Source organism: Ranitomeya imitator, chromosome 4 (assembly GCF_032444005.1).
Source record: "Ranitomeya imitator isolate aRanImi1 chromosome 4, aRanImi1.pri, whole genome shotgun sequence".
In the NCBI taxonomy this organism is placed as follows: domain Eukaryota; kingdom Metazoa; phylum Chordata; class Amphibia; order Anura; family Dendrobatidae; genus Ranitomeya; species Ranitomeya imitator.
In genome coordinates, this window is record NC_091285.1 from 52,385,467 (window position 1) to 52,446,414 (window position 60,948).

The window sequence follows — 60,948 nt, forward strand, 5'->3', positions numbered from 1 at the left end:
TACGTCTGCTCTACTGTGTTAGCTCTGCTGTTTTGCGTTACTTCTGATCTCACTACAGAGCTATATGTAACTATGAGAGCAGAGAGCAGCCATTACACATCTCAGTGGTAAACCCCCATTCATATAAAATAAGCTCTGGAGGCAGATTCTCAGGGAGATCTCAGACAGATTCATCGCATAAATCTTAACAGCTCATTTACATACAGTGACAAGCAAAAGGGAAACCATGTTTTGAAACTTTTACTTTCAGGTTTCATATCTCACCATCCATTACTGCTTTGGTCGTGAGACTACCATAATTTTATATATTTAAGTAAATAGGGCAGCACACTGCAGCGCCAAAACATGCAAACTTGAAAACACAAAATTTGAACTGCATTACTGCACTGAAAATATGAAAAATGAGAGCTTTTAGCGCATAAAAATGGCCAATTTTATGTGTACCTCGTAGCCACGATAAGGCATCTCTCTTATACGAGGCCCTACGCTTGACCTACCTCTCTGAGAATAAACGTCTCCATCTGAATGGGTACATGTGAAACCTCTCCTTGGACTCAAATTCTCTCTCACTGTGGAGGGGTATTGGACCTATTATAATTAAAACACCTGAAGCTAGGAGGCGGGGAGTGCACGATCAGAAGGCTAGAGAATACATTTCAAAAAACCTGATCTGCACATCCAAACATAGACACAGTGTGAACAGGTGCTGAACCCAGAGTCGCCAACTCGTATATATTTAAGTAAATAGGGCAGCACACTGCAGCGCCAAAACATGCAAACTTGAAAACACAAAATTTGAACTGCATTACTGCACTGAAAATATGAAAAATGAGAGCTTTTAGCGCATAAAAATGGCCAATTTTATGTGTACCTCGTAGCCACGATAAGGCATCTCTCTTATACGAGGCCCTACGCTTGACCTACCTCTCTGAGAATAAACGTCTCCATCTGAATGGGTACATGTGAAACCTCTCCTTGGACTCAAATTCTCTCTCACTGTGGAGGGGTATTGGACCTATTATAATTAAAACACCTGAAGCTAGGAGGCGGGGAGTGCACGATCAGAAGGCTAGAGAATACATTTCAAAAAACCTGATCTGCACATCCAAACATAGACACAGTGTGAACAGGTGCTGAACCCAGAGTCGCCAACTCGTATATATTTAAGTAAATAGGGCAGCACACTGCAGCGCCAAAATATGCAAACTTGAAAACACAAAATTTGAACTGCATTACTGCACTGAAAATATGAAAAATGAGAGCTTTTAGCGCATAAAAATGGCCAATTTTATGTGTACCTCGTAGCCACGATAAGGCATCTCTCTTATACGAGGCCCTACGCTTGACCTACCTCTCTGAGAATAAACGTCTCCATCTGAATGGGTACATGTGAAACCTCTCCTTGGACTCAAATTCTCTCTCACTGTGGAGGGGTATTGGACCTATTATAATTAAAACACCTGAAGCTAGGAGGCGGGGAGTGCACGATCAGAAGGCTAGAGAATACATTTCAAAAAACCTGATCTGCACATCCAAACATAGACACAGTGTGAACAGGTGCTGAACCCAGAGTCGCCAACTCGTATATATTTAAGTAAATAGGGCAGCACACTGCAGCGCCAAAACATGCAAACTTGAAAACACAAAATTTGAACTGCATTACTGCACTGAAAATATGAAAAATGAGAGCTTTTAGCGCATAAAAATGGCCAATTTTATGTGTACCTCGTAGCCACGATAAGGCATCTCTCTTATACGAGGCCCTACGCTTGACCTACCTCTCTGAGAATAAACGTCTCCATCTGAATGGGTACATGTGAAACCTCTCCTTGGACTCAAATTCTCTCTCACTGTGGAGGGGTATTGGACCTATTATAATTAAAACACCTGAAGCTAGGAGGCGGGGAGTGCACGATCAGAAGGCTAGAGAATACATTTCAAAAAACCTGATCTGCACATCCAAACATAGACACAGTGTGAACAGGTGCTGAACCCAGAGTCGCCAACTCGTATATATTTAAGTAAATAGGGCAGCACACTGCAGCGCCAAAACATGCAAACTTGAAAACACAAAATTTGAACTGCATTACTGCACTGAAAATATGAAAAATGAGAGCTTTTAGCGCATAAAAATGGCCAATTTTATGTGTACCTCGTAGCCACGATAAGGCATCTCTCTTATACGAGGCCCTACGCTTGACCTACCTCTCTGAGAATAAACGTCTCCATCTGAATGGGTACATGTGAAACCTCTCCTTGGACTCAAATTCTCTCTCACTGTGGAGGGGTATTGGACCTATTATAATTAAAACACCTGAAGCTAGGAGGCGGGGAGTGCACGATCAGAAGGCTAGAGAATACATTTCAAAAAACCTGATCTGCACATCCAAACATAGACACAGTGTGAACAGGTGCTGAACCCAGAGTCGCCAACTCGTATATATTTAAGTAAATAGGGCAGCACACTGCAGCGCCAAAACATGCAAACTTGAAAACACAAAATTTGAACTGCATTACTGCACTGAAAATATGAAAAATGAGAGCTTTTAGCGCATAAAAATGGCCAATTTTATGTGTACCTCGTAGCCACGATAAGGCATCTCTCTTATACGAGGCCCTACGCTTGACCTACCTCTCTGAGAATAAACGTCTCCATCTGAATGGGTACATGTGAAACCTCTCCTTGGACTCAAATTCTCTCTCACTGTGGAGGGGTATTGGACCTATTATAATTAAAACACCTGAAGCTAGGAGGCGGGGAGTGCACGATCAGAAGGCTAGAGAATACATTTCAAAAAACCTGATCTGCACATCCAAACATAGACACAGTGTGAACAGGTGCTGAACCCAGAGTCGCCAACTCGTATATATTTAAGTAAATAGGGCAGCACACTGCAGCGCCAAAACATGCAAACTTGAAAACACAAAATTTGAACTGCATTACTGCACTGAAAATATGAAAAATGAGAGCTTTTAGCGCATAAAAATGGCCAATTTTATGTGTACCTCGTAGCCACGATAAGGCATCTCTCTTATACGAGGCCCTACGCTTGACCTACCTCTCTGAGAATAAACGTCTCCATCTGAATGGGTACATGTGAAACCTCTCCTTGGACTCAAATTCTCTCTCACTGTGGAGGGGTATTGGACCTATTATAATTAAAACACCTGAAGCTAGGAGGCGGGGAGTGCACGATCAGAAGGCTAGAGAATACATTTCAAAAAACCTGATCTGCACATCCAAACATAGACACAGTGTGAACAGGTGCTGAACCCAGAGTCGCCAACTCGTATATATTTAAGTAAATAGGGCAGCACACTGCAGCGCCAAAACATGCAAACTTGAAAACACAAAATTTGAACTGCATTACTGCACTGAAAATATGAAAAATGAGAGCTTTTAGCGCATAAAAATGGCCAATTTTATGTGTACCTCGTAGCCACGATAAGGCATCTCTCTTATACGAGGCCCTACGCTTGACCTACCTCTCTGAGAATAAACGTCTCCATCTGAATGGGTACATGTGAAACCTCTCCTTGGACTCAAATTCTCTCTCACTGTGGAGGGGTATTGGACCTATTATAATTAAAACACCTGAAGCTAGGAGGCGGGGAGTGCACGATCAGAAGGCTAGAGAATACATTTCAAAAAACCTGATCTACACATCCAAACATAGACACAGTGTGAACAGGTGCTGAACCCAGAGTCGCCAACTCGTATATATTTAAGTAAATAGGGCAGCACACTGCAGCGCCAAAATATGCAAACTTGAAAACACAAAATTTGAACTGCATTACTGCACTGAAAATATGAAAAATGAGAGCTTTTAGCGCATAAAAATGGCCAATTTTATGTGTACCTCGTAGCCACGATAAGGCATCTCTCTTATACGAGGCCCTACGCTTGACCTACCTCTCTGAGAATAAACGTCTCCATCTGAATGGGTACATGTGAAACCTCTCCTTGGACTCAAATTCTCTCTCACTGTGGAGGGGTATTGGACCTATTATAATTAAAACACCTGAAGCTAGGAGGCGGGGAGTGCACGATCAGAAGGCTAGAGAATACATTTCAAAAAACCTGATCTGCACATCCAAACATAGACACAGTGTGAACAGGTGCTGAACCCAGAGTCGCCAACTCGTATATATTTAAGTAAATAGGGCAGCACACTGCAGCGCCAAAACATGCAAACTTGAAAACACAAAATTTGAACTGCATTACTGCACTGAAAATATGAAAAATGAGAGCTTTTAGCGCATAAAAATGGCCAATTTTATGTGTACCTCGTAGCCACGATAAGGCATCTCTCTTATACGAGGCCCTACGCTTGACCTACCTCTCTGAGAATAAACGTCTCCATCTGAATGGGTACATGTGAAACCTCTCCTTGGACTCAAATTCTCTCTCACTGTGGAGGGGTATTGGACCTATTATAATTAAAACACCTGAAGCTAGGAGGCGGGGAGTGCACGATCAGAAGGCTAGAGAATACATTTCAAAAAACCTGATCTGCACATCCAAACATAGACACAGTGTGAACAGGTGCTGAACCCAGAGTCGCCAACTCGTATATATTTAAGTAAATAGGGCAGCACACTGCAGCGCCAAAACATGCAAACTTGAAAACACAAAATTTGAACTGCATTACTGCACTGAAAATATGAAAAATGAGAGCTTTTAGCGCATAAAAATGGCCAATTTTATGTGTACCTCGTAGCCACGATAAGGCATCTCTCTTATACGAGGCCCTACGCTTGACCTACCTCTCTGAGAATAAACGTCTCCATCTGAATGGGTACATGTGAAACCTCTCCTTGGACTCAAATTCTCTCTCACTGTGGAGGGGTATTGGACCTATTATAATTAAAACACCTGAAGCTAGGAGGCGGGGAGTGCACGATCAGAAGGCTAGAGAATACATTTCAAAAAACCTGATCTGCACATCCAAACATAGACACAGTGTGAACAGGTGCTGAACCCAGAGTCGCCAACTCGTATATATTTAAGTAAATAGGGCAGCACACTGCAGCGCCAAAACATGCAAACTTGAAAACACAAAATTTGAACTGCATTACTGCACTGAAAATATGCGACTCTGGGTTCAGCACCTGTTCACACTGTGTCTATGTTTGGATGTGCAGATCAGGTTTTTTGAAATGTATTCTCTAGCCTTCTGATCGTGCACTCCCCGCCTCCTAGCTTCAGGTGTTTTAATTATAATAGGTCCAATACCCCTCCACAGTGAGAGAGAATTTGAGTCCAAGGAGAGGTTTCACATGTACCCATTCAGATGGAGACGTTTATTCTCAGAGAGGTAGGTCAAGCGTAGGGCCTCGTATAAGAGAGATGCCTTATCGTGGCTACGAGGTACACATAAAATTGGCCATTTTTATGCGCTAAAAGCTCTCATTTTTCATATTTTCAGTGCAGTAATGCAGTTCAAATTTTGTGTTTTCAAGTTTGCATGTTTTGGCGCTGCAGTGTGCTGCCCTATTTACTTAAATATATACGAGTTGGCGACTCTGGGTTCAGCACCTGTTCACACTGTGTCTATGTTTGGATGTGCAGATCAGGTTTTTTGAAATGTATTCTCTAGCCTTCTGATCGTGCACTCCCCGCCTCCTAGCTTCAGGTGTTTTAATTATAATAGGTCCAATACCCCTCCACAGTGAGAGAGAATTTGAGTCCAAGGAGAGGTTTCACATGTACCCATTCAGATGGAGACGTTTATTCTCAGAGAGGTAGGTCAAGCGTAGGGCCTCGTATAAGAGAGATGCCTTATCGTGGCTACGAGGTACACATAAAATTGGCCATTTTTATGCGCTAAAAGCTCTCATTTTTCATATTTTCAGTGCAGTAATGCAGTTCAAATTTTGTGTTTTCAAGTTTGCATGTTCTGGCGCTGCAGTGTGCTGCCCTATTTACTTAAATATATACGAGTTGGCGACTCTGGGTTCAGCACCTGTTCACACTGTGTCTATGTTTGGATGTGCAGATCAGGTTTTTTGAAATGTATTCTCTAGCCTTCTGATCGTGCACTCCCCGCCTCCTAGCTTCAGGTGTTTTAATTATAATAGGTCCAATACCCCTCCACAGTGAGAGAGAATTTGAGTCCAAGGAGAGGTTTCACATGTACCCATTCAGATGGAGACGTTTATTCTCAGAGAGGTAGGTCAAGCGTAGGGCCTCGTATAAGAGAGATGCCTTATCGTGGCTACGAGGTACACATAAAATTGGCCATTTTTATGCGCTAAAAGCTCTCATTTTTCATATTTTCAGTGCAGTAATGCAGTTCAAATTTTGTGTTTTCAAGTTTGCATGTTTTGGCGCTGCAGTGTGCTGCCCTATTTACTTAAATATATACGAGTTGGCGACTCTGGGTTCAGCACCTGTTCACACTGTGTCTATGTTTGGATGTGCAGATCAGGTTTTTTGAAATGTATTCTCTAGCCTTCTGATCGTGCACTCCCCGCCTCCTAGCTTCAGGTGTTTTAATTATAATAGGTCCAATACCCCTCCACAGTGAGAGAGAATTTGAGTCCAAGGAGAGGTTTCACATGTACCCATTCAGATGGAGACGTTTATTCTCAGAGAGGTAGGTCAAGCGTAGGGCCTCGTATAAGAGAGATGCCTTATCGTGGCTACGAGGTACACATAAAATTGGCCATTTTTATGCGCTAAAAGCTCTCATTTTTCATATTTTCAGTGCAGTAATGCAGTTCAAATTTTGTGTTTTCAAGTTTGCATGTTTTGGCGCTGCAGTGTGCTGCCCTATTTACTTAAATATATACGAGTTGGCGACTCTGGGTTCAGCACCTGTTCACACTGTGTCTATGTTTGGATGTGCAGATCAGGTTTTTTGAAATGTATTCTCTAGCCTTCTGATCGTGCACTCCCCGCCTCCTAGCTTCAGGTGTTTTAATTATAATAGGTCCAATACCCCTCCACAGTGAGAGAGAATTTGAGTCCAAGGAGAGGTTTCACATGTACCCATTCAGATGGAGACGTTTATTCTCAGAGAGGTAGGTCAAGCGTAGGGCCTCGTATAAGAGAGATGCCTTATCGTGGCTACGAGGTACACATAAAATTGGCCATTTTTATGCGCTAAAAGCTCTCATTTTTCATATTTTCAGTGCAGTAATGCAGTTCAAATTTTGTGTTTTCAAGTTTGCATGTTTTGGCGCTGCAGTGTGCTGCCCTATTTACTTAAATATATACGAGTTGGCGACTCTGGGTTCAGCACCTGTTCACACTGTGTCTATGTTTGGATGTGCAGATCAGGTTTTTTGAAATTTTTTTTAGAAATACCATAATTTTATAGACAATCATCTTGGCTATATCATACATAAATTTCACTGGCACCAATTTAGCATATGATTAGTTATGCAGATTCCTGTGATGTCACTGCAATGCTACTGTTTTGCTCTTGGTGGTAAAAAATATTTTTCTTCCTGTGCACTACAAAAATACAACCTGTTTTCACGTTCCCTAATAGCTCAGTATGTTATTAGGTTGATTGCCAAGTGAAAGGTTACTGGTTCGAAATGAGAAGCAGCTATGAAAAAGATTTCCGAAGAACAGAAAAAAAGCATCATACAGCTCATCAACAGTGGTCTCTCGGCCAGGAAAATTACCAGTCTGCATCATGTAGGTGCCATGACAATTGGAAGAATACAAAATGAAGTCAATCCATCCATTTAGAAGCCAAGAGTGGACATCCAGGCAAAATACAGGTCGGCTCATCACAAGGTCTGTTAGTTCTGGTGTTACAAACACAGCAACACAGCAGTGGAGGTGACTCGTATGCTCTGTAATACTGAGATCACAGATGTCCATGAAAGCACCGTGTGATGCACATTACACAAGTATGAAAGAGTGTCTCGAAAAAAGGTGAAGCCTCGACTTTAAGATCGTCATAAGAAGCGTTGGCTCAAGCTTGCAAAGAAGTACAACAAAGTTGGCAGTAGAAGATTGGAGAAGGGTGATATGGAGCAATGAGATGAAAATCAATAGACTAGGCTCTGATGAGTGCAAATGGGTGTGGAAGGAACAAGGGAATAAGGGGCTTTGAGATTGAGAAATTGAAGGAACTGTCGATTTTGGTGATGATATGGTGCTGTTTCACAGCCAAAGGCATTGAATACTTGACCACAATCGATGGTGGTGTCAATGCTGAGCTATATGCTAGCATCCTACAAGTCGAATTACTTCATACACTCGAGTATTATGGGAATCTAATGGACGACATAGTGTTCCAGCAGGACAAGATTGGAGAAGAAATTGTTTAATGACAATGATGTAGAGGTGCTGGATTGTCCCCCATAGTCCCAAACCCTCAAACCAATAAAACACTTGTGGGTAGAGTTAAAGAAAATAGTCTATACATACCCAAGTGAGTCGACCAGTAAGCACCAACTTTGAGAACGTGTAGAAGAGACCTGGGATCAGATTCCAATCAAGACATGATTGAATCTCATCAAGAGCATGCCCAGAAGGATTCAGGCAATGTTGAGAGCCAAAGGTGGATTTACAAATACTAACAAAATGATAAATATTAAAAATTAGATTTTTAGGAGCAAAACTAACAATGCAGTGACATGACAAAAATCTACATAACTAATCATATACTAAATAGTTGCAAGTCAAATTTATGTATGAGATGACCAAGATAATTGTCTATAAAACAATGGTAGTCCAACATGTGAACCAGTAGAGGATGGTGAGGTATGGAGCCTGAAAGTCAAAAGTTCAAAACATTGTCACCCTCTTGCTCATGACTGTATAAGAAAAAATTGAATTTATCTGAAATAAGACATCAGATCACAGATATCAAGGTATCATTTTATCAAATTTCTATATCCTGTATGCCCAGTAAGGCTTAAGACCTGGGTGTTTGAGTTGAAGAGTTATTCTTTCTATATGGTTTTATTATACTTTCAGCTATAAGGAGATGCTTAAAACCACAATAAGTTATTAAACAAATAGTACGAAATTCCTCGTATTAACAAGTCAGGATTTATCCCATAGTACCATCTAGTGTCGAAGAAAAATATCTGTCTCCATTTTTAAATCTGTTTATTAACACGAAAAATGCTGAAAAATGCTAAATTCACTGTACATACCAGAGCACAGGTAAGGCTCCTTTCACACAACAGTTTTCAACCATCAGTCGCAATCCGTTGAATTTTGAAAAAACGGATCCAGCAACTGATGCCGCCGGATCCGTTTTTTTTCTCATAGACTTATATTAGCAATGGATTGCGGCGGATGGCCTCACGTTTCATCCATCGTTCGGAGACAACGGACATAGTAAAAATTTTTGTGTACGACCGAAAAAAACGTTGTTTGCTAGAATGGATGCCTATGGCGACTGATACCGTTTTTTTAAACTGAGCATGCTCCGATTTTTTTAGGATCCAGTTAGCCAGATCAATTAGTCGGATCCGGTGAAAAAACTAATCTGTCGCATCAGTTTTTCACAATCTGCAATGGATCCGTTTTTTCTCAAAATTGGACGGATTGTGACTGATGGCATAAAACTGATGTGTGAAAAGGGCCTTAGGAGGTAAAAACACTGCATTGAGTCTTCAAGAAAAACGCATCAAATAAGGGGAAAGTGCAGGAAAGATTGTTCTTGGGTGTAGAAAACATGCAAATAAAAAGCAGCAGAAAAAATGCAGCATTTACATCACATGTGAACACATCCTCAGCACTACATTTTTGTTATATTTTTTATCGATTTAGGCTATGTGCACACGTTCAGGATTTTTTGCATTTTTTTCGCATTTTTCGGCCATTTTCCGTGGATAAAACGCAAAAAAAAAGGCTTACATTAAGCATCCCATCATTTTAATGCATTCCACAATTTTTGTGCACATGCTGCATTCTTTTTCCACGAAAAAAACGCAGCATGTTCATTAATTTTGCGGATTTTTCGTGTTTTTGCCACTATATTATTGCATTGGGAAGCTCCGTAAAAAAAACGTGAAAAATCTGGAAAAAAAATGCGAGCGCATTTCCTGCAGAAAAAGTCCGTTTTTTTTCAGGAAAATTCTGCTGACATTCCTGAACGTGTGCACATAGCCTTAATGGAGAAAAAAATTAATCACTCCATGTTTTACCACATTTACAGATCACCATAAATCTGTCCACTGTGTTGTTTTTATTTATTATCAATTTTATAATTAATTAATTAATTAATTTTTCCTTTAGAATATAGGTACATAGAAATGCACTGGAATGTAGAGATCTACCTTTATAAATCTGCCTATAATTTTGGAGAGTATGATACACATTCAAGAAGAGAATATACTCCTCAGTGTTTATTTAACTGAATGCAAGTACGGTATGTTGAAAGCAGGGAAATGCATCCTAATGAGAAGGAGCTATGAAGAAATTCTTCTGGACCTTTATATGGTCCAGTTTTCCATCTCTATGGACGTTTTGTATCTAGCACATTAAATTTTTGTGCATTTTTTGGCCTTATTTATGGCCTGCTTTTTCATCACGTCGACACTTCTGTGGTTTTGAGGTTACGTATAATATTTTGCATATTTAAGTTTTGTGCATTTTTTTACTTTATTTACGGCCTGTTCTTTTATCATGCTGATACTCTTGTGGGGTCGAGGTCACGTTATGGTGGGCACCTTGTTACCCCAATCAGGGGCCTTGGTGTAACTCCCCCCCAAATTTGTCTCAATATTGACTGGTTGTATCCCTGTGTGAATACTTTGCTTTGAGCATGCGCCATCGCGCTTCTCTTTTTTGTGGGCTGATTCAGTTCTATACTCTTTATACCGGCACTGTTCTGGTTCCTAGGGGGGGCGCGTGGTGCGCACACGCCTACTCTTACCTCCTGCACTATTCCAGTGTTCAAGAAGGCGTGCTCTGCGCATGCACGGGTTGTTTTGGTATTCAGTTAGGTGTTATGTGCGCACGCGCCAACTTCCACTCTGTAATATCTTAGGATGTATTCTGCGCATGCGCGTGCTTTCGTTTTTTTTCTTTGGGCCTGCGCAGTCCAGGAATCTTTTACTTCCCAGCACTTACTTTTCAGCCTCTGCGCGTGCGCCCACCGGCATCCGTCATTTCCACGTACATTGTGGTATGTATCCAGGCGTACATTGCCCACCTGCTGCTTATTTGTACTTATTGACCGACCGCTACTTAAGACTCCCTGATTTGTCCCCTATCACTACCCCTGACGAAGCTGCGTCCAGCAGCGATACGCGCGGGGCTCTCCCCACACCTTCTGGGTCCCGGGACTATCTTCCCTATTTACTGATCTTTTGACGGCTGACGCCACTCACTGGACGATCTAACTGGGTGATATACCTTGGCTCTTTGGCCTATTTTTGTGCTTTAGGCCTTTATTCCATCAGCACACATGTGGGTGCATGTATTCCCATATGTCTCCAATATTGCTTAACAGGCTCGTTTCTCTGCCGTTCTGGTAGCACTGCCTCCTTATTAGCAGACGCTCCTTTTTTATACTTGTTTCTTTGGGAGTACTACACCTCTCATTGTTTCTAATAGGCTTATTGGGGCCCCCTAGCTAGCATTAGCCTCTTTATTTACACAGGGGCACTTTATTATATGGCTTTCTGGGGACGCCCAGATTTGACTTGTTTATTTATATATTGTTATACCATGTCTATACACGAATTGAGCAGTACCTCACTCATTTTTGGTGCTTTATTAATAACTTATGAGTGGTGTATTTTCACCTTTTGTTATACATTATTGTTATTTGGGCCGTCTTTATATGATTATTCACTATGGAGCCAGTGGTGTGTTAGTTGTATTTTAACATGTTTTTACTTCGATTGTGTTTTCTGTCTTGCTTTCAATAAATTTTTGTACCTTTGTAACTTTATTGTATTTTTTGGGTGAGCGCCCTGTTTGCATAGTCTCTTTTTTCTTGCTCTTCTTATAAGGAGCTATGAAGAAGGCAGCACAGAAGATGTCTCACAGAGTGACTGGTAGCCAAGACAGAGCCCTGATCTTCCAGAACAGTTCCCCCAAATTAGTATTATCACTCTGGGTCCTGGACAGTTGGGAACGATACTCCACCATTATAGTCAGCTTTGTCTGTTTCCTGAGGAGACAGATCTAGCTGATGTAGGGACATACCACTGATCTCTCAGAACAACTCCCCAAATTCGAGACAATGCAATTTAAAATAAGTCTGGACTCTCAGAATTACTTCTTCCGGACTGCTTAAAGATTTCCAAGCTGACTTATTTCCTAAAAATGAGGGAAGTGCAACACCTGATAGCGCCTATTGTTAGGCATGGGTCAGATATCCCTTTGGCCAATCAGAATAAGTGGTCTGGTGCACTAGCTAGGCAAACAGAAGCAGAGGGGCCCCATTAATTATAGGATCCATTTGATGGACTTTTTCAGAACAGAAAATAGGCCCTGAATGCATAATTTTCTTCTTCTGGTCGAAAAAAAAAACGAAATTCAGATGGACCTCATAATAATCCATGGGGTCCTATGCTTTTGTTTGCATAACTGATGGAAGTGATCACTTTCATCAATTTGTCTGTTTATAAAACCAAACAGACAAACGAAAAGTCTGAGTGGACTTGTGAAAAGAGCCTGAGGACAGAAGGGACACCCAACAGTAGTCCAGACAACCTGAGTATTGGAGCTTGGCAGGAGGCTCAAGAACACCATGTTCTGTCACAAATGTAAATTTCACAGCAAGTCCTAGAAGTTGTGGCCATATCTTGATATTTTTTAAAGCACTTTATTTTCTTTCCATTTGCATCCAAATGGAGAAGGGGTGTTTGAGTTTAAGAATTATAATTTTTTTCTATAATGTTTTATACTTTTACAAGGAGACTTTTAAAAGCACTGTAAGTTATTAAACAAGTAGTAAGAAATCCCTCGTAATGTCAGGATTTACCCCATAGTACCATCTAGTGTTGAATAAAAATATATGTGCCTCCATTTTGAAGTTTGTTTATTAACACGCCTGAGAAATGCTAAATTCGCTCTGCAAACCAGACATGCACTGTGAATATAAATGAGTCTACCTGAAGAAACACAGGGATCAGCAGAATAAACAAACTGAATGAGCCCTGGGCTACTGTCTGTGCTGGACTCAAATGTTGATTATTAATTGAAGAAAAATGTTTTTTATTAACACACATCACTACCTCTGCGTCATATCGGCACTGCGCTAATCTATCTACAAATGCAACATGTGCCTGGCTCATTAAAGGGTTTGTCCAAAGCTAACACTAATTAACACCAGCGCTAACATTAATCCTAAATGTCTAGCTATTTACTCTAATAACCCAAATGCTTTTCTAATATACTTTAATTAAAAAGTACCTATCATTCCCTCTTCACTCTTCTATCTTCTTTCATTTTTTACCAACTTTCTGTTTGATGACATTTCATTTGGGAGCCCCTCAGAGCACGATGGGTTACTCAAGCGAGATGTTATGAAGGGGCCAGAGATTCTGGTCACTAATGCAACCTCTTTCCCCACCCTGAACTGAAGCATCATCAGTTATGTCTGCTTTGAGGGCTGGGCTACTCCCTGCTATACTGAGGATGCGTCAGTTGTAAATTCTGTTGCATGGTGACAGTGCGATCCCTCACCGTCTTTGACGAGAAGTGATGAACCGTAAAGAGAGTGCACTGTCAGTGCTCACTATAAGGAGATAACCTGGCAAGCAGGAAAAGCAGACACCAGCTCAGCCCCCCAAAACAAAATAGCTGATGAGACTTTGTTATTGTGTGAGGACAGAAGCAGTGGCTGTGATCCCAGCCTCTACCCAGATGACATTTCACTTTGCATATCCCAGCATGGCCTGAGGATTCTCAAACAAAATGTCATCAAACAGTAGGTTGATGGGGGAAAAAATAGTTATAGAGTATAAAGAGTGAACAATATGGACTTTTTACTACAGTATGTTTGAAAAGAGATTATATTATTGCATGAAATAGACATTTAGGATTAAATCAATCTGTGTTCACCTTCCTGACCAGGCCAATTTTGTTAAATTCTGACAAGTGTCATTTTATGAGGTAATAACTATGGAACGCTTCAACGGATCTTAGTGATTCTGAGAATGATTTCTCGAGGCATATTGTGCTTCATGAGAGTGGTAAAATTTGTTTGATACGACTTGAGTTTCTTCGTGAAAATATCAGAAATCTGGCCAAAAAGTGGGAAAATGTAGCAATTTTGAGATCCTAGAAGTGGTCAATCCTGTGGCATGTAGATTAAAGCTTCCTTTATCCCTTCGCATCCCTAACATATTCCATAAATCCCTATTAAAGGAGTATTTCCCTTCTGCATTGTCTCCCTCATCCACGCCTCCTCCACTATCAGTAGACGGTGACCTGTAGTATGAGGTTCAGAGGGTTGTGGATTCGTAGAGGGTCCGTAATTCTCTCTAGTACCTCATCCACTGGAGGGATATGGACCAGAGGTGAGATCCTGGGTCCCTGCTCAAGTTGTGAAGGCCAATCGGTTAGTCAGGGCCTTACATCTAAAATTTCCTGGAAAGTCTGGGTTCAGGTCGCCACCCCTAGAAGAGAGGGTACTATCACGGTTCCACCCCTCAGTGTGTCTGGGATGCAGAACTAACAGCTCAGCCTTCCAATCCGGTACAGCGGTGTGCCGAATCTGTCAGGACTTTGATTGACAGCTAGGTCATCGAATCTGGTACAGGGGCATGCTGAGCTGTCAGTAAAGCTGTTGATTGACAGCTCGACTATCCAATCTGTGACTGGGAGGCATCGGCTGTCTCCAAGTGTTCACTATCCCTGGTGATTGCCATGCTACTTAACTGGGCTGATTCTCCCAGACCTCTGCCAGACGTACATTCAACTGAGGTTAGTGCTCCTTGTGCCTTGAGTTCTGTATGCTTCTTCTGTTGCTGACTGACCTTGGACTTCGTTCTGACAATTCGCCTGTTTAATCCCTTCAGCTCTGATCCATTATCCTCCTGTATTCTGACTTTGGAACGTTACTTGACCATGCTTTTGTCTCTGCCTTCTGTTTATGAAGTACTCTCCTGGCTTCTGACCTTGGACTCCTTGACCATTCCGACTCACAGCTTGGCCGTGAGAAGTGACTATCCTCACACACACTAAATCTAAAGCATGCACTGTATGTTGTACACATACGTAGACACTGATGAGCAAAAGTGTTACTTTTTTTGAAATTTTGACTTTCAGGATCCATATCTCACCATCCACTTCTGCTTTGATCGTGAGACTGTCATCATTTTATAGACAATCATCTTGGATATCTCATACATACAGTTTACATGCAACTATTTAGCATATAATTAGTTATGATTAGTTATGCTGACTATTGTCATGTCACTGCAGTGTTACTGTTTTGCTCCTGGTGGTGGAAAAATCTTTATCTTCCTGAATACTCCAAAATACATCCTGTTCTCACATTCCCTAATAGCTCAGTGTGTTGCTAGGCTGGCTTTCAAGCAAAAGGTCACTGGTTTGAATCGAGGAGCAGCCATGAAGAAGATTTCCCAAGACAAGAGAGACAAGCATCATCCAGCTCATCGATAGCGTGATTTCAGTGGACTCTTCTCTCCATGTTTGAACTTTTAACCCTGTGACCAAACCATTTTTCAAACTATGTTTTTTTTTTCTGAAACATTGCAGCCTTTTGGATTTAAAGGGAATCTGTCAGTAGGAAGAACCCTCCTAAGCTGTCTATGCAGGTCATAGAAAGATGAATAAAACAATATCTTGATACTTGGGATCCAATGTATTATTCCCGACATCGATGACACTACAGACACGTCTCTTTGATTCGCACAGCACTATGATACAGGGCAGTGGAGTACTTAGAAAATGTCCCTCCTTCAATAAACAGACTGTTATATCAGGTAGATCCTAGCACATTAACTATTGAAGCCGGGCTATTACAAATACCAGCCTTGTATATTCATAAAATCCAATTGCATATGGCGTCATTGATATAATATGTTCTTTTGTTCACTGTTATAGATTATCAATGGGAGGAAGGGGGATGGGATATGACAAAATATATATTACTTAATTTCTATGCCTCTCAATGATGTAACATTTTGTCATCCCAACAGGATCTTTATACTCTCTACTGTGCAATATAATGTGCACTTCAGTTTAATTTAAACAGACAGGTGCTCATTGATCAGAAAATATAAAATCTCTACACACACATATATATATATATATATATATATATAATGTGTATTTAAAGATGTGTATTTGATTTGTTTATATGTATATCTTTGTCATATGATAGTTTAGCATGTGCATCTCTTGGGCAGTCGGCGTTCAGGCACAAAAATGTGAATAGTTAATATTCAGGCACATGGTTCTGCCTCTCTGTGTGACTAACTACAATTGTTTTTATTTTTCACAAATAGTGTGCAGAGCACAGTTTTTATCATACCCTAAGTTGTCCTTTCCCTATGCTAAGGTCAGGAAAGAACACCCCAATTCATGTTTCGCCTGGTTACCTTCATGGCCCCTTGAAGAAGCTGAGTTATCCAGCGAAACATGTTGTGATGCTATTTCCTGACAATTTATATGGGGAGAGGACAACTGAGGGAAATATAAGGGATCTGCTCTGCATAGTATATGTATATAGTATATAGTATATAGTCTTTCATACAGTGTACCACAACCGTGCTCCTTAAAGAGGCTGTACAGACTTTTCACAAAAGTCTGCAGTTACTTTATGTGACTACAAACTTGTGAATCAGATGACTGATTCCATGATTATGGAGTGATATTTTAAAATGTATAAAATGTGTTAAAGAAAGATATATTAAAGACTGCACTATATGTCATTTGTACACATGGATATCCAGCAAAGTACTGAATCTAAGATAAAGGAGCGCCGACTTTTTCTGCTGAATGTGAATGAAACCATATGTTGGAAGTCTCGATATAATCCGCTATTCATTCAAGGAGAAGCCCTTTGCCCCGTTATCTCCTAGGTTACCATTTGAATTCTATTCTGACATCCTAATGATCATGTACAGCATGTTGGGAGATTAGAGTAGTTTTGCTAATAGTGTTACCTACAAATATGATACACACCCAATGTGTTTCAGAAAATATATAATTTATTATTCACAAATTAGTCACAACAATATTAAAATACACAAGGGAATAGCCACCAAGTGACAAAAGAGTATAAATAGTAGATTCGTATATCAAAAAGCCTAATTGGAACAGTAAAATTAAATAAATACTCAGTAAATGATGCATTAAGACCAGATAATAATATATTTTTTACTGTACTGTCCAGGCATAAATAATTAATCAGTTCATATAATAAGACGGCAGTACACTATTAATCAATTGCAAAAAATCACTTTGAACATAGTTGCATATATATGTTTTTTGTTGCGCAAAAATACAAATTAATCTATAAATATAATCAGATAATTCATATATGTATAGGCTATAGTACACCAACTGCTCACACCACAAGTTTCTTAATTAAGAAATAATAAATATATTGAAAAGATAATAATAAAGGTGAACACTGTGCAAAAGAGTAAATACTCTAAAAGAGGTTAGTGGGAGAAGTAGATCAATAATAGTAAAAAGTTCCAAGTATACAAAGTAGCTTAGCCACTAGGACACACACATGCCAGTGCACAGAACATCGTTGCGTCTGTGAAACGGTACCCGCCTTAGCTTTGACGAGGGAGTCTCCCTCAGAAGGTTGCAGACCTGAGGATCTGCCCTGGAAGAGGCAATAAATGAATAAGTGAATAAATGTGAAATAACAGTTTGAAGATCCAGATGCCACAGAGGTACTGCATTGGTGTGGTACCAAAACTCTCCGGTAAGGAGGGGACACTGTACAGAACCCTAACATTTGCACCCAACACCAGAACTCCCCAGGCCAGGGAGGGATTAGATAGAAGGTGTGGGTGGAGAGTGAGGAGTTGTCAGGGGAGACAGGATGGAGGAGTCACCAAGAAAAAGTGAAGGACAGCATCCAATCCGGGTGAAATGTCAATAAATTCTTTATTGTGCCAGATGCAACGTTTCAACCAACTAAGGTCTTTTTCAAGCATACAAAACAGTGATAATGGCGGTCTTATATAGGAAGTGGATTCACAACCACCAATCACTATCTAATGGCAGCCTACATAATTTGCATAATAAAAAACAATGTTTAAATAGACAAATATATAATTTACAATATCTCACATAACCCACATGTTGATAACGACCGATAATACATAAGGAATATACAAAAATTGTATAGACAAACATAATAACCCCATACAATACCACCAACCCCCAAGACGCATAAACGGTCACCATAGTGATCATTTACCAATCCACATAGCTATCACATATATACATATGCTAACAGCCAATGAAATACAACATTTCACATTAGAATCCCACATGTGTGTATCCCATCAGTGTGCAACCAGCACACTACAACCAATCACCAGCTTATCAAAAGAATGACACTATATAAGCAAACCAGTCCTCATTGATGTCTTATGGAGGGTTTACACTAAACACTAACACCCAACCAATAGAAGAGCTGCCAACTTAAAGCGCAAAAAATACACATGTTAAGCAACCAATGAACGTTACCTAAATACAGCGCTACCATCCAATTACAGAGCACGGTCATCGGCACATGTCCTCCGGCACGCGAACGCACCACCTCACAAAAGATAAACAACACCACATGGCTAACCACGTGATGCCGCCGTCTCAGCGAGGGGGAACGCGCACACCTACTAACACGTCACCGCACCTTCACGCTGCAAGTGTATGGCCACATCCATGGCAGCATACATAAGTGGTATTGCTGGATCAGTGATCACATAATATATTAAATAAGCTATCGCGCTTTATCAAAAATATAAGGAGGCAACTCACATTGCATAAACCCACAATGAATCTAAAAAGGAGGAGGGGGGAAAGGAAGGAGAGGGAGGGAAAACACATTATAACCGTTATCTTTATAGCAACAAATAACATATTTGATGAGCCAAATAAGAACGAGCAGGGGCAGGGGGCAAGGTCATCATGGAAGCTATTCAGGACACAAAGTTCCCTTATCCCTTAGTCGTCCATACACATTAAAACCTAAAAACAAAAACAATAAAATTACCCCGGAGAAAACAAACAATTAAAAAACACTCCAATACATAACAGACGCCACATAGAGAATCTTCAGGAAACACATATTTGTAGGTTATAATCAGCATTTAGACCCCTTGGCTGTAGTGAACTCAACCTAGAGATCCAGTTAAGTTCCTTCTGTTTCAACAACTTGATTCGATCTCCACCTCTTCTGGGTATTGGTACACTGTCAATAACCCTAAACCTTAACTGACTGACCGAATGTTTACTATCACAAAAATGTTTAGGGATTGGTAATTCAACCAATTTTGTCCTGATGGTACTTTTATGTTTACTGATGCGTCCTTTAACCTCCATAGTAGTCTCGCCCACATATGTCAGCCCTCACGGGCATACTATCATATACACTACAAAAATAGAGGTACACGTGTATCTGTCTATAATATAAATCTTCCTCCCAGTATGTGGATGATGAAAGAAATCGCCTTTCAACATATTTCCCCAACAGGCACATTCAAGACAGGGGAAATTCCCCAGTCTTGGAGGGCATAATGTCTTCTGTATAGAGACCTTTTCAGGGCCTATATCAGATTTGACAAGCCTGTCCTTTAAATTACGTTCCCTCTTATATGAAAAAATAGGGGGCCGAGTGAATTCACCTATGTCTGGAAAGCCCTGCTGTAGCAAATGCCAGTGCTTACTAAGGATGGCATTAACTTGACTACTAGCTGTGCTGTATGTAGAGACAAATGGAATACATTTATCACTAGTGTTGAGCGATACCGTCCGATACTTGAAAGTATCGGTATCGGATAGTATCGGCCGATACCCGAAAAATATCGGATATCGCCGATACCGATATCCGATACCAATACAAGTCAATGGGACATCAAGTATCGGAAGGTATTCTCATGGTTCCCAGGGTCTGAAGGAGAGGAAACTCTCCTTCAGGCCCTGGGATCCATAGGGATGTGTAAAATAAAGAATTAAAATAAAAAATATTGATATGCTCACCTCTCCGGCGGCCCCTGGACATCATGCTGCTAACCGGGAGGCTTCTTTGTTTAAAATGCGCGCCTTTAGGACCTGGGAATGACGTCCCGGGTTCTGATTGGTCGCGTGCCGCCCATGTGACCGGCACGCGACCAATCAGAAGCCGTGACGTCATTCGCAGGTCCTCAATTCCTAGAATTAGGAGTTTTTGTGAATGAGAATGACGTCGCGGCTTCTGATTGGTCGCGTGCCGCCCATGTGACCGGCACGCGACCAATCAGAAGCCGCATGGAGCAGTACTACAAACGAAAATGTAATGTGTATACAAAACCACACAATTTCTTTAATTATTGTATATTATTGTAACACTTCTTGTCCCTCTATATAAATTTAAGCAATATTTTTTGCTACATAACCACTTTCTGAATGAACGCCTGATGGGATTAAGTTAAATTCACAAGATTTACCAACATCGATCTAACTGTTGTAACTGACATATTTTTCAAGTACAAAATATAGTAATGTCCCATGATATTTAATATTAGCTTGTGGATATTTCATACTATTTTGGACAAAAGCAAAAAAAATTACCAAATGCCTTAGATTGCAAGTTATAGATTTCTAAGTTGAAGCATAGATCATGATAGGGTTAAACAATACATTTTAGTAAAAAAAAAATGTAAAGCAATTAAGCTAGCTTTCTTCTTAAAAAACAAAAAACAAAAAACTTCTGAGTTACTTTTCTCATTCTAAAAATAAAGCTAAATATCTACCGTAAGTGAAAAGTTGTAATAAATTTTGAAATCATTTGGTAAGATATCTTGGTCAAACTAGAGGCTCATTAAGCTCAAAGTCTATGAATAGTAATGAGTGAAGATGAATTGTCCTGTGCCAAGCATTAATTACATTTTAATGTAATAATCCTGCCTTCCAGGTACCATCATGGAAGAGGAGTCCAAAGGAAACTGCTGAGTTTTCACATTCAAACTAATCTTAAACTCTCCATCTAAGAAAAGAAAACATTTTTATGCTTAATAGAGAACTTGTCAGGAAATGTATGGTGCCCGAACTACATATTCAGAGGTACTTTCTTACTTATTTCTCCCTGTACAACTCAGCCTAATTACCAAGTCCTTCCTCTTGGTAAATCAAGGTCTGGGTTAGAGGAATGTAAAGAGTTACCCAGCGGACTCTTCTTTCAGTGCATGGACTCTTCTCTCCATGTTAGAACATTTCCCCTGTGCCCAACCCATTTTTTAAACTATGTTTTTTTCTGAAACATTGCAACCTTTTGGGGTTAAAAGGAATTTGTCAGTGGGATCAGCCCTTTTAAGCCATTCATATGGATAATGCTGGTCATAGTAAGCTGAATAAAATGATATATTAATATTGAGATTCAATGCCTTATTCCTGAGAAATCCACATTTTTCTTAATACGTAAATGAACTGTTAAAATCTGTGGACCAGACATAGATCCACCTGAAAATTTGTCTCCCAGAGGTTATTTTAAATGAATGAAAGGGAGCAATACCAGTATGTCATGTAATCACTGTCTGATCTCCTGATCTACATGTCTCACACTGGTGACGACATGGCTTCAGTGGAATGCGTGATTACTTTCAACTGTATAGACATCCAGGATGCCGATACACTTGAACGTGCGATGACGGGGGTTGTGGCCCGGTGCCAGCACTGGTACCAGGTTCCCCCCATCTCAAGGCCCCCAAAACGGCTCCGTGGCCTGCCACCATTAGTGGTATGCCACTGCCAGTACAGCCTCTCAGACTGCATCAATGATATGTCCACCTCTGGACGCTTCATTGCATTGTCTGGGATCATCATTTAATTCTTGTGTCTATTTATATTGGTATTATTCTTACAGTCTGAAAGTCTAAATAATTAACAGTGGCATACTAAGCATACTGCACAATGCTGTTTCCATTTCTATGCTCTCTCAAAAAATAATTTACACCACTGAAGATCGTAAACTGCCAACCAGGGTAACCCTACTCTTGGGAGTTGAAGTTCTATTAGACTGAATGGATGTAATGATGTGCACTCCATGAAGCTTTTAAATGGAATCTGTTAACAGGTGTCTGCCACCTAATCTGACAGTAGCATAATGTAGGGGCTTAAACACTGAATTCAGAAATGTGTCACTTACTATGCTGCTTGCTGTAACTTTGATAAAATCCCAGTTTTATGTGCTGCAGATTTAGCAGTTCTCTGAATGTTGATCTTCACATAATCCCATCCACACCACTTTTGCTATGTGATCCTGTGATTGAAATTTTATGTAGACCGCTGCCGACACACTGATGATTGCAGACACTAATAGTTGTACTGTTTTTCAGCCCTTTAGCTAACTTTGTTCTGTGATATCGAAATATTTTACATTTTGACTAATCATTCCAGATCATCTGCTGGAATTTGCCTGCAATACAGTTCTTATGATTATGCAATTCTTCCATGAACATCAGTTCTTTCTAGACCAGGGGTGGGCCATTAATTTTCCTGAGGGGCCACATGAGGGACCATGATTGTTGTGGAGTGCTGAACCAATAGGCGGAAATTAATCATTCTTAATATTATATATAGCATGAGCCTCCACATAGCCTCCTATATACTGTATGAGCCCCCACATTGCCTTAATATACAGCATGAACCCTCACATAGCCTCTTATATATAGTATGAGCCCCCACATAGTCTCCTATATACATCATGAGCCCCCACGTGGCTTCCAATATTTGGCATGAACCTCCACATAGCACCCTAGTTACATAATGTGTCCCTACATAGCCTCCTATATACAGTATGGGCTCTATCAATCAGTAGATTTGGTTTCCAGTACCATCTCTATGCTGACGACACCCAATTATACACTTCTGCTCCCGATATCACACCGACCTTTTTAGAAAACACCAGTGATTGTCTTACCGCTGTCTCTAACATCATGTCCTCCCTCTATCTGAAACTAAACCTGTCAAAAACTGAACTCCTCGTGTTCTCTCCCTCTACTAACCTACCTTTGCCTGATATTGCCATCTCCGTGTGCGGTTCCACCATTACTCCAAAGCAACATGCCCGCTGCCTTGGGGTCATCCTTGATTCTGACCTTTCATTCACCCCCTACATCCGATCACTGGCTCGCTCTTCTTACCTGCATCTCAAAAACATTTCTAGAATTCGCCCTTTTCTTAATTTCGACTCTGCAAAAACTCTGACTGTTTCACTTATTCATTCTCGTCTGGACTATTGTAACTCTCTACTAATCGGTCTCCCTCTTGCAAAACTCTCCCCGCTCCAATCTGTCCTGAATGCTGCAGCCAGGATCATATTCCTCACCAACCGTTACACCGATGCCTCTACCCTGTGCCAGTCATTACACTGGCTACCCATCCACTCCAGAATCCAGTACAAAACTACTACCCTCATCCACAAAGCACTCCATGGCTCAGCACCACCCTACATCTCCTCCCTGGTATCAGTCTACCACCCTACCCGTGCCCTCCGCTCCGCTAATGACCTCAGGTTAGCATCCTCAATAATCAGAACCTCCCACTCCCGTCTCCAAGACTTTACACGTGCTGCGCCGATTCTGTGGAATGCACTACCTAGGTTAATACGATTAATCCCCAATCCCCACAGTTTTAAGCGTGCCCTAAAAACTCATTTGTTCAGACTGGCCTACCGCCTCAATGCATTAACCTAACGATCCCTGTGTGGCCTATTTATAATAAAAAAAAAAAAAAAAAAGGTTCCTCGCATCATGTTCTCATACACTTTATGCAGTATTAGCCCTCTGTGTCTGTACTGCTACATACTTAGGCAGGTAACTGGTTCATGCAGCTTTACATGAACACCTGAGCCTTACACTATAGCTGGTCCGAATAACTAAAGCAATTGTTACCATCCACCTCTCGTGTCTCCCCTTTTCCCCATAGTTTGTAAGCTTGCGAGCAGGGCCCTCACTCCTCCTGGTATCTGTTTTGAACTGTATTTCTGTTATGCTGTAATGTTTATTGTCTGTACAAGTCCCCTCTATAATTTGTAAAGCGCTGCGGAATATGTTGGCGCTATATAAATAAAATTATTATTATTATTATTATTATCATAGCCCTCTAAATACAGTGTAAGGTCCCACGTAGCCTCCTAAATGTAGCATTAATCCCCACATAAACTACAAAATACAAGTGAGCCCCAACATAGCCTCCTAAATGCAGTATGAATCCTCACATAGCTTCCTAAATACAGCATGAGCCCATATAGCCCCATAAACAAAGTGTGAGCCTCCACATGGCCTCCTATATATGAAATGAGCCCCCACATAACCTCTCTATATACAGCATGAGCCCCCACCTGGCCTCCTAAATACAGTGTGAACGCCCCTAGCCTCCTATATATAGTATGAGCCACAACATAGCCGGTGGCCCCGTCATCCACTAATTTATTCACTGCTATCTGCATCTTGAGGATTCTGATATTATTGACAGTGGGAAGCAGCGGAAGGGCGGAACAGCCAGAGGGCCAGATGTGACAAGTGGGCAGCACTTTGCCTGCCTGTGGTCTAGGCTATTATGCACATTAAATGGGTGTTGCTCTGTCCCACTGGTTGCTGCCAGTCCTGAGCTGATGGCAATGCTGGACATCTTCCAATTTTTAAGGGAAGTAATATGATCTATCTATCATCTGTTGCACTAATGGTACCGTTACACTAAACGACTTACCAACGATCACGACCAGCAATACGACCTGGCCGTGATCGTTGGTAAATCGTTGTGTGGTCGCTGGGGAGCTGTCACACAGACAGCTCTCTCCAGCGACCAACGAACAGGGGAACGACTTCGGCATCATTGAAACTGTCTTCAACGATGCCGAAGTCCCCGGGTAACCAGGGTAAACATCAGGTTACTAAGCGCAGGGCCGCGCTTAGTAACCCGATATTTACCCTGGTTACCATTGTAAAAGTAAAAAAAAAACCAGTACATACTCACATTCCGATGTCTGTCACGTCCCCCGCCGTCAGCTTCCCGCACTGACTGTGTCAGCGCCGGCCGTAAAGCAGAGCACAGCGGTGACGTCACTGCTGTGCTCTGCTTTACGGCCGGCGGTGACAGTCAGTGCAGGGAAGCTGACGGCGAGGGATGTGAGAGACACCGGAATGTGAGTATGTACTGTTTTTTTTTTTTTTTACTTTCACAATGGTAACCAGGGTAAATATCGGGTTACTAAGTGCGGCCCTGCGCTTAGTAACCCAATATTTACCCTGGTTACAAGTGAACACATAGCTGGATCGGCGTCACACACGCCGATCCAACGATGACAGCGGGTGATCAGTGACCAAAAAAAGGTTCTGATCATTCCCAGCAATCAACGATCTCCCAGCAGGGGCCTGATCGTTGGTCGTTGTCACACATAACGAGATCGTTAGCGGGATCGTTGCTACCTCACAAAAAGTGTGACGTTGCAACAATATCGTTAACGAAATCGTTATGTGTGAAGGTACCTTAAGTTTCCTTGACTGACCACTGCATCTACAGTACTCAACATTGCCCATTCCTTGGTGCTTCCTTGGAAAAACTTGAACAGCACATCTTGAATCATATAATGGACTATAGTAACATTTATTGCATAAGGTACATCACAGCCTTTGATAAAGTCCTGTCAAGCTTCGCCTGCTTTGGTAGACCAGGCCAAAAATACAGTGTTGTTTGAAGGTGTTTTACCCCATCTGGTAATGACACTTTAATGAAAAGAGTCCAAAATGTTCTGGATGTTATACTTTGCCCCCCCACAGAGCCATGATTTCAAAATCATCCAGTTTACCTGGGAACGAATGAAGAAATAGAAGGACTTGCAAAAACCTTTAGCCACAGAAGATCAGTGGTTAATTCCCCAAGATGTTTGGAATAATCTCCCTATTGAGTTCCTTCAAAAACTGTCGATTGTACCTAGAAGAATCGACGCTTTGATGCTATTTGGAAGGCAAAAAGCGTTCACATCACATGTTAATTTTAGATGTATGTAAAGGTTAAGGTTTATTTGTATCAGTAAAAAATGAGCCTACACTTACATATATGTTTTCTGTGTTTTATTGAGTTTTTCTGATGACTTGAAACCTAGGTTACTTGCTATATGAAGTGCATTCTACACATTTACCACTAGAGAGACGGATTTTCCAAAAATATAATTTAATAAGCGGTCACATTTCTCTGGTTTTAGGATAATTTTGCAATCGGACAATTTCTTGGGTAATATATATACAGTATGTTCCTATACAAGATTGATAAATGTCATAAAGGTGTAATAGAAAAAACATAGTTAACCTTTAACTTTTTCAATTACTAGCAATATCCTAGCTATGCACAGCATGACAAAACGGATTGTTCAGTCATGTCAAATGGGCTGTTAAATATTCTGTGAGTTTGTATCATTAAGAGCTGAAACTGAATTAAACTAATGCCGATAATGTGCATGTGTAATGGCATATAGACCATTGGTTCTCCATTAATGGTACTCATATGAAGGATATGCTTTGTGCCCTCAGGCTTCACAGACTGCTCCTACTGCAGACCTTGTCCTTATTTTGCCCCCTTACTTGGGTGTAGGAATATAGAGGGGCTGCTCATTCTTTCCTTTTAAAGGAAACTTTCAGCAGGATTTACCCTTGCAATCTACAAGCGGAGCGATAATAGCCTAGTAGAAAGGATTCCTATCGGCAGTAATCTCATCGAGTAAGTGCGGGGTCCGACACATCGAAGCGAGATCAATGTGCAATGCTCGGAGTGTGACAGCTGCATAGAAATACATGATATTATCAGGCTTAAGTCGGAAAAGCCGCCCCTTAGTCCGAGCACTGCTTTCCAGTCTTTGTCCCATTCATACGGCAGTCTGACTGAGATCCATAGTTAAGCCAGCCCCCTACTCCATCGCAGCCAATGCATAGATTATTGGTGAGGTTGCTTTTTCCTGCCACATGTAAGTGCAAGCAGGATACTTGGATGCAACTTCGCAGACAATGAGGAGACAGTGGTACTTAGCCAACACTATTTCTTTAACTAACAAATAAAAAGGAAAATCTAGTTATAAGTATATATATATATATATATATATATATATATATATATAAGTAAGCAATATATGGTGGGTTACAGTATCAGGGTTAGTACAGTACATTAAGACAGAGCAATGCGACTGAACACAGTATCTTTGCAACATTCTATTACATACACCATTCTTGTTATCCAGCAGTTAAGAGACTCTTAATAACTTTAATAATAATAATAATAATTATATTTCTATACCACCAACAAATTCCACAGCATTTTACATTTTAGAGGGGACATGAGGGCCCTGCTCTCAAGCTTACAATCTGTGAGGAAATAGGGGAGACACGAAAGGTGGACGGTAATATTTGCTTTCATTATTTTGTCTCAACTTCATGGGGACAACTCTATTCCAGATAACCAGCCTTGCCAAACCTGACAGCTGAGGGTTGCAGCCCGCAGATGTCAGTTTTGCCTGGCTGGTTATCAGCTTGGCTGGATAAAAAAATACAGAGGAAACCGTCTGATGACTGTTCCCATCAGCTGGCGCCTGCTCTCACTGATGGAAGTAGTAGTTCCATCAACCAATGCCTGCGACTGGAGGTAAACATTTTACCACTGGTCAAAGCTGTGGGTTCACGCTGTAGGTGGTAATCATCTTACCGCTGATCAGAACCGCTGCTGTTTCTCACACTGTCATGCCGCTAGGGTCAGTGTAACAATCACAAGTATTTATAAAGACTACAATGGGGGACAGGCATAGTACTGAGAGTGATGCCCACGCCGTTTTTTTTTTTCAATTATTTAAATAAAAAATAAATGGCATGGGGTCCACCCCATTTTTTTCAACCAGCCAAGCTAAATGAGACTGGCTGGTATTCTCAGGCTGGTAAGAGGCCATAGATATTGCCCTCTTCATCCTAAAATTAGCAGCCTGCTGCCATCTCCAAAAAGGTGCATCTACTGTATTGGCCCTGTGGCTGTAGCAAGTGGGTTTATTATTTGTTGGGTTGATGTCACCTTTGTATTGTCAGGTGACATCAAGCCTACGGCTTACAAATTTACTAATTTCTTACTAATTAATTACTAGTTAGTAATTTCCATTACTAATCCTATAGTTATATTGTAAACAAACACACAGGCAGAATAAGACCTTTATTTGAAATAAAAAAACATAATTTTAATTTTCTAGTTAAAAATAACAAACACAGTTATACTCACCTAATGCCTGTTCCATTAAAGCCATCCTCTCCTGTTAAAAAAAAAACAAAAATAAAAAGCAACCATATCCCTCACCAGTCTGACATTCTGTTCAAAATCAGCAAAAGATAAAATAATTATTTCCTTCAGTGTATGTGAGAAGGTCAATGGCAAAATACTGAAGTGGAGATATATGTCACTCAGGATGTTAGCCTCAGTAATATGAACCTGCAAAAATGCTCCAGCATATGAATTGCTGAGATGGGTTAATCAGCCATATTGAGGGCTGGGTTTTTGTGAGGGGTCCAGAGTGTAATTGTTGTGTTTGGACTCATTTGGTGTTCAGTGTCTCTGGAGATGAGATCTCCAGAGATGTGTTTGTGTTAAAGACAGCTGAATCTTGTTTTTTTTTCTGAGCAGGCGGATCCCTGCAGCCACACAGACAGCACCGTATGTTATTTTGTTTCTTGTTATGCCAGAAGGGCTGTGTTTGTTTAGCTAATTTTGCACTGATTTAAGCAGTACGCTTTTTTTAAAATAAACCAGTCAAAAACTTTAATGTAAAACTTTCTTCTGACTACCTCTATGAGCAGCTTAGTGAGCCAATTTACCACATTGCACACACATATGCTTTACCTTTGCAGCAGTTATGACTTACACATTTATGTATTCTGTGCACGTGTGTGGGCCTATACAGGTCTTCAAACCTTCAAAGGGGTCTTTCCCATATTAACTCACCCACCAAAAATTAGACTCATTGCCTGTATCCTGGTGTCTACTTGCACTTATTGTAATTTTTTGCTGTGCTTGAATAAAATTAGATTTTTAAACCAACTATATGTCTATTGATGCATCACCAGCAGTTTTTTCAACTTTTGGTGTTATTTGTTTCTCCTGTGCTCTATGGAGACACAGCATATATGAAGTTAAGCTTCAGAAATTTGGTAGTCTGTTTTCAGACTAAGTATCACAAACAGCGTCGGACTGGAGCACCTTGGGCCCACCAGAGAAAATCATTCTTGGGGCCCAATATGTAGCTACATAGAAATAAATACAAGACCACCAATTGTGTGGTAAAACACGCTAATATCAGGGTATAATATAAGGTAGTACACATCTTAATTATGTATCAGGGGGTGGGGTAGCCCCCCTCATAGAATATAATGTAGCCCCCTCATAGAATATAATGTAGCCCCCTCATAGAATATAATGTAGCCTCCCTCATAGAATACAATGTAGCCTCCTCATAAGATAAAATGCAGTCCCCACCATAGAATATAATGTAGCATCCTCACATAGCATAATACAGCTCCCCATGGAGTATACTGTATGCCCCTCATAGGGCATAATGCTGCCCCCCTCATATAGTATGATGTAGCCCCCAGAATGTAATGTTCCCTGAGAGAATAATGAAGTCCCCCCACAGAATATAACGTAGCCCCCTCATAAACTATATTGCAGCCCCTCTCCACCTCCATCATTGTTCTCCCCCTCCACCCCATCATTGCCTTCTCCCCCGCCACCTCTTATCATTTCCCTTTCCATCACCTCCATCATTGCCTTCTCCCTCACAACCCCTATCATTGCCCTTTCCACCATCACCGTTGTCTTTTTTTCACCACTGCCATCATTGTCCTTTACACCAACTCCATCATTGCTTTCTCCCCCAACATCCCCATTATTGCCCATTTCAATACCCCTTCATTACCCATTCTACCACCACCATTGTCTTTTCCACCACTTCCATCATTGTCCTTTACACCACCTCCATCATTGCTTTGTCCCCCACCACCCGCATCATTGCCCTTTTCAACACCTCCATCATTGCCTCCCCCAACAACCCCCATCGGCACTTCCCCACCACCCAATCATTGCCAGTCTCCAAGACACACATCTCCAATACACACACCACTCTGTCACTCACACACACACATACACACACAAAGCACCGCACCACATACACACACACACACCACCGCACCACTCTCTCACACACACAAAGCACCGCACCACATACACACACGCACGCAGACACACAGCACCACTCACCTCCCGCAGCACAACCTGGCAGCCTCTTCCTCGCTGGCAGCTTTTTGTCTCAAACAGCCGCGCGCTGAATGATGTCATCCAGCTTTGCTGTCTCAGACAGGAAGCACCGTTCAGGAAGCAGGACGCTGGGATGTGCTGCGAGAGGTGAGTGGTGCTGTGTGTCTGTCTGCGTGTGAGTCACCTGCCAGGGCCATGGGGTACTCGGTACCAGGTCTGGTATTTCAAGGGGATGTCACAGTGGCTGCGACCCGGTCCATGGCCCTGGTTGCCCAATTAAAGGGAAAGGTAGCTAAAGGAGATTGGTGAATAAAGTTTGTGTTCATGACGCCACCTGTGGTATTCGGTCAGTGGGGACCAACGCTGCTTAACGGGGTCCTAAGGGGTGATATTATGGCAGCTAGATGGTACAACTTACCACAGGTGAATTTGGGCCCCCAGGGCTCCCGGTTTATAGATGAGGATGGTGAGTGGTGCAATAAAGAACGGAGGACACAGGTTTGCAGTCTCTTTACCTGGTTTACTGATGGCTTTAGACAACCGCAGTCCAGGGCATCAGATCACAGGTACAGGCAGGGTCCGGCCGGCTTGGAAGCAAATTCAGAGTCACCTTTACCAGGTGGAGTTAGAAGCCTTTCTATTAGCACGGTGATGCTGTAGTCCCTTATTGCCTATGGCTTCTGGCAAGGTCCTCACAGTTTTCTCTGTCGTCCATATAGGTTAGGACACAAACCCATATGACAGGTGACTCGAACCTTTTTACAGGGTCTCTATCATGACCCAGGTTCTATGTGCCACTGTGCTTCCTGAGTACTAGGGCGGACAGGTTACTTGTAATAATCCACCTGTCCTGCCGGTTTCTGCTATGCTTCTTAGAGTCCGACACAGCCTCGGTCTTCCAGCTACTGGAATCTGCGCTCAGCCAGGGAGGAAGCCCAAACATTGCTATGCTCCCCTGGTGTCACTCTCCTGTGTTTCCTTCTCCTGCACGCTCACTAAACAATATTCTTCCTTTCTTATTCTCTTTCTCCAGGAGCTGCAGCAACTCTGGCTTCATGGACCCTTCAGACCTTCTGACACTCAAGGTCTGACTGCTCTCTTCTCTGTCCTCTGACAGACTGACTGACTTTCTTTCCCTCACGACAAGAATATAGGGAAGTTCCCCTTAACCCAGGTTCAGAGCTCCCCCTTCTGGCCTGGACTGTGAACATGTTGTGTGTATGGTGATTACCCGGTGAAAGAGATCTTCCTTCACTTCCAAGCATGACATGACTCTCCCCGTGAGGAAAGCAATGCCACTGTGATGACAAGGACCCTGGGGCATCACACAAGCGTGTTGTATGTGGTGCAGTGCTTTGTGTGTGAGAGTGAGAGAGTGGTGCGGTGGTGGTGGGGCTATACATGAGGGCAGTGTTTACATGAGGGCTGGCCGATTTTAAAGTAAAATGGTATTCACTCCCCTCCATGCAAATGGAGGCATGGAGAAGTGTGAATATTCATTTCTCTTTAGCAGCGGGGACAAGCGTGGCTTCATGTCAACAGCTGCTACTCCACTGGCACAGGGCAGGCCCTCTTAACTTATTGGCCCCATAGCCACTGGTTGGGGGCCCCTAGAGCAGTGAGGACCTTATGCAGCTGCTGGCCAGTATGCCAGCAGGTGTCGGTGCCTGGGCCCACCGGAGAATTCTCCGGTTCTTTGGTGGGCCAGTACGACCCTGAGCACAAACCTTTTTTTACAAGTAACCATAGGTGTTCAGGATAGGGTATGGTGCAATCCACCAGTGCTGCATTGCACCAAAATTCATCTTTTATTCATATGTAAATTCATTTTGCAAGTGAACTAGCGACAGTATTAATGTGTTTGCAGATCTAGGGATACCCCTTGGTTCAGAGACAGAGGCTCCTTGGAATGACTTCTACTCTATTTTCCACTTTGAAATGAGATGTTGGGGTCACATAATTTTGGAGAAGCGAAGAGGAGCCTGTGGACAGAAGGTATAATGAAATAGTTATCAGTGAAGTTTCACACTAGCCTCTCCTGCACTAACACTGGTTTCTTGGTAAGCCCCTTTCCAACAGATTCAATTTAACCTCTTCCCAACATATGATGTGCAGTTTCTTTATATGCCTAGTCCCTGACTTGAATTCAGACTCGCAAGCTGAGCTTGCATCTTTCCATCTTTCCCGGCTAAATAATTCAGCCATTATCTGCCTCTTACAGCCATGGGTGGAGTGGCATTCCACCCGTGGCTGTTAGGTAACGTGCACACGTTGAGCATGTCGTCAGTTTTTTACTTCAGTATTTGAAAGCCAAATCTGAGTGGGACAGTCACCACTTCTGCATTTTTTACCCACTCCAGGTTTTGGCTTATAAATACTATGGTAAAAAACTCACGTGTGCCGTGGCCTTAACCTGTTAAATGCCTGACAGCGACATTTAAAGTGTGCCAGTAGGGGGCATGTTATGCCTCACTCCCACTGGCATGCCTGGTGTTGACCTCCATGTTTGTCAAGAGAGTTCTCCTTGAAAGCCAGCGTTTAGTTGGTGTTCATAGTAGGCCGTGATTTTCACTATACATAGTACTGATGCCTTGCTATGTATAGCACAAGGATCAGATGATCGCAGTTTCAAATATTGTAAAAAAGTAAAAAATAAATATAAAAGTTAAAATCACCTCCCTTTTGTCCCATTAAAAATAAAGCAATTAAAAAAACATGTATTTGGTATCACGGCTTTCATAAAACTCTGCTCTAACAAGATATAAAATAAGTGAATCTGGTAAGTAAATTGCATAATAAGATAAAACAATTAAACAGCCAGAATTATGGTCTTTTGGCCATCGCAACATAGCAGTAAAATGCAATAAGAAGCGATCAAAACATTGCATCTACATCAAAATGGAATAATTAAAAATGTCAGCTCAAGGCATGAGAAATAAGCCTTCACGGGGCTCCAGATCCCAAAAAGTGAAAACGTTACGGGTCTTGGAAAATAGCGACACATTCAAATTTTTTTTTCTTTTTTAATTTGCACGTTTTTTTCACAGCTTAAATAATAAAAAACTATACATGTTTGGTATCTGACCTGAAAAATCGTATTGCCAGGTTAGTTTTATATACTGAATATGGTGAATAAATAAAAAAAATTTAAAAATGTGGAATTGCACTTTTTTCCCACTATTCTGTGCATTACATGATAAAATGAATGATGTCATTCAATAGTATAATTTGTAATGCAGAATACTAGCCTACATATGGCTATGTTGACGGAAAAAAAAAAGTTTTGGCTCATTGATGAAGGTGAGAAAAAAAACTAAATTTGGATGCGGCGTGAAGAGGTTGAACAGAATATAGAAAGGCAATAAAGTTGTTGTTGATTTATTGATATTGGCACGGTGTAATTATGATGTAGGACAGGCTCCTGGACCCTCGGTGCTTGCTGCATTTCTTAACCTCTTTCCAACATCGGGCGTAATAGTACGCTGATGTCGTATTCCCTCCCTTTAATGTGGGCTCCGGCGCTGAGCCCACATTTTGTCCGGCACGTCAGCTGTTTGCATCTAACAGCCGTGGGTGGAATCGCAATCCACCTGCGGCTGTTAACTAGTTAAATGCCGCTGTCAAACTCTGACAGTAGCATTTAACATGCACTTCCGGCAAGCGCGCCGGAAATCCCGCCCATCGGCGCCCGTGTCACATGACAGTGGGTTGCCGATAGGTTGGCATGAAAACCAGAGGTCTCCAGCAGACCTCTATAGTGGTCACTGCCGGAATACTATGAGCGCCACCCGGTGGTCAATGCTCATAACAAGTGAGAAATTCTGCTACATACAGGCGATATTATCATCACCTCTGTGTAGCAGAGCCTATTGGGTTATGGCAGCTTCTAGTCTCCCATGGAGACTATTGAAGCATGGCAAAAGTAAAAAAAGTTTTAAAAATATTTAACAAAATTAAAATAATATAAACGTTCACATCACCCCATCTTTTGCCCCATTCAAAAAAAAAACAATTAAAAAAAATCAAACCTACACATATATGGAATTGTCACGTTCATAATCGATGATCTATCAATATAAAAAAAGAATTAACCCGATTGCTAAATGGCGTAACGAGAAATAATGCAAAAACGCAAGAATTACATTTTCTGGTTGATGCAACATTGCATAAAATGCAATAATGGAAAAGATCGTATCTGCACCAAAATGGTATAATTAAAAACATCAGCTTGGCATGCAAAAAATGAGCTGTCACGCAACCTGAGATCACAAAAAATTGGGATGCAATGGGTATCGGAAAATGGCGCAATTTATCTTTTTTAACAAACTTTCGATTTTTTTTTCAGCACTTATATAAAAAAGAAGATAGACATGTTTAGTGTCTCTGAACTCGTAATGACCTGGAGAATCGTAATGGCAGGTCAGGTTTAGCATTTAGTGAACATGGTAAAAAGAAACAACTGTGGGATTGCCCTTTTTTTGGAATTTCACGGCACTTGGAATTTTTTTCCCCTTTTCCAGTACTCGATATGTTAAAACCTATGGTGCCTTTCAAAAATACAGCTTGTCCCACAAAAAACAAGCCCTCACATAGCCATATTGACTAAAAAAAATAAAAAAGTTATGGCTCTGGGATGAAGGGAAGCAAAACAACAAAAATGCAAAAACGAAAATCCCTCTGGGGGTTAAGGAGTTAAAGGGAATCTGTTTGCAGGTTTTTGCTATGTAGTCTGCGAGAAGCATGATTTAGATTAAAAGAATCTGAATCCAACAATGTATCACTTAGTTTATTGAGTGCAGCAATTCAGACACAATCAGAGCTTTCAGATTTAGCAATACAGCAGAGCTAAGGAATCTAACCCCGCCCACATGAGGTTCTGTATATACACTGTCCATAGACAGTGAGCTGCTAATCAAAGGAGGGGGTGGAGTCGGAATAGCATGCATGCACTACTGTGTTCCTATATTGCTAAACTCTTGGTGGCAAAACAATCATTCCACCAAGCAAAATCTCAGAGCTTCATAAGAGGGGCATTGCTGAAATCTGTGTTTTAATACTTATCTCATGCTGTCTTCAGATTACATAGCAAAACCTTGCTGACAGATTCCCTTTAAATCCCAGTCTACATTTTTTCAAACACATTGGAAATAGAGTTGCTTCATAATTTCACACAAATATTACACCGCTCTTTTCATAGGAAATGCAGTCCCACCTTTATAATATCTTCCGACACATATGAAATACATAAACTTTTTATACATCTATGAAGGATGCAAATAATTCATTTTAAGTGCTGTGTTCACGTCAGCATCAAGGCTTTGTTTTTTGCATTTTTAATGGATGTCATTAGAAGTGTAACGGATCTTAATGGATTGCATTGACTTTAGCTGAACCATCACTTTTAATCTGATGTCTCAGTAAGGGGCTGCAGGCTTTAAGTACAGGTTTGCTTTGTGTGGGTGCCAAATCATAAAAAGAAAATATGAAATAGAAGAGAACGCTACCTCCTTCTTCTGCTGCCTCACTTCTGAGAAGCAGACATTGTGGGGAGGGTAGAGGAATGCAGGGCCAGTATATCCTTCTTGCAAAAGATGCTGCCATTACATGCACTGTAATCCATAAAACGGACCAGAACAGTGTATGTGTAAGAGGGTCAGCAGGAGCGTTGAGCAATACCTTCCGGTATCCGGAAATATCGGATCGGATCGGACCGATAACCAACAAATATCGGGTGTCGCCGATTCCGATACCGGAAACCAATGCAAGTCAATGGGACAAAAATATCAGAATGAAAATAAACCCATTCTTTCCTTGTACATCCAGTTCGGGAGGGGGGAAGAGTGTGGGCGGTGCATGGGCGGAGCCTGTGCGTGTCTGTGTGTGCGGGCTGGGTCTGAATGGGCCTCTCGGGGGTCTGTCAGGGCCTGCCAGGGGTCTGTACGGGCCTCTCGGGGGTCTGTGCAGGCCTGCCAAGGCCTGTATGGGCCTCTCGGTTTAGCAATACTAGAAAAATTATTGATGAAACGACGATAAAAATTAGCAAAGCCCAGGAACTTTTACAGACTCTTCAGAGATGTCGGCTGAGTCCAATCATAAATGGCCTGAACTTTAACAGGGTCCATCTCGATAGTAGAAGGGGAAAAAATGAAACCCAAAAATGAAACCTTCTGAACACCAAAGAGACACTTTGACCCCTTCACAAACAAAGAATTCGCACGCAGGACCTGGAACACCATTCTAACCTGCTTCACGTGAGATTCCCAATCATCCGAGAAGACCAAAATATCATCCAAGTATACAATCAGGAATTTATCCAGGTACTCTCTGAAGATGTCATGCATAAAGGACTGAAATACTGATGGAGCATTGGAAAGCCTGAATGGCATAACCAGGTACTCAAAATGGCCCTCGGGTGTATAAAATGCTGTTTTCCATTCATCGCCCTGTTTAATACGCACAAGATTATACGCACCAGGAAGATCTATCTTGGTGAACCAACTAGCCCCCTTAATCCGAGCAAACAAATCAGACAGCAGCGGCAAGGGGTACTGAAATTTGACTGTGATTTTATTTAGAAGGCGGTAATCAATACAAGGTCTCAACGAACCATCCTTCTTGGCCACAAAAAAGAACCCTGCTCCCAATGGCGACGACGACGGGCGAATATGACCCTTCTCCAAGGATTCCTTTACGTAACTCCGCATAGCGGCGTGCTCAGGCACAGACAAATTAAACAGTCGACCTTTAGGAAACTTACTACCAGGAATCAAATCGATAGCACAATCGCAATCCCTATGCGGAGGTAGGGCACTGGACTTGGGCTCATCAAATACATCCCGGTAATCTGACAAGAACTCTGGGACCTCAGAAGGGGTGGATGATGAAATAGACAGAAATGGAACATCACCATGTACCCCCTGACAACCCCAGCTGGACACAGACATAGATTTCCAATCCAATACTGGGTTATGGACTTGTAGCCATGGCAACCCCAACACGACCACATCATGCAGATTATGCAACACCAAAAAGCGAATATCCTCCTGATGCGCAGCAGCCATGCACATGGTCAGTTGGGTCCAGTACTGAGGCTTATTCTTGGCCAAAGGCGTAGCATCAATTCCTCTCAATGGAATAGGATACTGCAAAGGCTCCAAGAAAAACCCACAGCGCCTAGCAAACTCCAAGTCCATCAAATTCAGGGCAGCGCCTGAATCCACAAATGCCATGACAGAATAGGATGACAAAGAGCAGATCAAAGTAACGGACAAAAGAAATTTCGACTGTACCGTACCAATGGTGGCAGACCTAGCGAACCGCTTAGTGCGCTTAGGACAATCGGAGATAGCATGAGTGGAATCACCACAGTAAAAACACAGCCCATTCCGACGTCTGTGTTCTTGCCATTCAGCTCTGGTCAAAGTCCTATCACATTGCATAGGCTCAGGTTTATGCTCAGATAATACCGCAAAATGGTGCACAGTTTTACGCTCACGTAAGCGTCGATCGATCTGAATGGCCAAAGACATAGACTCATTCAGACCAGCAGGCATAGGAAATCCCACCATGACATCCTTAAGGGCTTCAGAGAGACCCTTTCTGAAAATTGCTGCCAGCGCACATTCATTCCATTGAGTGAGCACAGACCACTTCCTAAACTTCTGACAATATATCTCTACCTCATCCTGACCCTGACACAGAGCCAGCAAATTTTTCTCTGCCTGATCCACTGAATTAGGTTCATCATAAAGCAATCCGAGCGCCAGAAAAAACGCATCAATATCACATAATGCAGGATCTCCTGGCGCAAGGGAAAATGCCCAATCTTGAGGGTCGCCACGTAATAAAGAAATAATGATCTTAACTTGTTGAACTGGGTCACCAGAGAATCGGGGTTTCAAAGCCAGAAATAGTTTACAATTATTTTTAAAACTCAGAAACTTAGCTCTATCTCCAGAAAACAAATCAGGAATAGGAATTCTAGGTTCTAACATAGAATTCTGAACCACAAAGTCTTGAATATTTTGTACTCTTGCAGTGAGATGATCCACACAAGAAGACAGACCTTTAATGTCCATCACTACACCTGTGTCCTGAACCACCCAAATGTCTAGGGGAAAAGAAAGACAAAACACAGTGCAGAGAAAAAAAAATGGTCTCAGAACTTCTCTTTTCCCTCTATTGAGAAGCATTAGTACTTTGGGCCTCCAGTACTGTTATGAACTGGTGATTTAGAACCACAATGGACCTGGTGGTTAAGAGCACAGAAAATGACCTGATAGTTACTAATAACATAGGACGAGCTCTGAGACGTGGGAACTCTGCTGACCGCAATCCCTAAACCTATCACACCACACTAGAGGTAACCGTGGAGCGCTCCTGACCAGACCTAGGCGCCTCGGCACGGCCTGATAAACTAGCTAGCCCTGAAGATAGAAAAATAAGCCTACCTTGCCTCAGAGAAATTCCCCAAAGGAAAAGGCAGCCCCCCACATATAATGACTGTGAGTAAAGATGAAAATACAAACACAGAGATGAAATAGATTTTAGCAAAGTGAGGCCCGACTTACTAAATAGACCGAGGATAGGAGAGACAGCTTTGCGGTCAGCACAAAAACCTACAAACAACCACGCAGAGGGCGCAAAAAGACCCTCCGCACCGACTAACGGTACGGAGGTGCTCCCTCTGCGTCCCAGAGCTTCCAGCAAGCAAGACAAACCAATATAGCAAGCTGGACAGAAAAAATAGCAAACAAAAGTAACACAAGCAGAACTTAGCTTATGCAGGGCAGACAGGTCACAAGAACGATCCAGGAGAGAGAGCAAGACCAATACTGGAACATTGACTGGAGGCCAGGAACAAAAAACTAGGTGGAGTTAAATAGAGCAGCACCTAACGACTTAACCTCGTCACCTGAGGAAGGAAACTCAGAAGCCGCAGCCCCACTCACATCCACCAGAGGAAGCTCATGGACAGAACCAGCCGAAGTACCATTCATGACCACAGGAGGGAGCTTGACCACAGAATTCACAACAGAAGGCACCCTTCAAATCTCAGGGACCTGGAGCAGTTTGCCAAAGAAGAATGGTCTAAAATTCCAGCAGAGCATCGTAAGAAACTCATTGATGGTTACCGGAAGCGGTTGGTCGCAGTTATTTTGGCTAAAGGTTGTGCAACCAAGTATTAGGCTGAGGGTGCCAATACTTTTGTCTGGCCCATTTTTGGAGTTTTGTGTGAAATGATCAATGTTTTGCTTTTTGCTTCATTCTCTTTTGTGTTTTTTCATTTAAGACAAATTAAGTGAAGATAATAATACCAAAGAATTTGTGATGGCAATCATTTTCAGGAAGAAACTGAGTATTATCTGACAGAATTGCAGGGGTGGGAATACTTTTGGCCACAACTGTATCTCCTCTATGACCCCCCATATACCAGCACACTGCTCTCCTGAAATACTCTGTGCTGCTGTCACCCAGCTCCTCCACCATATATCTCCCTCTGTGACCCCCATAGACCAGCACACTGCTCTCCTGAAATACTCTGTGCTGCTGTCACCCTGCTTCCTCCACCATATATCTCCTTTGACCCCCCATAGACCAGCACACTGCTCTCCTGAAATACTCTGTGCTGCGGTCACCCTGCTCCCTTCACCATATATCTCCTCTGTGACCTCCCCATAGACCAGCACACTGCTCTCCTGAAATACTATGTGCTGCTGTCACCCTGCTCCCTCCACCATATATCTCCTCTATGACCCCCCCATATACCAGCACACTGCTCTCCTGAAATACTCTGTGCTGCTGTCACCCTGCTCCTCCACCATATATCTCCTTTGACCCCCCATAGACCAGCACACTGCTCTCCTGAAATACTCTGTGCTGCTGTCACCCAGCTCCTCCACCATATATCTCCCTCTGTGACCCCCATAGACCAGCACACTGCTCTCCTGAAATACTCTGTGCTGCTGTCACCCTGCTTCCTCCACCATATATCTCCTTTGACCCCCCATAGACCAGCACACTGCTCTCCTGAAATACTCTGTGCTGCGGTCACCCTGCTCCCTTCACCATATATCTCCTCTGTGACCTCCCCATAGACCAGCACACTGCTCTCCTGAAATACTATGTGCTGCTGTCACCCTGCTCCCTCCACCATATATCTCCTCTATGACCCCCCCATATACCAGCACACTGCTCTCCTGAAATACTCTGTGCTGCTGTCACCCTGCTCCTCCACCATATATCTCCTTTGACCCCCCATAGACCAGCACACTGCTCTCCTGAAATACTCTGTGCTGCTGTCACCCTGCTTCCTCCACCATATATCTCCTTTGACCCCCCATAGACCAGCACACTGCTCTCCTGAAATACTCTGTGCTGCTGTCACCCTGCTCCTTTCACCATATATCTCCCTCTGTGACCCCCTAGACCAGCACACTGCTCTCCTGAAATACTCTGTGCTGCTGTCACCCTGCTCCTTTCACCATATATCTCCCTCTGTGACCCCCTAGACCAGCACACTGCTCTCCTGAAATACTCTGTGCTGCTGTCACCCTGCTCCTTTCACCATATATCTCCCTCTGTGACCCCCTAGACCAGCACACTGCTCTCCTGAAATACTCTGTGCTGCGGTCACCCTGCTCCCTCCACCATATATCTCTCTCTGTGACCCCCCATAGACCAGCACACTGCCATATGAATCACACATTATACCGCCATATATATTTATTACATAATACTGCCATATAGATTGCACATGATACCACCATATATATTTTTTACATATAGACCACACTTGATGCTGCCAAGTATTATGTGTGATCTGTATTATGACATTATGTGTGATCTATATGACGGTATTATATGTGATCTGTATGGTGGTATTATGTTTGATCAGTATGGTGGAATAATGTAAAAAATATATGACTATTATATGAGAACTATATTGTGGGATTATGTGTGATCTATGTGGCAGTATTATGAGAGAATTATATGGTGGATTTATGTGTGATCTACATGGTGGTATTGTGTGTGATGTACATGGTGGTATTATGTGAGAAGTATATGGCGGTATTATATGAGAACTCTATGGCGCTATGTGTGATTTATATGACAGTATTATGTGAGAACTATATGAAAACATGTATGATCTATATGGCGGTATTATGTGGGAACTATATGATATGTATAGCCATGGATCTTCCAAGGCTATGAACATCAGCCCACAGCTGTATATTTAGCCGTTACTGGCTATTAAAATTGGGGGGCCCCCGCAAAAAATGACATGGGGTCCCCCTATAATTAATTACCAGAAAAGTCTATGCAGACAGCTGAGGGCTGATATTAATAGCCTAAGAAGGGGCCATGGACATTGACCTCCCCCCTTCCCCAGCTACAAACACCAGCTCACAGCCGCCACAGAAATGGCACATCTCTGAGATTCGCCAATTCCAGCACTTAGCCTCTCTCTTCCCACTGCCCTGTAGTTGTGTCATAAGGGCTAATATTTGTGGGGTTGATGTCACCTTTGTATTGTAAGGTGACATCAAGCCGGCTTAGTAATGGAGAGGCATCAATAAGATACCTACCCATTACTAATCCTATAGTTAAGGGGTTAAATAAACACACAGCCAGAATAAAGTATTTTAATGAAATAAAACACTACACAGTTTCCCATCTTTATTATCCAGCTAATCCATGTGATGCCCTCGATCTCCTGTAAAAAAACAAATAAACAAAATAAACAGCAGTATAGTCCCTGTTCCCGTGCACACACATACACAGATACAGACACCCGCACACAGACAGCCACATATTCACCGCTCACACACAGTCTCCGCCCACACACAGTCTCCGTTCACACAGTCTCCGCCCACACACTCTTCCCCCTCCCTATCTGCAGCGTTTATCGCACGCAACTCCGCAGCACAACCGCAGATTTTTAAACCTGCTGTTTTGCTGTGGATTTGCCTGACTCAGTGGTAGTCAATGGGTGCAGAAATGCTGCAGATCTGCAAAAAGAATTGACATGCTGTGGAAAATAAAACCCTGCAAATCTGTGCGTATTTTTCTGCAGCATGTGCACACCAATTCTCAATTTAACATTGACTAACATTGGTTGTGCATTACACTGCGGATTTGATGCAATTCCGCGCATCCAAAAATGCTGCGGAAAAGCATCAAAATCCGCAACGTGTGCACATAGCCCAAGTGTCTCACCCCTGCTATTCCATGTCCATCTGTCTCCCCTGATATTCAATGTGTATCTCTCTCCCCATCATGTTCCATGTGTGTCTCACTCATCATTCTACATGTCTCTCCCCATCACACTCGAAATGTCTCACTCCTGCTATTCCATGTGTATCTCTCTCTCCATCACGCTCCATGTCTCACTCATCATACTATGTCTCTCTCCCCATCACCCTAGAAGTGTCTCACCCCTGCTGTTCCATGTGTATCTCTCTCCCCATCACTCTCCATGTGTCTAACTCATCATACTATGTCTCTCTCCCCATGACACTCCATGTGTCTCACCCCTGCTATTCCAGGTGTATTTCTCTCCCTATCACACTCCATGTGTCTCACTCATCATACTACATGTCTCTCTCCCCATCACGCTCCATGTGTCTCACTCATCATACTACATGTCTCGCTCTCTCCCATCAGTCTCTCTCAGCCATACTAATGTCTCTCTCCTCCCTCCACAATGCCTGGCCTTCTTATCTTACAGAAGGATGACAGCTCCTCTCTGATAATGCTGCTCCATACACACCAGATGCCTTCACTCTTCCTCAGGTCCAGATGCTGCTGAGTCCACCATCTTCTGCTCCTCTGTAAACAAGCTGTGCTTCTGATGTAGTGACTGCTGTTGATAGCAGGTCACAGGGCAATCACACACAAAATGGCGCTGCCCTGTGATGGTGCTCTTCATTCTAGCCCAGGGATACTAGACCACCCAAAAGGGGAGGGAAATGGTGACGTCAGCAGTTACTGCCCCAATTTTGCTGCTAACAGTAAGGGTGTGCTTCGTGTTTGGTGCTACGTAGAGTCGCAGTGTCAAACACGCAGCGTCCAGATGTTACAGCATAGTGGAGGGGATTTCATGAAATCCCATCTCTACTATGCGGTAAAACATATAAAGCCTATAAAGAAATATTGCACAAAGAAGGATCATTATCAAAAGAACGTCTTTATTAAATACACACAATAATGCTAAAATACATAGAAACAAAAATGTGAAACTTTGAGGGTGACAACTACACCAAGGGCCGCAGGTAAGAGGTTAACAAGTTGCTCATAATCAAGGGTACAAGCCCCATAGCAAATATTGGTGTGCTAGTGATGTGGTGTGCTAGTTTTCCAATAATATGGATCACTAGCACACCAATATTTGCTATGGGGCTTGTACCCTTGATTATGAGCAACTTGTTAACCTCTTACCTGCGGCCCTTGGTGTAGTTGTCACCCTCAGAGTTTCCCATTTTTGTTTCTATGTATTTTAGCATTATTGTGTGTATTTAATAAAGACGTTCTTTTGATAATGATCCCTTTTTGTGCAATATTTCTTTATAGGCTTTATCTGTCGTAATTGCACAGGATTTCTTTTGTTAGTAATCCCTGTATAGGCACAGGTGTTTTTATGTGCATAACACGCTGTGTATTGTTTATCAACTTCGGCTCATATGCGGTAAAACATGCAGGCGGCAGACGCGCGTAAACGGACATGCGGCGCGTCTTTTCAGAACACAGCATGTCCGTAAATTTCCCATAGATAATCATTAGATGCAGTAAAATCGCATCTAATGATTAGTCACATGCGTAGTAACTGCGTTAGCGCAGCTTACTACGCATATCTACTAGTTCACATGCCGGCTTACCTGTCCTGCCGCCGGAAGCCGGGCGTCCACTGCAGTTCTCGCGGTAAGCTAAGTTCTCGCGATAACTTGGCTTACCGCTAGAACTGCCGTGCACGTGACCACGGGTTATCTCCGGTCACACCAGGCTGGTTCGCACGGTCAGCTGACCCTGAGTGCTAGAATGTAGGTGATGGCTGGAGAGTTATCTCCGGAGATCATCTACAAGCACTGCTATGTCTGCATGTCAGGCATCCAGATGTAGCAGCCCGGACTCGTCGTGGGACACTCGATATATTGGACTAAGTCAGACACAGGGAGTATACTGTTGGTTTATTATTTTAATTTTTTTTCGAGGAGAACGAGGGCATCGCAGGAATGAGCGTATAATAAATATGGAAAAACTGTGGTGTTTTATTTCATTAAAACACTTTATTCTGCATGTGTGTGTTTTATTACCCTTTCATAGGATTAGTAATGGTAGGTATGTTATTGACGTCTCTCCATTACTAAGTCGGCTTAATGTCACCTTACAAAAGGTGACATTAACCTTACAAAGGTGACATGTCACCTTACAAAAGGTGACATTAACCCCTTATTACCCCATATCCCACTGCTACACGGGAGTGGGAATAGAGAGGCCAAGTGCCAGAATTGGCACATCTGTAAGATGCACCATTTCTGGGGCAGCTGGGAGATGGTATTTGTAGCCGGGAGGGGGGGGGCAATATCCATGGCCCCTCTCTAGGCTATGAATATCAGCCCACAGCTGTCTGCGTAGCCTTTCTGACTATAAATTATAGGGGGACCCCACGTCATTTTTTTTTGGATCCCCCTATTTTTATGGCCAGTAAAGGCTAAATATACAGCTGCGGGCTGATATTCATAGCCTGGGAAGCTCCATAGGTATTAACCCCTTCCCAGGCAAGAAACACCGGTCCCCCAGTCGCTGGCTGCGCGGGAGCCCACGGCAATTTTTTTTAAATTAAACATATTGCGTTTAAGGCCGGGGTCAATACCCGGCACTGCCGCCGGCACTCGCTGCCGGAGCGTTCAGCTGCATAGAAATACATGCAGCCGCACACTCCTGTCCCGAGTGCCGGTGGCAGTGCCGGGTATTGAAGCGAGAGACTCGTATGAGTTTCTCGTAAGTGTGACCCCGACCTAGCGCAGATTTTGTGTGTGTCCTTATTTAAGGCCGGGATCACACATGCGAGAAACTCGGACGAGTGTCGCATCTTAATACCCGGCACTGCCGCCGTCATTCGGGAGCGGAGCGTGCGGCTGCATAGAAATACATGTAGCTGCACGCTCTGCTCCCGAGTGCCGGCGGCAGTGTCGGGTATTAAGATTCGAGACTCGTCCGAGTTTCTCGCATGTGTGATCCATCTATCGTATCCATCTATCATATCATCAATCTATCTATAGATGGATTATCTATCTTATCTATCGATTATCTATCATATTGATTATCTATCGTATCTATCATCTATCTATCTATGTATTATCTATCCATCTATCGTATCCATCTATCATATCTATCGATCTATCATATCCATCTATCGTATGTATTATCTATCTATCATCTATCGATATATCTATCTAGCTATCTAGATATATAGATAGATATATCGGTAGATTATAGATAGATACAACAGATATCTATTGTATGTATTTATTGTATCTATCTATCGATCATATCTATCTATTATCTATCTATCTAGCTGTGTGTGTAAACATTATTCTTCAATGGAGTACGTAAATGAAGAGGTTGGACAAGAAATGACATCACAATTCTTTTTTTCATATATATATCTCTATTTAGCTTACAAAAACACACACAAATCCGCATAAAAAGAAAACGCATGAAAAACGCATGGAACCTGCCATTGACCTCAGGTGCAGATTTGGTGCAGATTTTACCTGGGTCAAATCCTGAGCAAATCCTGATGCAATCCTAAGGGTATGTGCACACGTCCGGATTTTTAGCATTTTTTTTGCGGAATTTCGCTATAAAAACGCTATAAATCCGGTAAAAAAAAAGCTAACATTATGCATCCTATCTTTTAGAATGCATTCCGCATTTTTTGTCCATATGTTAGCGTTTTTTTTCGCAAAAAAAAATGCATTCCGCAAAATAAACGGACATGCTCATTCTTTTTGCAGATTTTTTGCGGATTTCCTATCCAAAAGGACATTCCGGAAAAAAAAAAAATCCGCAAAAAATCCGCGCAAAATCCGTGCAAAAAACGCGCAATTTCCGCGAGAAATCCGCGCAAAAAAAACGCGGATTTCTGGCAGAAATCTCAGGATTTTGTCAGGAAAAAATCCTGACGTGTGCACATACCCTGACTGTGTAAACATATCGTAAAGCTGGCAAGTCTTAGTATAGCTGCTTGAGGTCTAAAACGGAAAATGTTCCCCCTAGTGGTAAATATATATGTTTGTAAGAAAATATATAATATTTTTCATATAGAAATGTTTGCAAACAGTGCACACATTGCATTAATACATTTTAATTACTATTTTAAGCTTAATTTCACAAAAAAACAAACTACAAGAAAACTGGTGGGACCTTCTCTTTAAATTATGACGGTTTCTTCCAGTTTCTGCTTCTCCCTAATATCTTTATAGAACCTTCAAATACATATAATGCAGCATGGAGGGGCTCGGAGAAGGTGGCAGTGAAGGTGTGTAAGTGTCTGAAGGAGTCACACAGCTCATAAAAGGACAACTGCCCGGCCTCATAATCCAGACATATCCTGACTCTATCACTGGAGATAATATCAGGTAAATAGATCTCTTTACTGTCATGTATCACTGAATACTGATTATTATATCTCCACAAACACCAGGACTTGTTATTATATCCAATATCTGACTTCCACCCCCTCCTGTCTATACTGGGATAACACATCCCCACCCTCCAACACCCTGATCTCCTGGTCTCCACATCCCAGTAATGGCGTCCTGAGGTAAATCCTCTCCTGCTCATCACCTGATGATACTGGAATCTCTCCGCTGTGTCTGGACGTTTCTGATTCTCTCGTGTCCAGGTTGCAGTTTTCAGGTCGTCTGATATAAGGACATTATTAACAGCCGTGTTTATATCCAGTAATATGTCTGCCGGACTCACCACATAGATCCCGCTCCTTATACTTGATATCACGTCACATAATGTGTGTAATGTGTGTGAGATCACAGCCACATCCAGGTCATCTCCATCATGGGGCTGTTTATCATGTCCTCCTGTGTCCTCATCACCTCCCTCCTCCTCAGGATCACACAAGTCACCGGTGTCTGGTTCCTGTAAGACAGTCAGTAGATCCGTCATGTTACACAGCTCCTCAATGTGTCTCATCTTCCTGGACAGCTCATCCTTCTTTACTTCCAGCTGATGGATCCGAGCAGACAGTGACAGTGACTCTTCCTTCTCCTGCCTGGAGATCTCGCTCAGGACCTTCTTCTCTAGGTTGTCCACCCGTCTCCTGATGTCTGTGCACAGGGCAGTGACTCTCTCGGTTTCTCCAGCTGCTTTTTCTTGAGCTTTTCTCCTGCTCTTCTCCAGACTCTGCACTCTTTCCTCAGTCTCTTCTCTCTTTATGATCAGTTTCTGGAGAACATTTCTCAGTTTCCCCTTCTTCTTCTCTGAGGCCTCATCCAGCATCTCCACCCGATGTCCCCGATGTTCTCCGCCCAAACTGCAGAACACACAGATAGAAGCAGCGTCCTCAGTGCAGTAATATTCCAGGATCTTCTTATGGACAGAACATTTCCTTTTCTCCAGAGAAGTGCTGGGATCAGATAAGACGTGTTCTGGTGATTTGCTGTGAGATCTCAGGTGTTTATGACACAGAGAAGCCTCACAGCGAAGACAGGATCTAACAGCAGATACAGGAGAGTCCACACAGTAAGTGCAGCAGATCCCGGTGATCTCCTTTTGTTCTTGCTGAGAAATCAGGAAACGTTCAGCGACATTATGAAGATATAAGTTCCTCATCAGTGTCGGCCGCTCCTGAAACTCTTCTCTGCAGTCAGGACAGGAATAAACTCCAGACTCGTCCTGTGTATCCAGGACACGACCAATACAGACCCGGCAGAAGTTGTGTCCACATTTCAGCATTACAGGATCTGTATAAGGGCTCAGACAGATGGAGCAGAGCAGCTCTTCTCTCAGATCAATAGACGCCATGGCTGATGGAAGAAGAGAGATAATAAACTACAATTTAATATTTAGAAAGCAAAGTTTGGGTTCAGCTATGTAGACACAGGATACGGCAAAATAATAACAGGTATTCAGTCCTCTATATATGATGTATAAAAATGTACATGGCCGGTATCAGCACCCGGCGCACGCGGGCAAGTGCTGGGGCCCTGAGCAGGTGGAGGGCTCACTCACCATCGGGGTCACTGGCGTGCTATGGGGCCCGATCCCCCGAGGCTTGCTATGGGGCCCCGAAATTTGCGATACATCTCCCTGTTTCTGGGCTGCGGTGTCTTCCATCCTCTGACTGTGACGTTTCAGGTGAGAGGGCGCGATGATGTGTATAGTGTGCGCCCTCTGCCTGAACAGTCACGGCACAGAGAGCCAGAAGACGTCGAGGAGTCGGACAACGTCGAGAGGTGAATATTTTTTTTATTCTTTTTTTAACCCCTTTACCCCCAAAGGTGGTTTGCATGTTAATGACCAGGCCAATTTTTACAATTCTGACCACTGTCCCTTTATGAGGTAATAATTCTGGAATGTTTCATAGATCCTGGTGATTCTGACATTGTTTTCTCGTGACATATTGTACTTCATGATAGTGGTAAAATTTCCTTAATGTGACTTGCAATTATTTGTGGGGAAAAAACTGAAATTTGACGAAAATTTTGAAAATAATTTCGTAATTTTCCAACTTTGAATTTTCATACCCTTAAATCACAGAGATATGTCACACAAAATACTTAATTAGGCCAGTTTCACACGTCAGTGGCTCCGATACGTAAGGTGACAGTTTCCTCACGTACCGGAGCCACTGACACACGTAGACACTTAAAAATCAATGCATCTTTTCAGATGTCATTGATTTTTTGCGGACCGTGTCTCCGTGTGCCAAACACGGAGACATGTCAGTGTTCGTGGGAGCTCACGGATTACACGTACCCATTAAAGTCAATGGGTCCGTGTAAAACACGTACCGCACACGGACATTGTCCGTGTGCCGTGCAGGAGACAGCGCTACATTAAGCGCTGTCGCCCCCACTAGTGCTGAAGCCCCATTCATATGTTCCCTGCAGCAGCGTTTGCTGCAGGGAAGATATGAATATTAGTGTTTAAAATGCAGATCCCCCCCCGCTGTGATTAAAATACTCACCTAGCTTCCGGATCCCTCGCCGCAGCGTCCTCTTCTGGCCGCATCGTCTTCTGTATGCGGTCACGTGGGGCCGCCGATTACAATCATGAATATGCTGCTCCACCTCCCAAAGGGGTGGAGCCGCATATTCAGTACTGTAAATGAGCGCCCCCACATGACCGCATACAGGAGACGATGCGGCCATGAGAGGACGCTGCGGCGAGGGATCCGGAAGCTAGGCGAGTATTTTAATCACAGCGGGGGGATCTGGATCTGCATTTTAAACACTAATATTCATATCTTCCCTGCAGCAAACGCTGCTGCAGGGAACATATGAATGGGGCTTCAGCACGATGCCGGGGACAGCGCTAAACTTTAGCGCTGTCTCCGGCATGGTGCGTGTGGTACCCAGTGGGCACACGGGCGGCACACGTGTGCCACACTGATGTGCCACAGAAACGCACCGGCACACGGACACGGATAATTCCGGTACCGATTTTTCCGGTACCGGAATTATCTGGACGTGTGAGACTGGCCTTAGTAACATTTCCCACATGTCTACTTTACATCAGCACAATTTTAGAACCCCTTTTTTTTGTTAGGGAGTTAAAAGGGTTAAAAGTTGACAAACGATTTCTCATTTTTACAACACCATTTCTTAGGGACCACCTCACATTTGTATTCACTTTGAGGGGTCTATATGAAAGAAAATACAAAGTAAGTGACACCATTCTAAAAACTACACCCCTCAAGGTGCTCAAAACCACATTCAAGAAGTCTATTAACCCTTCAGGTTCTTCACAGGAATCTTTGGAATGTTTAAAAAAATTAACATTTAACTTTTTTTCACAAAATATTACTTCAGATCCAATTTGTTTTATTTTACCAAGGGTGACAGGAGAAATTGGACCCCAACAGTTGTACAATTTGTCCTGAGAACGCTGATACCCCATATGTGGGCGTAAACCACTGTTTGGGCGCATGGCAGAGCTCGGAAGGGAAGGAGCGTCTTTTGACTTTTCACTGCAAAATTGGCTGAAATTGAGATCGGACTCCATGTCAAGTTTGGAGAGCCCCTGATGTGCCTAAACAGTGGAAACCCCCCACAATTGATACCATTTTGGAAAGTAGACCCTCTAAAGAACTTATCTAGATGTGTGGTGAGCACTTTGAATCCTCAAGTGCTTCATAGAAATTTATAATGTGGAGCCGTAAAAATAAAAAAATCATTTTTCACAAAAATGATTTTTTGCCCCCAATTTTTAATTTTCCCAAAGGGTAACAGGAGAAATTGGACTCCAAAAATTGTTGCGCAATTTGTCCTGAGTACGTTGATGCCTCATATGTGGGGGTAAACCACTGTTTGGGCACACGACAGACCTCGGAAGGTAAGGAGCGCTGTTTGACTTTTCAATGCAAAATTGGCTGGAATTGAGATCGGACACCATGTCACGTTTGGAGAGCCCCTGATGTGCCTCAACAGTGGAATTCTCCGCATTCTAACTCCAAGGCTAACCCCAACACACCCTTAACCCTAATCCCAACCCTAACCACAACCCTAGCCACACCCCTAACACCAACACACCCCTAACCTCAACCATAACCCTAACCAAACCTCTAACCCTGACATACCCCTTACCATAATTCCAACCCTAACCCTAATACCAACTATAAACGTAATCCTAATGCTAATCCAAACCCTAGCTTTAGCCCCAACCCTAACCCTAACTTTAGCCTTAACCCTAATGGGAAAATGGAAATTAATACTTTTTTTTATTTTAATATTTTTCCCTAACTAAGGGGGTGATAAAGGGGGGGTTTGATTTACTATTTATAACGGGTTTTAATGTTTGGCAGCTGTCACACGCTAAAAGATGCTTTTTATTGCAAAAAATAGTTTTTGCATCACCACATTTTGAGAGCTATAATTTTTCCACATTTTGGCCCACAGAGTCATGTGAGATTTTGGTTTTTTTTTGCGGGACGAGTTGACGTTTTTATTGCTACCATTTTCGCGCACATGACATTTTTTGATCGCTTTTTATTACGATTTTTGGGAGGCAGAATGAACAAAAACCAGCAATTCATGAATTTCTTTTGGGGGAGGCGTTTATATCATTCCGCGTGTGGTAAAATTGATAAAGCAGTTTTAATATTCGGGTCAGTGCGATTACAGCGATACCTCATTTATATCATTTTTTTATGTTTTGGCGCTTTTATACAATGAAAACTATTTTATATTAAAAAATATTTTTGCATCGCTTTATTCTAAAAGCTATAACTTTTATTTATTCACTGATGACGCTGTATGGCAGCTCACTTTTTGCAGGACAAGATGACGTTTTCAGCGGTTCTATGTTTATTTATATCTGTCTTTTTGATCCCGTGTTATTCCACTTTTTGTTCGGGGGTATGATGATAAAACGTTGTTTTTTTAATATGGGGTTCACTAAAGGGGTTAACTAGTGGGAGAGTTTTATAGATCAGGTCGTTACGGACGCGGCGATACTAAATATGTGTACTTTTATTGTTTTCTTTTATTTACATAAAGAAATGTATTTATTGGAAAAAAAATGTTTCTTTACTTAGGAATTAAAAAATATATATTATTACCGCATCTTACCTAAACGCACCATGTGTGGTCCAGTCGTGCACTACCTGACCGTCTCTATGCTTTAATGGATTAATATCGGGTGTAATAAAGATTTGTTCATTATTTTAAATAGAGGTCTCCAGTTTTTTTGATCGGATGATTTAAATAGGAAAGAACCTGGACATGTTTGGTGTCTGCGAACTCGTAATGACCTGGAGAACGGTAACGGCAGCTCAGTTTTAGGATTTAGGGAACACGGTAAAAAAATAAAAATTGTGGAATTGCACTTTTTTTTTGCAATTTGACAGCACTTGGATTTTTTTTCCTGTTTTCCAGCACACTATACAGTAAAATAAATGGCGTCGTTCAAAAGTACAACTCGTCCCGCTAAGAAATAAACCCCTCACACGGCCATATTGATGGAAGTTAAAAAAAACAAACACGGAAGGCGTGTGTGCTTTTCTGTCTTGACTTTTTCTATATACTGTGGATGCTCCATCCGGATTTATATTATGTTCATTACAATTAGAAGTTTGAAATGTTCCTATAAAAAGTTGTAAAAGAAACTCGGAAAAAACAAATAAATATGAATAAAAGTTGAAGAATCTGAATGTATCAACAGAAGAACTTCCATAAATAAGATTCTGGACTCGCACACGGCTCCTTAATGCTCGTCCTACGGACGTTTCCCACTCATCTAGCTGATTTTTTTGCCCTTATTTGAGCAGCTCTTACCTTGGTTCCTGCTTTTCCTCTGCCGGCTGCTAGTGATGTGGAGGAGACTTGGAGCAGTGTGAGCAAGTGAGGAATGGTTGGCAATGCTTTGTTGTGACCGGGCTCCTCCCACATAAACACATACATACTGTGATTGGCTGCTCAGTGTAGTGAGTGCACTGCACACGTGATCTGTGATTGGCTGCTCAGTGTAGTGGGTAAACATGGCCTCTAACAAGGCCATACTTTTAACCCCTTAAGTCATGGAATGCTACCTTTTTTTTAACTTTGACTTTGTCAGCGGGAAAATAAAAAATATTGCTTGGGCTTGTGTTGTTTTTTTATTTTATTGGGGTGAAAAAATTGAGAAATTTATAGCAAAAAAATTACTTGCGTTGCAATTTTCCAAAACATCTGAGACAAATATATATTAAATGTCGGGGCACATATGATGCTTTGATTTCGTAATATCCAATTTGCCTCTTCGCCTGCAGTGAGCAACCCCCAACCTCCGCGGCAACATAGGCATACTACCAGGCTAAAAAATAGGGTCAGTACCCCAGGTGTCCTTGTATGCGATATGTCTAGATGACAAACTAGACCCAATTACACCTTGCTCTGAGCAACCAATACCCCTGATCCCAACTATTCAAAATATAGATTTATGTCCATTCAGTGTCTCCATAATTATGGCTCATTAGGAAAAAACTCTTTTTTTTTTATAAGGAAAAATGGGGTTAAATATTAATGAGAACCAACTAGGAAAAAACCCTAAAAAAAATAAACTTTTAAGTTAATTGCAGAAAAAAGATATGTGAGTATATACAAAGCTCTTTAAAAAAAAAGGGACTAAAAATGGGTTAATTGTAATATCAGGAACAATAATACACAAAAGTTGGAAGAGAGAGAGAGATTCCCAGACTGGAAAAATTTGCTAAATTAAATGAATAGAAATTCTCCCACGCATGCTCAGTTTCAAAAGACGGAATCCATCGCTGGATTCCTGCTTTTGACGGTCAGCGACGGATCCTGCGCCCATAGGCTTCCATTATAGCAAACGACGGTCAGTGACGGATCCTGCGCCCATAGGCTTCCATTATAGCAAACGACGGTCAGCGGCGGATCCTGCACCCATAGGCTTCCATTATAGCAAACGACGGTCAGCAACGGATCCTGCGCCCATAGGCTTACATTATAGCAAACGACGGTCAGCGGCGGATCCTGCACCCATAGGCTTCCATTATAGCAAACGACGGTCAGCAACGGATCCTGCGCCCATAGGCTTCCATTATAGCAAACGAAGGTCAGCGACGGATCCTGCGCCCATAGGCTTCCATTATAGCAAACGACAGTCAGCGACGGATCCTGCGCCCATAGGCTTCCATTATAGCAAATGACAGTCAGTGACGGATCCTGCGCCCATAGGCTTCCATTATAGCAAACGACGGTCAGCTACGGATCCTGCGCCCATAGGCTTCCATTACAGCAAACGACAGTCAGCGACGGATCCTGCACCCATAGGCTTCCATTATAGCAAATGACAGTCAGTGATGGATCCTGCGCCCATAGGCTTCCATTATAGCAAATGACGGTCAGTGATGGATCCTGCGCCCATAAGCTTCCATTATAGCAAACGACGGTCAGCAATGGATCCTGCACCCATAGGCTTCCATTATAGCAAACGACGGTCAGCGACGGATCCTGCGCCCATAGGCTTCCATTATAGCAAACGACGGTCAGCCACAGATCCTGCGCCCATAGGCTTCCAATATAGCAAACGATGGTCATTGATGGATCCTGCGCCCATAGGTTTCCATTATAGGAAACGACGGTCAGCAATGGATCCTGCGACCATAGGCTTCCATCATAGCCAACGATGGACGGCACAGAATCTGTCGCTGTCAGACTTTGACGTACAGAAAAAAACGTTGCTATGTCCTTTTTCGGATGAAACGGGAGGCCATCTGTCACAATCCATCGCTAATACAAGTCTACGAGGAAAAAAAGGATCCAGCAGCAACATTTACTGAATCTGTTTTTTCTAAACATGACGGATTGTGGCTGATGACAAAAAAACGAATGTGTGAAAGAGGCCAAAGGAGGACAGATAACAGCTTTACCACCGTGGATGTGCAGCGCTGGGGGCTGGTGACACTGCAATGTCACGGTGACAAAAAAAAAACGTAATTCTGGCGTTTTGACTTTTTTTTTCTCACTACTCTGTTTAGTGATGAGGTTAATCTTTCATTATTAATAGATTGAGCGATTCTGAGCACGGCGATACCAAATGATTTTTTTTTATTGTTTTATTTTCAACTGGGCAAATGAGGGGTGATTTGAACTTTTATATTTTTTTATATCTTTAAAAACTTTAAATAAACAGTCGCTCAAATAACACATAGAGTAAAATAAATACATGTGCACCAAAACCAAGCAGCAATCAGCCCGTGTTTCCATTTCCAATCTCTCTCTTCCCCAAGGTTCCATCATCTTTTATATGTTAAATTGCCCATTGAACCTTATGTAAAGGCTGTGATCTCCCATGGTGTGTGTGCTGGAGACTTAACAGCTCCCAACTTACATAGAATTAACATATACAGGATAACATCTAATTATCTGACCTCATCTTTGAATATCCAAGAAGTTCTAGTTCTCCTCCTCTCAGAAGAAGAGACAATTTGCATCTTTGAATATCAAAAGGCTCCTTTGTTAGAATGTAAGTGTCAAGATTGTAATAAAAAACCTGTTATTGGCCGTCCCTGGTTGAAGACACCAGTAGGACTGCAAGCTTATATACTGAAATGATTGGAACATATCGATAATTAGTATTGATTAATTGGAGTGTTGAAACCAATAAAATAACTGTTACTGTACAGTTATGTAATTGCTGTGTGGTGGTGATGGTGGTGGACATTGTGGATTGTTTTTACTTTATTGTAGTAATTTTGATAATATTGGTCTTTGCATTGTGTGTTATTAGTTAGCAGCAGTGGTATACTGTAATGATATATGTATAGATGCCATTTTAAATGGCTGTAGGGGGGTTTATATGGAGAGACATACACTTTTAGGCTTAGGCCCCTGATTTTAGGACCCTAGCAACGCCCCTGCCATACGGTGTGTTTACATGTCTGTGTTTCTGGAGGTGTATGTACAGTATGTTTCTAAGTAAGCTCAGTTATGGCACCATATCTAAGCAGTTAGATTGGTTCTGGTACTGTATCGATGTAGTAATCTAGATTCTGGTGCCATATGTATGCCGTAAGCTTGGCTCTGTTTCCGTATCTTGTAGTAGACATAGAAAGCTCTGGACTGCTACGACCCATGACCGTTTGCTCCCATTAAGTGAACACACAACAGTTGTCAAAACTTTTAAAACTTTATTGGGAAATATATTCATACCATTTCCATCTTTTCCTTTGGGTAAATATTTTGGTCGCAGCTTAAAACAGGCACTATCTGCCAACAAATGGGGTGTAGGGAGATTACTGCCATCCGGTCTCCCGGGCAGGTATCTTCACCACCAACAAAACTCCACCCTTCCGCAGCTGCAACTGAATCAACATCTAACAAAAGGGGAGGGAGGGCGGGAAACAGGTCTGGGTCCTGGGACGGATGTGGCTTCAGCGCTTCCCGGCGCCAAGAGCAGGGGATAAGCCACGCCCCCTCCCAGGGAGTTAACCCCATATTCCTTTTGGCTTCACTTAAAGGGAGATCTCCGAATACCAGAGTGGGGGGGGAGGCGCAGCAGTCAGGGGACAGCGGCATAAGCCGCAGTGTCCCTAAGACTGCTACGACCCAAGAACGTTTGCTCCCATTAAGTGAACACACAACAGTTGTCAAAACTTTTAAAACTTTATTGGGAAATATATTCATACCATTTCCATCTTTTCCTTTGGGTAAATATTTTGGTCGCAGCTTAAAACAGGCACTATCTGCCAACAAATGGGGTGTAGGGAGATTACTGCCATCCGGTCTCCCGGGCAGGTATCTTCACCACCAACAAAACTCCACCCTTCCGCCAAGGAGGAGCGAATCTAGAGAGCTACGACCCCCCCAAAGAATGCATCGCCTGAACCACCCCTTCTCTAATACCATTGAGGAAGATGTCTAAGCCCGCCTCGTTCAAATGGACTCCGTCTGGAAGCAGAAAACCGGAATTGTCCCCTTCCAGCCGATGGTGCCGAAAAACTACACCATTCTTAAACCTTACGAATCGTGATATCCTCTGATTTAGCGTGCGTCTGGACCTCTCCATAGCATTCAATTCTCTGGCACCCCGCCAAACCAGCCTTGGGATTATTTCGGACCAAACTAGACGCATCAACGGGAAGAAACTCGGGAACTTGTCCATGTCCGATGTGATCAGCGTAAGCAGTTCAGCCAGCGGGAACGAAGCCAGGTCATTTCCTCTGGCATGGATAACCACAATGGTGGGGGATGAAGCCACCCGTGAAATGTGCACAATCTCCGGAAGAACTTGGGACCACATCATGCCTCTCAAGCCACGCCATATCACGTTGACATCGTTGAATCCCAAAGATCGCCCTCCTGGGCACAACTCGGCGCGTCGTGCAGCCCAGTAAATGTACGAGTGGTCCACTATCCAGACGCTGGGATGCACCCCATCTAGGAATAAAAATGTACAGTTAGCCAACAACCAATAACCCGACAACCCCAGGAAGTTCCCCAACGAAATGCCCAACCTGTTCCCGGATATAATAGTACCGAGAACGACCAACTTTATAACAATAAATCAGGCCTGATGTATCTAGTAAAACAGCGGGATCTCCATCTACCCACCCTTTGAATTTCTGATTCAAATAAACCCGCTCTAGATGCTTCTGTTGCTGCACCTATCCGGAATGAGTGAGTCCCAAATTCTGCTGCGGGCAATCCCAATAGTGACAACGTTCGTCTCAATATAGCTAAGAATTGGCCCGACACTAGGGGAAGCCCATTCTCATGAATGAAAAATTGGGAACCATCCTTTCTAAATCGCATGTAATTCCTAGTTAAAATTAATGGGCAAATACCCTTGTTGATGGCAAATATTGGGAACCAAGTACCCCTGCCATCCTGATCAGTTTTGGATTTGCATATTCTGATTCTTAAACCATCGTCGCAAATTAGTATGTCTTCTCGCCTAAGGCCACCAGGTTTATTCAGGGCAGTAGGAACAATCTCACTGACCCGCATGGCCCCAAAGAATGCTATGCCAAAAGCCGCCGATGTTAGCGCAGCTTCGTATTTAGAATCACAAACAGATTCCGCAGCTTTAACCAGGCTCACTAGCAATTCAAAGGAGATAGGACGCCTGTTATCACCGTGTTTGTCCGTTCGTCGCCAACGCTTCAGTAGCTGACTCACTAGGAAGTGTTTCGTGGAATCTGGCCAACCTCGTAGCTTGAAATGGAACGCTAACGCCGATACGCGGTTACGCGCCACTGAACCAGACACTCCCATGGCATGCATTTTTGATAGAAATGCCATTGTCACCTGCATTCGAGCATCCTCCGAAGACCCCACTGGTTTGCCGTCTGCTAAAAGACACCACTCCTCCCACGCCTTACCATAGGCTTTCCAAGTCAACGGGGCTATCGATGAGTGTATTAATGGCATCAGGTTCCCAGGACATCCCAGATCGAATGTGGGCAATCCACCTCCTCCAAGGGTTCCTGCAGGCGCCGTCCCAGTAAATCCTGCGAGTAAGACCCAGTTAATAAACCATAAACATTCTCATTGCTGATGGTTAGTGCATACGCTTTGAACCAAACATTAAACGTTAAGCATTTTAATACTATGAACCTAATCAGGTCTAAAACCAGCGGTGAAGGAGACGCTAGATAGTTGATGGCATGCGCCCCGCCAACGGTTTCGAGTTGTAAACGAATACGCTTGTTGGCCAATTGTGAACCCCAGACTTCCAGGCAACTGCCACAGGAAGAAGGTCGATCAAAGTAGGATCTTCGTTCCACTTCCTGGAAATCCAGAAAGCAGGCCAATTCGAAGTACACAATTTGTCACCAAAGCGAACGCTGAAACCCGTGTGACTAGATGATGCAAAAAACAAGCCCATGTCCACGTTAGAGCATTCTGACTCCTGAAAGCAAGTCCTACCATTGTAACTGCTGAGGAACAGCTTCCATGTGTTTAAATCAGAACGTAGCTGTGCTGTAATCCTGATTCTATGATGTCTTTGACTCACCCCTCTCGTGGCTAACATCAATCTGCGCGAGAAGATCCTGCCCGTTGGCATGACCCTGCAGGCAAAATTTAAGGAGCCAAGCAGAGATTGCAATTGAGTTAATGTGACCTTACCAACTGAGATACACCCACTGATGAGATCCAGCAGCTTGTCAATTTTTTCCTTTGGCAACCTAAATTCCATAGCGACCGAGTCGATTTCGATCCCGGGGAATGTGATCACTGATACTGGTCCTATCGTCTTCTCTGAGGAAAGTGGGACCCCAAAATGTGCCATGGTATCTTTGAATTGGGCAAGGGCTGTGGCACATACGTCTGAGCCCGCTGGCCCGACTATCAAAAAGTCATCAAGATAATGCGTGATGGCGGTTAGCCGGGTAATCTTGCGAGCAACCCATTCTAAAAACGTGCTAAATAACTCAAAATAAAAACAGGAAATTGAACACCCCATGGGAAGACATGTGTCGTAATAGTATAGATCCTCAAATTTAGCCCCAAGTAAGTGGTGACAATCCGGGTGTACCGGGAGCAGCCGAAAAGCAGATTCTATGTCCGATTTGGCCATAAGGGCCCCCGGGCCAGCATTTCTGATGAGGTCAACTGCTTTGTCAAATGAAATATAGGTGACGGCTGTTTCGTCACTGGGTATTCCATCGTTGACAGACATACCCTTGGGGTATGAAAGATGATGAATTAATCGGTATTTACCTGCTTCTTTTTTGGGGACTATACCCAGAGAGAGGGGAGAATTGAAAGGACCACGAAAACGACCCAACCTGATTTCCTTCCCCAGCTTCTCTGCTAATACGTTGGGTAATTCCTTTGCTGATTGTAAGTTAGGGGCTGATTGTGGTTCTGGTGACCAAATAAACGGGATGAAAAAAACCAAAGGAGAAACCGACACGCAGCTGGGCCGCGGCCGACTTATTGGGGTATTTGTCCAGCCATGGCCCCATTCTTTTTACGCTCACCGGCGTCGCTAACCTCACCTGTAGAGGGGTTTTTCCCGGAGATAGCTTTTTGGGGCGGACGTGTGCATTTTGCCACTGGGTAGGGGCCTCCGCATGATGAACACTCATGTCTATATTTGCAGAGCCCATAGAACTTATAGTGCCCTTCATTAAATAACCAGCACGAACCTGGTCTACGAATGGCTGTTGCTGCCGCTTTGTTATTGGACCCGGCAGCGGGCCCGTGAAAGGATTGGGTTGTTCTCTGAGCCATCATCAAGCGGAGCCACGAATCCGTGGCTTTCATACCCCAGCCCAATTGAGGATTGGCGGCCAATCGACGGCGGAAATCTTCATCATATTTCCACCATGCCGATCCCCCATGTGCCTTATAGGAATTGTAAATGCTATCTAAGTATATAAATAGCTCGGAGCACCTTTCGGGGTGCCTTTCCATCATAACGCATCCCAGAACCGCAAAAGCTTTCAACCAGTTATTAATGGTTTTTGCAACTTTTGGCTTGCGTTCATATGTTTTATCACCCAACCGCCTCTCTCTATCAACCGAGTGCTGATCCGTGGAAACCAGAGACCATATGTCAATGAAATCATTGGCCCAAATTTGTTCCTTAATGGCGCTATCCAAGTGGGCCCCTAAAGGAGGGACCCCACAGAATAGGCCATCTTTATACACATCCGGGCTGGGAGGAGGGGGCTGCCTGGACAATCCCGCTGGTTGTAGCAATTTTGGATTGACATAAATCCTGTTTCCTGTGTTTGTATTGGCTACTGTATCTGAAAGGTTGGTGTTGGCTCTCTCCCCTCCCCATGCCCCGATAAAGGGGTACTCACCAGACGGTGCACCGGTATCCGGACAGCTTGCTTCCCG

At 42.7% G+C, this 60,948-nt stretch overlaps 1 protein-coding gene across 1 annotated transcript; it reads right to left on the bottom strand.

The window, feature by feature from the left end:
- Positions 1–46,072: 46,072 nt before the first annotated feature.
- Positions 46,073–48,451, bottom strand: LOC138673939 (E3 ubiquitin/ISG15 ligase TRIM25-like). Its single transcript, XM_069761960.1, has one exon. The coding sequence runs from the start codon at positions 48,449–48,451 to the stop codon at positions 46,847–46,849; it is 1,605 nt and encodes a 534-aa protein (XP_069618061.1). The 3' UTR covers positions 46,073–46,846.
- Positions 48,452–60,948: the final 12,497 nt, after the last annotated feature.

What these genes read in the sequence shown, in the direction of transcription:
- LOC138673939 (XM_069761960.1), bottom strand. Translation starts at nt 48,451, where the DNA reads ATGGCGTCTATTGATCTGAGAGAAGAGCTGCTCTGCTCCATCTGTCTG.